The sequence below is a fragment of the Carettochelys insculpta genome, chromosome 22 (assembly GCF_033958435.1).
Source record: "Carettochelys insculpta isolate YL-2023 chromosome 22, ASM3395843v1, whole genome shotgun sequence".
Taxonomy (NCBI): Eukaryota; Metazoa; Chordata; order Testudines; family Carettochelyidae; genus Carettochelys; species Carettochelys insculpta.
The window spans coordinates 1,041,037-1,110,526 of record NC_134158.1 but is presented as its reverse complement, the minus strand read 5'-3'; the positions used below and the strand labels follow the sequence as shown (position 1 = coordinate 1,110,526).

The window sequence follows — 69,490 nt, the reverse complement described above, 5'->3', positions numbered from 1 at the left end:
GCCCCGTCAGGGCGAGCCGCGTCAATTTTGAAGTGCCGCGGGCGCCCTCATGCTAATGAGGCGCTGAATATGTATTTCAGCGCTTCATTAGTAAAGTTCGAAATGGCCATTTACATGGCCATTTCGAAGTTTGGGGCTAGTGTAGACATGGTCAGTTGCGTAGCAGCCGCCGACATTCCCAGTAAGAGCAGACGTAGCCTCAGGGGATGTCGGGCAACTTCGAAGGCAGGCTAGAAGCAAAAAGTGAAGCTGGCCCAAACACTGGCTGAAAAATGCCTCTTGCTTAAATAGGTTCCCTCTCTCCCCACTCCTCCCCCACAGGCATTCGTTAAGCATCCCCCCAAAATGGAGGTCGGTACCAGGTGGCAGAGTTACATGTCTTTAACCCAGCCACCTCCCAAAGCTACAGAACAAAAAGTCATTTACAAGCCCTCAGGTTAATTGCTCAGTCATGAGGAAAACTAACCCCAGAATCTCCAGCAATGGCTGTTATTAGCATCTCTAACTCTGAACAAGCACACACGGCGTATTTCCAACTACTCACAACAATTACACACTCAGCAGGTCAGAACATTAAATGTAATCGGTTACAAACCATCTTTTGTTCAAAGTATCTCTAAGTTATACAGATTTACAGTCACAGCCCATTTTCCATACAGCACAGGGGGGAGGGGTGTCCCTCACAAAGACAAACTTAAAAACTTCCTTTGTTGCCTTTTTGCCAGACTGGAGCATCACTAATTTGTACAGCAACTTTCAGGCCCTGAAGGCTGCACACACCGGAATGGTGCCATTGACTTGTCAGTAAAACGCAAAGTTATTACCCATCAGCCTGGACAGCAGCTCTGTACCTTGTACTCCTGGGCAGCCTCCTGGATGGGAACCACAGTGTGAGCGCAGTGAGCCCAGGACTCTCTGCAGATCACACAGATGGGGGTTTGATCCTCTTCACAGAACAGCTTCAGAGCCTCCTGGTGCTCCCCACACACCCCGTCCCCGCCTGCTCCCTTCGCTGCCTGCAAACTCAGCCGTTTGGCTATTTCTATAACATTGGCCAGCTGCCTGTTGGGCCGGAGGTGTCTCTGCTGCACAGTCTCTCTGCACTGAGGGCAGGAGGCGGCTGGGTCAGGTCCCTCCCAGCACTGGCTGATGCAGGCTCGGCAGAAGTTGTGCCCACACTCTGTAATCACTGGGTCCTTAAAGAACTCCAGACAGACAAGAACAACAAAAAGTCTTGTGGCACCTTATAGACTAACAGATATTTTAGAGAATAAGCTTTCATGGGCAAAGACCCACTTCATCAGATGCACCTGATAAGCAGGTCTTTGCCCACGAAAGCTCATGCTCCAGTATATCTGTTACTCTATAAGGTGCCACAAGACTTTGTTGTTGTTCTCGGAGCTACAGACTAACACGGCTCCCTCCCTGATTCCAGACAGACGGGACATGTGGCTTCTTCCTGGAGACTTTGCAGGGGGCTCCCTGCAGCCATGGCTCCCTCTGGGCTGGGAACAGGGTGAGTTTCACTTCCCTGAGCTCAGGAACAGGCTCATGTGCTGCAGCGAGTGGGTGTTTCCCTTCCTGGATCTGACTCAGGCTGTTTGCTAGGCTGGGAGGAGCTCACCGGTGACACTGGGTCCCTGGGACTCCCACGAGCTCATTGACTGGCCTAAGCACTCATGGGCAGCTGGAATAAATCTGTTAGTCTTCCAGGTGCTGCAGCCTCCTCCTTGTTGTGGCTGAAACAGACTAACAGGCCCTGACTGAAATCAGAGCCCTGGAGGCTGTTGTGGGAAAGGGGCGACGAGAGCCAGTTTCAGGTGTGGCAAGTCACTGACAGGGGTATAAAGAAGCAGTCCAGTAGCACTTGAAAGACTAACAGCATAATTTATAGGTGATGAGCTTTCGTGGGACAGACCCACTTCTTCAGCCCATAGCCAGACTGGAACAGACTCAGTATTTAAAGCACAGAGGAGGCAGGGAGGCCACCCAGAGGGGCTGGGAGGGGCAGGGGACACCCATTTAGCAGTTAAAGTTGTGGTGGGGATGTGGTGGGAGCAGCGCATCTCTGGAGTGCTACCTCCCCTCACCTGTGCTCACAGAGGCTTCCCGCGGACATCAGCCTCCCCCTGTGGCGGCAGGGCAGGGGCAGGGGCTGTGTCTAAGGGGGCCGCCAGTCTGGGCAGAATTCACTGGTCTGTTTGGAGGGGAACACTGGTGTTTCTTTGTCATCGTTTTTTATTATTTAAGGAGTAAAAGGTTCTCAGCTGCACAGAATAAAGGTCCGTAAGTATTTTTTAAATATTTTTTCCTCCGTTTCACAGTTGTGGGAAATATTTGGGGGCTCAGACAATCGGGCGTCAGGGAATCGTCATTCAGTGACAGGAGACACTGACACACGGAAAGTTTCTCTCTCCATTTTATTTTTGAAATATTTTTTGTTGTAGGACTGCTGCTTTTAAATCTGTTACTGAGTGTCCAGGGAGATTGAAGTGCTCTCCTGCAGGTTTGTGTATGTTACTGTTCCTGGTGTCTGATCTGTGTCCATTTATTCTTTTACATAGAGACTGTTCAGTTTGGCCAATGCAAATTGCAGTGGGGTATTGCTGGCACATGATGGCATATATTATATTAGTAGATGTGCAGGTAAAGGAGCCCCTGATGGCATGGTTGATGTTAGGTCCTGTGATGATATTGCTGGTGTACATATGTGAGCAGAGTTGGCAGTGAGGTTTGTTGCAGGGATTGGTTCTAGGCTTAGAGTGACTGTGTTGTGGTCTATAGTTGCTGGTGAGGATTTGTTTAAGGTTGGCCGGCTGTCTGTAGGCAAGGACAGGCCTGCCCCCGCAAGGTCTGTGAGAGTGAAGGATCATTGTTCAGGATGGGTTGCACATCACTGAGGATGCACTGGAGAGGCCTTAGTTGGGGGCTGTATGTGATGGTCAGTGGTGTTCTCTTGTTTTCCTTGCGAGGCCTGTCTTGTAGCAGGTGGCTTCTGTGTACCCGTCTGGCTCTATCAATGTGATTCCTCACTTCCTTACATGGGTATTGTAGTTTCAGGAGAGCTTGGTAAAGGTCTTGTAGATGTTTGTCTCTGTCTGACGGATCGGAGCAAATGCGGTTGTACCTTAGTGCCGGGCTGTATACAATGGATCGTGTGGTGTGCCCTGGATGGAAGCTGGAGGCATGTAGATAAGCATAGAGACCTGTGGGTTTTCGGTATAGGGGGGTATTTATGTGACCATCGCTTACGTGCACAGCAGTGTCCAGGAAATGGATCTCTTGTGTGGACTGGTCCATGCTAAGGTTGATGGTGGGATGAGAACTGTTGAAATCACGATGGATCTCTTCAAGAGCCTCCCTCCAATGGGTCCAGATGATGAAGACGTCATCAGTGTAGCGCACGTAGAGGAGGGGCACTAGAGGACGAGAACTGAGAAAGCGTTGTTCCAGGTGAGCCATAAAAATGTTGGCAAACTGTGGGGCCATGCGGGTACCCACAGCAGTGCCACTGATTTGAAGGTATAAATTGTCCTCAAATCTGAAATAGTTGTGGGTGAGGACAAGGTCACAAAGCTCTGCCACCATTTGTGCCATGGTCTCATCAGGGATAATGTTCCTAACAGCTTGGAGTCCATCTTCATGTGGGATATTGGTGTAAAGGGCCTCTACATCCACGGTGGTTAGGATGGTGTTTTCAGGATGGTCACCAGTGGACTGTAGTTTCCTGAGGAAGTCAGTGGTGTCTTGAAGAAAGCTGGGAGTGCTGGTAGCATAGGGTCTAAGTAGAGAGTCCACATATCCAGACAATCCTGTGGTGAGGGTGCCAATGCCTGAGATGATGGGGTGTCCAGGATTCCCAGGTTTGTGGATCTTGGGTAGCAGGTAGAATAAACCTGGTTTGGGTTCAAGGGATGTGTCTGTGTAGATTTGTTCCTGTGTTTTTATAGGGAGAGTCTGGAGCAGATGCTGTAGTTTCTTTGTGTACTCCTCAGTGGGATCCTCGGACAGAGGCCTGTAGAATGTGGTGTTGGAGCATTGCCTGGCAGCCTCCTTTTGGCAGTCTGTCCTATTCATGACGACAGCAGCGCCTCCCTTGTCCGCCTCTTGGATGACAATGTCAGAGTTGTTTCTGAGGCTGCTGATGGCGTTGTGTTCTGCAAGGCTGAGGTGATGGGGTAAGAGATGCCGCTTTTCCACAATTTCTGCCTGTGCACGCCGGCGGAAGCATTCTATGTATCGGTCCAGTTTGTCATTTTGACCATCGGGGGAGTCCATGAGGAATTCTTTTTCTTGTACCGTAGGTGGGAGGGTACCTGTGGGTCACTGCGCTGTTCAGTGTCATGTTGGAAGCATTCCCCGAGTCAGAGACGGCAAAAGTAGGATTCCAGATCACCACAGAACTGTATCAAGTTTGTGGAAGTAGTGGGGCAGTGGGAGAGTCCCCAAGAAAGTGCATATTCTTGTGCTGGGCTGAGTGTGTAGTTGGATGGATTGACAATACTGCTGGGTGAGTTAAGGGTACCCCTGTTGTGGCCCATATGGAAAGGAGGAGTTTAGATAGTTTACAGTCCTTTTTCTTCTGTAGAGAAGAGAAATGTGCATTGTAAGTCTCCTGTCTTGTTTCAGTGAAGTCCAGCCATGTGGAGGTTTGTGGGGAAGGTTACTCTTTTATGAGGGTCTCCAGATTTGAGAGCTCTCTGTTGATGTTTTCCTGTTTGCTGTACAGGATGCTGATCAGGTGGTTCCTCAGTTTCTTAGAGAATGTGTGGCACAATCTCTCACTGTAATCTGTGCAGTATGTTGATTTCAGTGGGTTTTTCACCTTCAGTCCTTTTGGTGTGATGTCCTTCTGTTTGCATTTGGAGGGGAAGATGATGTCTGTCTGTATCCTTGCAAGTTTTTCATGAGGTTGATGGATTTCCACTCAATATGGCTAAATGCAGTGCCTTGCATGGTGACAAGTGACAGAGTATCAAACTACAATACCCGTCTAAGGAAATAAGGAGACAGATTGACAGAGCCAGACGGGTACCTAGAAGCCACCTGCTACAAGAGAGGCCTCGCAAGGAAACAAGAGAACACCACTGGCCATCACGTGCAGCCCCAACTAAAGCCTCTCCAACACATCATCAGTGATCTGCAACCCCCTTTGCATGCAGACAGCCTGCCAACCTTAAACAAACTCTCACCAGCAACTACAGACCACAACACAGTCACTCTAAACCTGGAACCAATCCCTGCAACAAACCTCGCTGCCAACTCAGCTCACATATCTACACCAGCGATATCGTCACAGGACTTAACATCAACCACGCCATCAAGGGCTCCTTTACCTGCACATCTACTAATATAATACATGCCATCATGTGCCAACAATGCCCCACTGCAATTTACATTGGCCAAACTGGACAGTCTCTGTGTAAAGAATAAATGGATATAAATCAGACATCAGGAATAGTAACATACACAAACCTGCAGGAGAACAACTCAATCTCCCTAGACACTCAGTAACAGATTTAAAAGCAGCAGTCCTAGAACAAAAAAAATGTCAAAAATAAAATGGAGAGAGAAATATCTGAGCTGCAATTCATTTACAAATTTGACTCCATCAACCAAGGATTAAACAGAGACTGGGAGTGGCCAGGCCAGAACAGACTCAATATTTAAGGCACAGAGAACCAAAAATAGTAATCAAGGTTGACAAATCAGAAAAATATTATCAAGGTGAGCAAATCAGAAAGCAGAGGGGCAGAAGTGTGGGGGGGAGTTGGGAGTCAAGAATTAGATAAAGCCAAATATGAAAAAGAGCCCCCCTAATGACCCAGAAAATTCGCATCCCGGTTCAAACCACGTGTCAATGTGTCGAATTTGAATACAAAAGAGAGTTCAGCAGCCTCTATTTCCAAAGTGTTGTGAAAATTCCTCTTCAGTAAAACACAGACTTTCAGGTCATTAACAGAACGGCCCGTTCCATTAAAGTGCTGGCTGACAGGTTTGTGAATCAGGAGTGTTCTTATGTCTGTTTTATGTCTATTTATTCTTTGTCTGAGAGTTTGAAATCTGTCCAATATACAAAGCATCTGGGCATTGTTGGCACATGATGGCAGATATGACGTTAGTTGAGGAACATGAGAATGTGCCCGTGGTTCTGTGAATAACCTGGTTAGGCCCAGTGATGGTATCTCCAGAATAGATCTGTGGACGAAGTTGGCAACAGGCCTTGTTGCAAGGAAAAGTTCCAGGACTGGTGTTCCAGACATGAAAACACTCCCGGGTGTGTGTGTGGGTTACACGTTTCCACTAGCTGGAGAAGAGCATCTTGAGCATCAGAGACCCAGGGACAACCCAGGTGAACCCCCACTTGTAACTTCCCACAGGCAGATCTGAACCAGTGATCTCTGGAGCTTAGTGCCTGAGCCTCTGCAGTTTGAGCTAAAAGCCACCTCCCGCTTAGCTAAGGCTGTGGGGGGAGACTCATTTGCTCTCTGTGTATGTGGTTCAAGTGACCCTGCGTGGGAGAGTGAGCCACACCTACGTGTCCAGCATCAGAGAGGAGCCGTGTTAGTCTGTATCTTTGAGAACAACAACAAGTCCTGGGGCACCTTCGACACTGACAGATATTTTGGAGCACGAGCTTTCACGGGCAAAGACCTGCTTCACTGGCTGCATGAGTCGGGGGGTGGTTTCCAGAGGGGTATTTAAAGAGGGAGGTCCCAGGAAAAGGGAGGGCCAGAGTTGTGTAACCCAGCTTGATGTGGGCTCCTCCTCCTCCTGCAGTGCAGCGCCCCTGAAACCAGCTCTGACTGGGGTGGCAGACCAGGGTGCACCGGCTTACTGTCACCTCTGTGCGCACCTCTCCCTAAGGACTGTCTGGGGTAGTGTCAGTGGCCAGGGTTCTGTGCATCAGACAAGAGGAAGGCGCCTGCAGGACAGAGATGTCAGTGGAACAAGAGATCAGAGGAGGAAATCTGGGGCACCGGGAGTTTCAGGGGCTCTGAGAGACTGAGTCTGAAAAGGGACAGATGGAATTAACCCACACCCAGAGCGTGTCCTACCTTGTACTTCTGCGCAGCCTCGTCCAGGCCCAGCACCGTGTGAGAGCTGTGCTCGGGGGACCTCCAGCAAACCACACACACGGCTTCCCCGTCCTCCTCGCAGAACAGGTCCAGGCCTTTGCCGTGTCTCTCACAGGGATTCTCAGTTCCAGGTTTGAAATCCAGGTGTTTGACTTTCTCCACGATATTTGCGAGCTGGTAGTTATTCCGGAGAGCCCCTCCCTGGATTCGGGCTCTGCAGCTGGGGCAGTACAAAGAGTCAGAGCCCAGCTCTACCCACGTCTCACAGTACTGAGTGATGCAGCCTCGGCAGAAGTTGTGCCCACACTCTGTGCTCACGGGGTCTGTGAGATACTCCAGGCAGATGGGACACTTGGTTTCCTCTTGGATTTCCCATACAGGAGTCGCAGCGGCCATGGCTGGTGAGGACTCTGGGCTTCTCTTCTCTTCGCACGAGGAACAGGTTTGCTGATAATGGGCGGTGCCTGTTCTCCTGCCAGGGGCAGAGGTACAGAATGAGGTGAGGAGAAAGGAGAGGCCGGGGGAGGAGCTGCAGAAAGACAAGCAAAGGAGGCAGGAGAAGGACATGGGCATGGGAGCAGCAGGTGTAAAGACGTAGAAAGGGAATGAAAGGAGAAGGGGGGCAGGACACAAACAGTTAAACTCAGGCTGTGTCTGCGCAGTGAGTGTTGGGGTTTGGGTGGGGCTGGATTGTACCCTAGTGTCCCCCCACGCTGCCCACGTGTTGCTGTGGCCTCCCTGCTCTTGGCAGCGTGCTCACTCCTGCAGTGTCAGCGCAGGTACCAGTACCGAGCTGGGAATCGCCTCCCAGGGGCTGTGTCCAGGTGCCCTCAATTGAACTAGGAGATTCTTAGCTGGCAGTGAGGGCGTCCGCAGCCACCCCCAGGCCTGCACTGAAATGGCTAACGGTGGAAACTAGCCCCACTAAGTTACCTCAGCGACACTGTGTGCGGAGGGGCCCTAACTTGGCTGTGTCTGGCTGAACATCCCAACACCACCGGTACCAGCCGGGCTGCAGGCACTCCCTGGGCTAAGGTCACAGGCAGCTGGTGACGAGGCATGAAACCTGCAGCAACTCACCAATCAGCAGCAACCCCTGAGCTGAAGGGAAAGTTTATAGCAAGTGAGCCAAGCTTTATGACAGCGCAGTCTAAGGGTTACAGCCCAGCCCCCGCACAGCACCAGCTGCGAGCTGACCGAGAGCCTTGGGGTTCACAGGTGCACAGCTCCGTACGCCGAAGGGAACAGAACAGTCCTGCCCATCCCCCACCCCACCGAACCCCAGTCCAGCTCCTCCAGATCTTCCCAGTGGTTTTCTTTCTCCGGGGCCAATATTAGCCCATAGTCCCTGCGTGGGCTGGTGCTGCTGGGGGGAAGAGGAGCCAGGGATCCATCCGTGGGTTGGACTGGCTCTGGGGAGAAGTGTGATAGCTCAGGGAGCAGGGCCAGTGGGGACTGCTCAGTGCACAGAGCTGCACATAATGAACTCAGTGAGCAGCATCTGCTTCTCTACTCAGGCACTTTACACCTGGGGCTCGTGCAAATGTTCCCACCTACTACCATGGGTCGAGATTCCCACTCAGGTTGTACCAGGGCTCCTTTGACCTCAGCCAGTGTCTGGGCCCTTGCGAGGTTCCTCCCCTGGCAGGAGACACTGACATAGGAGTCAGGTATTTCTTTGGTGCAAACTCTATTAGTTACATACAATATCCGCGCATTCCTGTAGAAACCAACAGCAGCCGGCAGTTCCCTCACTCAGAACCCCACATCTGTCCTTCCAGGGGACCCTGGGCCTGCAGCAACCTCTGTCTGTCTGCCTGCGTCCCGCCAGGGTCACACTCCCTACTGCTTTTCTTGGCTCTGTGCCTCACACATGCGGAGCTTCCAGCCAATCTCTCAGCCCCTGTGTTTCCAGCCAGCTCCAGGGAACCTCCCCCCTGCCCCCCCCCGAGGCCTGCTCTGCACTTAACACCTAGCTCAGAATATAAGAACGGCCAGACTGGGTCAGACCAAAGGCCCATCTCGCCCAGTAGCCTGTCTGCTGACAGTGGCCAATACCAGGTGCCCCAGAGGGAATGAACTGAACAGTTAACGCTCTCTCTCCTGCCATCCATCTCCAGCCTCTGACAGAGGCAAGGGACATCATTCCTTACCCAGCCTGGCTCATGGCCATTAATGGACAGAACCTCCATGAATTTATCGAGCTGTTTTTCAAACCATGTTACAGATCTGGCTGTCACAGCCTCCTCTGGCGAGGAGTTCCTCAGGTTGACTGTGCGCTGTGTGAAGAAGAACTTCCTGTTATTGATTTTGAACCTGCTGCCCATTCATTTCATTTGGTGTCCTCTAGCTCTGATGTTCTGGGAATAAGTAAATAATTTATCCTTGTTCACTTTCTGCAGACCGCTCATCACTTTATCTACCTCTATCATACCCCCCCTTAGTCTTCTCTTTTCTAAGCTGAAAAGTCCTAGGCTCTTTAATCTCTCTCCACATGGGACCTGCTCCAAACCCCTAGTCATTTTAGTTGCCCTTTTCTGAACCTTTTCTCATGCCAATATATCTCTTTTGAGATGAGGGGCCCACACGGTGTTCAAGATGTGGGCGTACTGTGGTTTTATACAAGGGCAACAAGATATTCTACATCTTATTCCCTGTCCCTTTTTCAATGGTTCCTAACACCCTGGTTTGGTTTTTGGGCGGCCATGGCAGGCTGCGCGGATGCTTTCAGAGAACTGGCCCATGACTCCAAGGTGTCTTTCCTGATGAGTTGTAGTTAAATTAGCCGGGCTCTTGTTTGGAGGACAGGAGGGGGATGTTCTGTGACAGATCACAGGGGAGTGGGAGAGAGACAGAGAAATACAAAGGGCTGGGAAATGGATGCTGGAGAAATGGTGCTGGAGCAGGGCTGTCTCCACCTGGGCTGGTGCCCTACACAGCCCAGCCCAGCACACACCCCTGCAGCCGCCCCTCCACCCCCCAGACACACTCCACCCCTTCCCCAAGTCCCTGTTCTCACCCCTCTGCTTTCTACCCCACTTCCCGCTTCACCCTCATTCCTCCCTTTCCTGATGCCTCTGCCTCCTCCCATCCCTGCTCTGCCCCCACCCCCATCCCACCCCTTTTACCAGGTCCCTGCCCCCTCTTCTCCCACCATGCTGGGATCTGGTAATACAGGGTGGAGCTGATCCAGGATGGTGGCACTGCTGCCAGCTCCCCACTACCCAGGCACCCCTGAAGTGTGGGGCCCCCCAAAGCGCAGGGCCCAGGGCAGTCAGCCTGACAGAATGGCTCTAGGTACCGCCCATGCTCACAGGCCCCCGCGTCGCCCCGTCAGCCTCTGTCCATGTGGAGGGGGAGGCCCTGGGTGACGGCCTGGGGGAGATTTACCTGTTCACCGCGCTCATGGGCTGGTTTGACGTTAGCTCCCCAGCAGGTCGGGAGCAGAGACTGGCGGAGAGATCGTGGCCGAGGGAGAGAGGTTTGTATCTTCGCTTCTCGTCCCTTCCTCCAGAGAGATCCGATGGCGTGTCCTGCCCAGGGAAGGGAAACAGACCTGGGGGAGGTGGGGTCTGGGTAGCTGGGCCGAACAGCTGAGCCCAGAGCCAGACTGAGTGTTCAGAGACAGCCTGAGTATGTTACAGAAGGCAAGAAAAACCCACTCACTTTCCCTCCTGCCCACCTGTACGGGGTCTGACCCCCACACTGGGCTGAGCTTTGGCCTTTACGACTCCACAGTGGGCAGGCCCAAGCCTTTCTGCAGACAAAGGGGCCTCCCCCAGGCTCTGTGGTGGGGGGGCTGCCCTGGGCCCCAAAACCCAACTGACGACTCCGGACAAGGAAAACAGAAACGAGAGCAGGTGTGATGGTGAAAGGGTCAAACTAGGGAAGGCGAAGGGGAACCCGAGCGGAGAGCCCCGGACAGACGGCGCCCACTGGCTCGCACGGGTACGGGTGAACCTGGCGCGTGCTGCCCAGAGCATCGCCACGTGGATGCATCAACCGACAGAAAGGAAAGCGGGTACCACAGTCACACACCTGCCCCTGCCCTCAGCTCCTCTTCCCCCCGGTGCTCTGAGCGGCCGCCTCGGCCCCAGCCAGCAGGAGGACGAGGAGAGGCTGTGAGCGTGTGGGGCTGCGGATGGGGTGTGTCTAAACACACGAGCGAGGGGACGAGGCCAGTCAGAGGCTCGGCAGGAGGCTGCAGGGGAGCAGGAGGGGGCTGCAGCCCGGCGCGCTGAAGGTAGACGTGTGCCAGGGGCTGCCCCGCAGCACAGACGGGACAGGCTGCGGGGGCGGGGGCACCCCACAAGGTCTCGCCCGTGCTCACAGCCCCACGGAGGAGCCGTCAGTGCATCTCCCCGACGGGCGGCAGGACTGAGGTCGGTCGAGCTGAGGGAGGGAGGGGAGGGGAGTCCCTGCGGGGGTGGGGGCAGTGTCGGGCAGCCGCCCTGGGACGTCCGTCCCTCCGCCCGTCCGTCCCCGGCTCTGACAGACGCCTGGGGGGGAAACCTGCCCCTGGCGCCCTGGCGGGCAAACAGCTCTGAGGGGATGGAACGCTGAGGGAAAAGGGCGGGAAAAACCGGTTAGTTCCGGCTCCAGCCGCCAGCGCCCGACCCCCCCCTCCCCCCCGCACAGCTGCGCCCAGGGGGGTCCCAGTCGGGTGCTCCGACTCCATTGGGAGTGCGACAACCCAGTGACCACAACCACAGATGAGGCCACGGACACGTGTTCAACACAACCCCCCAGCGGGTGTGTCCGCAGCGCACGGGGAGCCCAGTAACAGAGAGGAAGCCCCGCTAGTATCTACACTGTCAAACCAAAAAGCAGCCAAGTAGCACTTCAAAGACTCGCAAAATGGTTTATTAGGTGACGAGCTTTCCTGGGACAGACCCACTTCTCCAGCCCAGAGCCGGACCGGAGCAGACTCAAGATTTAAGGCACAGAGAACCGAAACGGTGAGCGAGGAGGACAAATCGGAAAAAGATAATCAAGGGGAGCAAATCAGAGAGCGGACGGGTGAGGTGGGGGGGGGGAAGGTCAAGAATTAGATTGAGCCAAGTCGCACTTCACCTTCTCTGACGGACCTGAGGGTTGGGATTTGTGCCTCAAGTCCTTTCACCTTCTCTTCTAAAATGGCTCCCAGCTTCCCCCTGGGCCAGAGAAAATCCTTTCTCTCATTCGGGAGGAAGACAAACACGGCACATGCCCCGCAGGTCACAACACCAGAGCTCTCCCCAGCCACGTCACTCTCCATTGCTCCCTTGACAGAGATCCCTTATTTGTTTCTAGTGCCGCCTTGGAGGGCACAAGAGAAACCCCGTACGAGAAAGGTGAGAACAGGTGTGTGGCTCCTCCCAAAGGCGAGCTGCCTGTGAGCTGCTCCTGTTCGCTGCTCCTCACAGGAGTGGCTGGGGCTGCCTTCTTTCGGGGCTGCGAGCTGGCGAGGCCCGGCTGAGTTGTGAATGAAAAGCCCCGGGCAGCGCGGAACAGCCCACGTCCTGTGTCCCTCTCCCCGTGGCCAGCCCGGCCCCTCTGCGCACCCCAGCGGCAGACGGCCGTGGAGAGGCAGCTGGTGGCGTGGGAGTTCCTGGCTGAACAAGAGCACCTCCTGCTGGCACGGCTGAGAGAGCTGGCCCAGGAGATCGGGCCGAGGGGGGAGGAAAATGCCACCCAGCTGGGGGAGAAGATTTCCCGGGCTGGTGCCCTCAACACACAGCTGGAGGGGACTTGTCAGCAGCCGGTGCTGGAGCTGCTGCAGGTGAGAGGGCGCTGGACGTGCCCAGAGCCCTATTAAGGAGGGGACTGAGGTGCCTGAAGCTCCAGGCCCAGAACAATTCAGACAGAATTTTTTGAGAGACGTTTTGAAGCATATGCTCCAAAATCTCTGTGAGTCTCTAAGGGGCCACCAAGTCCTGGTGCCTTTGGCCTGGTGCACCTATGACACAGGCCTCACAATCTTCAAAAAGCTTTTCCCTGAGGCAGTGCTTAAGGACAGCATAAACAGCATCGCGTACAATCGAACGCAGACCTTTTTTACACTGACGATGGGGCACTGGCTCAGCCACTTCCATACCAAGCCTCTTCCTAAATTCCTCATCGCCGTCGTCCTTGGCATTATCTTCAGTGGTTTGTATCGGTGCTGAGCAAAACCAAGGTGGGCCCATTTCATCTTCGTTCTCTGACACAACGTCGTCCTGGGGCTCTGGGTCCTCAAGGAAGGCCCTGTCGAGCTCTGGAGAGATTCCCAGAAAGAAAATAATGCAAGATCCTGTGGTCTTTTTAGGTTTTTACAAAATCCCATTACACCGCCCCCCCCACCTCGCTCATTCGTTTCTTCCCTCTTTGGCTTCTTTTCCGTTCTCCTTGTCCGACTCCTGCAAGCTGCGGCCGCCTTCCTCCGTAGGGGTGGACGGAGAGAGGCCGTCTACCTTGTCGGGCCGCCTCGAGAGCGGTTGGGTTTCGGGGTCGGGTTCCGGTGTATCCGTCAACAAGGGTTGGGCCAAAGGGCTCCCCTCGGCTACCGCCTCCCCCTCGGAGCTGTCGCGGATGCGGCGCTTTCTCCACGTGCGGCGGAGACCCGTCGGCACATGAACAACGTCCGAACTCCTGGCAGGGGTGGTGAAAGTGTCCCTCTTCCCGCTCAGCGTTTGCACAGTTCTGAACCACGCGCCCTTGGAGCCAGATGGCCTCTTTGTGGGGGTAGCGCTGCACTCCGGTTGGTAGAGGGTGGCGGGGCGAGTCCTTCGAGGGGTCGCATGACACCCTTTCCTTCCAGGCACGTGTCTCACTTGACCCCGATGTACTCCTGCCCCCCAAGGGCACGTCTGCCGGTGACAGGGGGCGGGCCTAAAAAGGTTGGGGTGGAACTTCTGGTGACAGGAGGGAGGGTCGAAAGGGTTAAGGGGGTGGGACTTCTGGTGAAAGGGGTGGGCGGAGCTAAAAGGGCTGAGGCGTGGCTGAAGGGAAAAGGCGTTGTGGCGAAGGTTTGATTTTGGTAGGCCACACCCCCGGAAGTGACGCACCAGGACACGACTGCCAAGAACAGGTGGGCAGAGCTGGGACGGAACAGCTGGGGAAAGGGGCGTGGCTCAAGGGAAAGAGGGCGTGGCTAAAGTTTGATTGATGGCAGACCCCGGAAACTACTCAGGGCTTTGCAGCAGGGCACCTGGCTCACACCAGACTGGGGGGTGCCGGGGGGGGGGGGGTGGATGCATTGTGGGCGGGGGTCTGGATCAGGCAAGGCTGGAAGGCGGTGGAGGGGCTCTGGGTCAGATCACGCTGGGGCGGGGGGCGGGGTGGGGCGGGAAATGTCTGGGTCACACCAGGTGCTGGGAGGGTCTGGTCAGCCCGGGCGGCTGCTTCGGTGGCTTCAGCTCCCTGCCGGCAGTGACCACCTGCCGCCGCCAGGGGGCGCGCTAAAGCCGCCCGCGGCCGCGGGATCCCCCGAGCCGAGGTTCGAGCCCCGCGCCCTCCGCCGCTGCCGCGCTGGGGCCGCCCCTGCAGCTCCCGCGCGCCTGGGGGAGCGGGACGCGAAGGGGACGTGCCCCGCCCCGCCCCGCCCCGCCCGGCTGCTGCTCCGGGAGTAACGGGGCTCCCCGGCCAGCCCCTCCCGGGGCGCTGAGCTCACGGGGCGTTGGCCGCTGTGCGGGGAGCTCGGCGCTGGGCTGTGCCGGGGCCGGGCCTCCTGGCGGGGGCGAGGAGCTGGGGCTGCTCCCGGGGGTGGGGGAAACGTGGCGCCGCTTAGCCCCGCTGGGGGTGAACGCTGCTCTCGGAGGTCACCTGGGGCGACGTCCCCTGCAAGCAGGGCGCTGCGGGACCCAACTGGCCCGAGCCTGCCGCTGTCAGGGGAAAGGCGCCCCAGCCTGGCAGGGACCTGCTGCAGCTGGGGAACCCCCCGGCCCAGGGGAGCCCCCGCCAGCCCCAGACCCACTGAGGGCAGGGGAGGGAAGCCGATCTCCCAGCCCAGCCCCACGTGGCGCCTCCCCCTGCCTCAGCCTGGGGGCTGTGTTGGGGGGAGAGCTGGGGTGGGGTCCTCTCTGCTGTAGCCCGGAGCCAGCCGGCACCCGAAGCCCTTCAGACCTGGCTCCACCCCAGAGCCCGCACGCCCAGGCAGCACCCTCACCCCCAACCCTCTGCACCAGCCCTGAGCCCCCCTCCCACACGCCGAACCCCTTGACCTCACCCCCCCCCCGCGCTTTGTCAGACTACTGATATGGAGGGGACGTGTCACATTTCCCATGAGGGGTGCACGGAACAAATTCATTCCACAGGTGCCTGGGAAAAGTTAACGGGAAGGCTGAGTCTGAGCCCGGGTTTTACAGAGGAAGCACCAACTCAGCTGGGCCAACATCCCAGCATTATTCCCAAGGGGTGACCAACAGCTGGGGGGAGCGGGGGCGGGGAGGGGGACAAGCAGGAGCAGAGCGCATGAGAGAGGGGACTTGCATTTCGCTCAGGGTTAATACCCCCTTGGGACTGCCCTGCAGTGCCCTGTAAGAAAAACAAGTCCTGGGGCACCTCAGAGACTAACATTCTGGAGCATAAGCTCTCGTGGGCAAAGCCCCCCTTCATCCCAGAGTGCGCCAGCCTTTCTAGGTGGCAATGCGCCCACTGCTCACCTTTTCCCTCTCACTCTACAGGCTCGTCTTCTATTGGCCCAGCCTGCTACTGCTGACTGAGGACTGTTTCTCACCGCCTCTCTCCTTCTCTAGAGTTGCCCACTGCTCACCTTGTAATGATCTGCAGCACGAAGGGTCTGTCCTGATCGCTTCCTGGAACGTCTGGTGACAGTCTCGCATACGTACAGCATCCATTCTCACTCACACAACAAGGAGCTTTCATTAGCACAGATACAATCAGTACTGAGACTGAACAGCAAGTTAATTTCAAAACCATCACACTGAATTCAATGTCAGATACAGGTGAACATTACACAGAACTGAAAGAGTTTTATACTACAGGGGTGCAGCTTGCTTGCTTTTAGGCCCTTTTAGGCCCCATGGAAAAACTGCCAACTGTCTTCAGTTGCGTCTCCTCTTTGTCTTAAACCTGCACAATCAAAAAGTTTCAATCTGTTCTTAATGGTTAACCAAACCAGGTCTGGCCAGGGGGGCTGGAACAATTTTTATCATGGGAGTGCTGATGAAGGGGACTTGCAGCCCTCTGCTTTCACCAGCCCTGGAGGCCTGCTGACCTAGAGCAGACCTGCCTCTTACAAACACACGGATTCTTTTCTCTGCAAAAAAAAGAGCAGTCTATGAGCATTTTAAAGGCTAACAAAATAATTTATTAAGGGGTGAGCTTTTCTGGAATAGACCTACATCTTCAGACCATAAGACTCAATATTTAAGGCACAGACAAGCAAAAGTAGTCATCAAGGTTGACAAATCGGAATCAAAGTGGGCACATCAGAAGAGCGGTAGGAAGGGGAGAAATCCAGAGTCACATCAAACAAAGTGGCTATGTCTACACTAGCCCAAAACTTCAAAGTGTCCATGCAAATCGCCATTTTGAAGATTACGAATGAGACTCTCTTTAGAATGCGGGGGGCGGGGTGGGGGGCAGCACTTGGAAATTGCAGCGGCTCGCGCTGCGCAGCTGGTCCAGATGTGGAAATCCCCTTATTTTAATTTGCTGATAGGAATAAGGGGATTTCGAAGTTGCCGGGGTTCTTTTGAAAAGGACCTCCATCTAGACCGGCGCTGCAATTCCAAAGTGCCCCAGCCGCACACTTGCTCATGAGGTGCTAAATATGCATTTAACTGCTTTTACAGATGATAAATAGCAAAACAAAAAGCAGTCAAGTAGCACTTTAAAGACTAGCAAAATGGTTTATTAGGTGAGCTTTCCTGGGACAGACCCACTTCTTCAGACCATAGCCAGACCAGAACAGACTCAAGATTTAAGGCACAGAGAACCAAAACGGTAAGCAAGGAGGACAAATCGGAAAAAGATAATCAAGGGGAGCAAATCAGAGAGCGGAGGGGTGGGGTGGGGGGGGGAAGGTCAAGAATTAGATTGAGCCAAGTATGCAGACAAGCCCCTATAGTGACTCAGAAAGTTCCCATCATGATTGAAACCATGTGTTAATGTGCCGAATTTGAATAGAAAAGCCAGTTCAGATGTTTCTCTTTCCAAAGCGGAGCAAGAATTGCTTTTCTGCAACACACATCCCTTGAGGTCATCGACAGAATGCCCCGTTCCATGAAAAGGTTGACTAACTGGTTTGTGGATCTGGAGCGTTTTGATGTCTGTTTTGTGCCCATTGACCCTTTGTCTAAGGGAGTTAGAAGTCCGCCCAATGTACGAAGCACCTGGGCACTGTTGGCATATATGATGTTAGTAGAGGAGCATGAGAAAGTGCCTGTGATTCTGTGAGTAACCTGATAAGGTCCAGTGAGGGTATTTCCAGAGAAGAGATGTGGAGAAAGCGAGCAGCGGGCTTTGTTGCAGGGAAAGGTTCCAGGACCGCTATTCCTGGGCTTATAGACTGTGGCTGTTAGTGAGAAACCTCGTAAGGTTGGGAGATTGTCTGAAACAACAAACAGGCATGTCACCCAGGAGCTTCTATCATTATTCCAAATGTTAAACACGTATTTCAGCGCTTCCTGAGTAATGCTTAAAGTAGCCATTTATATAGTAATCTGAAAGATCACAGCAAATAAAAACACAACCTAGAAGCAAAACCGTAAATGATTCTTTGAATAAGTTTACATATTAAGAACCCTGTTTTTGGTTCAGAAAAACGAGATCTTCACACTCAAAATCTATTTTTTCACCAAATGCATTTCCCTCAGAAGGGAAGTGCACCGCTCCTGGAAGCACTGCAATACCAGGTCGATGCATGGAGTGGATGGAGCAAGCCCCTATTCCATGTCCCTCTTCCAAAAATCCATTTAATATAGAGTTCTCAGATAGAGAACATATCAGATATTAAACTGATAAGAACAGATTAAATGAGTTTTATTGAGGGAATGTTTCAAATACAGCAAGGAGCTTAACAAATTCACATACACAGGGATATATCATCTGAGAAACTAGAACAGGTTATGGAGCGTAATATACAGTAAACAGTATCTTAGTACTTACATAAGAAACCCAACTAGTCTCAGATAGACAACAAAACACAGTTACAAACAAGAGATAATATAAAATATCGGCCTTTTAACCAATCCCTACCCTGACAAGAAAAAGGGGAAAATACTTTAAAGTCGCAGACAATATAAGATATTGGCCTTTGGATCCATCCCCATCCCTAGGGGAAAATCCAAAAGGGGAGTATTTTACAGATACTAGACAATAAACAATATCGGCTTATCGGCCAGTCCCTGAGAAAAAAGAAGTCTTTGAACATAAAACTCCCCGACCCATTAAGTACCAGGGAGAATAAAAAAAAAAAAAAAAAAAAAAAAAAAAATTAAATAAATAAATTACAATAGGAGAAAAAAAAATAAAAATAGATAAAATTAGGAGAAAAAAGGAAAACACAAAGGCGCTTGGTAATCAGCTGTCAGTATATTGGCGATGGCCCGTGATATGCTCTGTGTAGATGTCCCTGGACCACCTAATGGCATCGGACACCATCAGCCTGCGCATCATTCGAGCATAATAGCGACTGACCTCGCAGGCTTCCAGGACCTCATCATTCAGGGGGTCCCAGGCACCCAATGCCCCCACGAGCAACGCATGGACCTCCACCGAGTAGCCCCGGGACCGCAAGGTGTCCGCCCACGGGGCATACTTTCGCAGTTTCTTGGCCCGGGCATCGCGGAAGGCCGCCATGCGGTTCTCAAAGGGCACCGTAATGTCCACGATGAGGATCTTCTTAGACCGCTCGTCCGTCACGACGATGTCCGGCCGCAGAGGGCTGTCAGTGCCAGGGATGGAAGAATCCACGGTAACGGATCCAAGGGTCGGAGGTAGCGCTTTCACCAACCGGTCTTGGATGGCGTTATGGCGGCGCTGCCAAGCCGCCGAATGCACCATGCAGCCACAGAGGACGTGGGGAAGAGTCTCCAGCGGATATCCGCAACGCGTGCACCTTTTATCGCGGGTCCCGTGGCGGACAGCGCCGTTGAGCGGGACGCAATTAAGGCGCGCTCGGTGGATGAAGCGCCAGTCCGCAAAACGGGTAAAGTTGCCAGCCCGGAGGAAGTGGTTACTGGCATCCCAGCAGCTGGTCACGTCAAACACCTTCCCCTGATCAGGTTTCTTCCGCAGGGCCTCGGCATATTGGTGGCGAATGGTGCTCTTTAGCAGGCGCTCCAGCAGGGTCCGGGCGGACGGGGTGACGATGGTATGTCCCTCGGTGGCAATGCGGGGAATCAGGATGCCCAGTTCCCGTCGTTCCTCGCTCCACACCCAACGGCAGCCGATCCTCTTGCCCAGGCGACGGGAGGCGTTACGGGCACGCGACCAGAGAGATGACAGGTCGCGTCCGTCCCTCCCGAACTCGCCTTCGAGGGAGCCACTCAGGTAGGTGGCCAGGTCTTGAGCAGTGGGACCTCTGCCGATCCTTCTCTGTGTCGTGGCCCTCAGGGCATTCTCCGCAACGGTCCGCACTCTCGGGTCCGGACAGGTCAGGAGACGAAAGGCATGGGTAATCGATGCCACATCGCACAGGTCCCCCATCCGCGGGACGTTAGCGCCTCCTTGCCGGTTGGAGATGTAAATAATGTCCGTGGCAGCCCTCGGGGGGAGATACATCCACTTCCGGACCAGGTGACGGATGGTCTTGTCTGCTTTATTCAAGGGGACCTTGGCGACCGCAGAACCACAGAGGGTAAAGCAGATGCGTGGGATGAGGAATGAGTTGAGTGCATCGATCTTCTACCATGGTGTGAGGAGGGAGTCATCGAAGCGTTGGGCGTCCTTCAAAATCCCACAGAAGGTGCCCTCAGGCATGCCCTGGATCCGGACCCCCGTTGGCGTGCCCAGGTGTTGGTAAAACTGGCCCTCCTCCAGGGGGATCATGGGCTGGCCCTGTACAGAGAACACGGTGGGCCCAGCGAGTGTCTTCAGGCTGCCGTCGACATGGAGGGAGGCGCATACTACACTTGATCTAAGCCCGCAAAAGGCCGAGAAGCGATACCATTTTCAAACAATTTTACACAGCCCACCCATCTGGACACTTTTCGATGGCATGACGACTCACCCGAATGCAACACACGTGAGCATTGCAACAAGATCTTTACAGATCGGCAAGTACACCTGCTCTCTTCATCCTGCAGCTCCTTTCTAGCTGGTCAAAGCAAAACCTCTCCCACCAGATAATTCAGCTTTAAAATGACTTATTCCACCAGACCTGCGAGCTGCCTTTGTGGTGGCTGTTTCGCTCCCTAAGCGATCACCTAATCTGCATGAAGCCTGTCCCCTCGCTGCAGCATGCTGACGCCATCGAGCTGTTAACCCTGGATGGACTGCAGAACCAAAACAAAAAGCAGTCAAGTAGCACTGTAAAGACTAGCAAAAGAATTTGGAAACCTTCTGTTCATGCCACATGCCTGCCAGAAGGGCCGGCTTCAGCTCTTGTGGGGTTTTCCTGTCAAGGATACAACCAACCAGCTCGAGCCCCCACCCAGTGGCCTGGGACAATTTACCCCCATGCGGGGTGCCTGGAAGGCGGTTCTCCCCCCTCGCAAGCACAGAGTCTGAGATAGAAATGGCTTCTTTAAGGACCATTACCTACCCCAAGGTTACAGTGACAGATGCAGTATATCTAAGCAAAGAAGAGACAAACCCCCTTTACCCAGCTACCATCCCCATATGCGGTAGAACCCAGTCTCTTGCTGGGGCTCTTGGCCCTTTACCCCATACACACAGTTACAGGGTGTACCTTCTGCAGTGCAGTCCCGAACCCAAAGCCCGCAGATACATTCATTACCAGGGCAGTACCAGCTGTCCACTTGTCTGCAGCCTCCCCTTGCTGCCACAAGCCACCCACCCTCATCTGATGGGCTTCTGACCAGCCTCCCACTGTCACCCACCACCACTCCTACCAGCCACCCACCATGATTCCCAACCCCACTGTTTGGGCTCCCCCAAAGGCAGAACCCTCTGATTTTACCTCAGCATGGCCTCAGCTGCCACTTTGGCATTAGAGCTCCTGGTATTTCTCAGAGAAGGTTTTACAAACGTCCTCGTCACCACCTTTACCTTTCAACAGCAGAGAAGGACTAGCCAAGCCAGACTTAGAGCCACACAGCCAAGGCACTGAGAAAAGTGACTTAACCACTGCACCGCCACCTTTTTTCTTACAAGTCTTTAAACCAGGGAGCCCTGTGTAATCAATGTCTTATGCAGCTATGGCGACTGCCCTGTCCCCCACAACAACACACAGCTGGAGGGGACGTGTCAGCAGCCGGCGCTGGAGCTGCTGCAGGTGAGAGGGCGCTGGACGTGCCCAGGGCCCTATTAAGGAGGGGACTGAGGTGCCTGAAGCTCCAAGCCCAGAACAATTCAGACAGAATTTTTTGAGAGACGTTTTGAAGCATATGCTCCAAAATCTCTGTTAGTCTCTAAGGGGCCACCAAGTCCTGGTGCCTTTGGCCTGGTGCACCTATGACACAGGCCTCACAATCTTCAAAAAGCTTTTCCCTGAGGCAGTGCTTAAGGACAGCATAAACAGCAACGCGTACAATCGAACGCAGACCTTTTTTACACTGACGACGTGGGACTGGCTCAGCCCCTTCCATACCAAGCCTCTTCCTAAATTCCTCATAGCCGTTGTCCTTGGCATTATCTTCAGTGGTTTGTATCGGTGCTGAGCAAAACCAAGGTGGGCCCATTTCATCTTCGTTCTCTGACACAACGTCGTCCTGGGGCTCTGGGTCCTCAAGGAAGGCCCTGTCGAGCTCTGGAGAGATTCCCAGAAAGAAAATAATGCAAGATCCTGTGGTCTTTTTAGGTTTTTACAAAATCCCATTACACCGCCCCCCCCACCTCGCTCATTCGTTTCTTCCCTCTTTGGCTTCTTTTCCGTTCTCCTTGTCCGACTCCTGCAAGCTGCGGCCGCCTTCCTCCGTAGGGGTGGACAGAGAGAGGCCGTCTACCTTGTCGGGCCGCCTGGAGAGCGGTTGGGTTTCGGGGTCGGGTTCCGGTGTATCCGTCAACAAGGGTTGGGCCAAAGGGCTCCCCTCGGCTACCGCCTCCCCCTCGGAGCTGTCGCGGATGCGGCGCTTTCTCCACGTGCGGCAGAGACCCGTCGGCACATGAACAACGTCCGAACTCCTGGCAGGGGTGGTGAAAGTGTCCCTCTTCCCGCTCAGCGTTTGCACAGTTCTGAACCACGCGCCCTTGGAGCCAGATGGCCTCTTTCTGGGGGTAGCGCTGCACTCCGGTTGGTAGAGGGTGGCGGGGCGAGTCCTTCGAGGGGTCGCATGACACCCTTTCCTTCCAGGCACGTGTCTCACTTGACCCCGATGTACTCCTGCCCCGCAAGGGCACGTCTGCCGGTGACAGGGGGCGGGCCTAAAAAGGTTGGGGTGGAACTTCTGGTGACAGGAGGGAGGGTCGAAAGGGTTAAGGGGGTGGGACTTCTGGTGAAAGGGGTGGGCGGAGCTAAAAGGGCTGAGGCGTGGCTGAAGGGAAAAGGCGTTGTGGCGAAGGTTTGCTTTTGGTAGGCCACACCCCCGGAAGTGACGCACCAGGGCACGGCTGCCAAGGACAGGTGGGCAGAGCTCGGACGGAACAGCTGGGGAAAGGGGCGTGGCTCAAGGGAAAGAGGGCGTGGCTAAAGTTTGATTGATGGCAGACCCCGGAAACTACTCAGGGCTTTGCAGCAGGGCACCTGGCTCACACCAGACTGGGGGGTGCCGGGGGGGGGGGTGGATGCATTGTGGGCGGGGGTCTGGATCAGGCAAGGCTGGAAGGCGGTGGGGGGGCTGCGGGTCAGATCATGCTGTGGGGTGGGGGGAAGGTCTGGGTCACACCAGGGGCTGGGAGGGTCCGGTCAGCCCGCGCGGCTGCTTCGGTGGCTTCAGCTCCCTGCCGGCAGTGACCACCTGCGGCCGCCAGGGGGCGCCCTAAAGCCGCCCGCGCCTGCGGGCTCCCCCGAGCCGAGGTTCGAGCCCGGCGGCGGCTCCGGGAGTAACGGGGCTCCCCGGCCAGCCCCTCCAGGGGCGCTGAGCTCACGGGGCGTTGGCCGCTGTGCGGGGAGCTCGGCGCTGGGCTGTGCCGGGGCCGGGCCTCCTGGCGGGGGCGAGGAGCTGGGGCTGCTTCTGGGGGTGGGGGACACATGGCGCCGCTTAGCCCCGCTGGGGGTGAACGCTGCTCTCGGAGGTCACCTGGGGCGACGTTCCCTGCAAGCAGGGAGCTGCGGGACCCAACTGGCCCGAGCCTGCCGCGGCCAGGGGAAAGGCGCCCCAGCCTGGCAGGGACCTGCTGCAGCTGGGGAACCCCTCGGCCCAGGGGAGCCCCCGCCAGCCCCAGTCCTACTGAGGGCAGGGGAGGGATGTCGATCTCCCAGCCCATCCCCACGTGGTGCCTCCCCCTGCCTCAGCCTGGGGGCTGTGTTGCGGGGAGAGCTGGGGTGGGGGTCCTCTCTGCTGTAGCCCGGGGCCAGCCGGCACCCCAAGCCCTTCAGACCTGGCTCCACCCCAGAGCCCGCACGCCCAGGCAGCACCCTCACCCCCAACGTCTGCACCAGCCCTGAGCCCCCCTCCCACACGCCAAACCCCTTGGCCTCACCCCCCCCCCCCCCGCTTTGTCATACTACTGATATGGAGGTGACTTGTCCCATTTCACATGAGGGGTGCACGGAACAAATTCATTCCACAGGTGCCTGGGAAGGGTTAGCAGAGGAAGCACCAACTGTGAGCCGATGCCCATGTGCCAGTTAAAGGTCTGGTGGGGCAAAGGGGGGTGATGCCGCACGAGCAGCTGCGCTGAGCAGCCAGGGCAGGCGGGGTTCTTTGCTTTGCGTTTAGTTCGGGTACAGCAGCAAGAGGAAAATTACACTTAGAGAGGCTTTAACAGTTACTTTTATTTATACAAAGATAGAAACAGTTTAACTAAGACAAACGATTAAAGTACAACAATTTGTGAATTTTGTGTTAATAACTTTAGCAGCAGTTAACAGGGAAACCGCTGACAGCGATTTTACAACACAAGGGGCTGCCACGAGTAAAAGGGGCTTTGAAAGTGACCGCCCAATTTATGAATGAAACCAAGATGGCCGCCGAGTGAGTGACAGGACGATGATTTTCTTGGGGTTACTCATGTTTACAGAAGGTCATTGCTGACCGCATCTCGCCGGTTAAGGTGAGGACCCCCTGGGGTTTGACAGACAAGATAATGATTTTCTACAGTTCCATGTGAAAGGTAATGGCCGATCCATCGCAGTTTTCCCATAGATCAAAGGGGTAAACGCGTTTTAAAGGTAAGATAAGGGCTTCCCCTGGTTTGAGTGACAGGTTAATGGTTTTTAGCAGTTTATAGCCAAAAACAGCTGGTACCCGCGGTTTTTAAAGGAGAAACAACACAATTTAACTTAAGAACTTAAGTTCTAGACAAACTCGCTCGCTTAGACTAATACAAGTAATGTGTACACAAGACAGGCACGTTGCAGGTGTGAGTTTCACCCCTGCCTCTTAGGCCTGGTGGAACCAGAGTCTTTCCCTCAATTCCTATAGGAAAGAAGTGTAATACAGGTGTAATTCTTACCCCTGCCTCCTAGATCCGGTGTGACCAGAATCTTTCTCTCAGTCCCACGGGAAGAAGTAGATGCGAACCAGGCGTCCCCAGTCTCGGGAGTCAATACCGGACCTGGCCAGCAGGTGTAGGTGATTGGAGCTCAAAGCGGGTGGGCTGCCAAACCTCTCCTTATACCCCTTGGGTCACGTAGGCTTCTTCCTGGTCTCAAGTGGCCAATTGGGGAGGAATGTGTTTGAACCCCAGGTTTCCCAGGGAAGGTGCAAGGCTCAAAGGACCCCGGCTACTTCAAAGTCTCCTTATTGCCCCCTGCTCATAGGAATAAGGGGACTTTGAATTAGCCAGGGTCTTTTAAAAAAGAAGCTCTATCTGGAGTATCCAGCTGTGTCAATTTCAAAGTGCCAAAGCTACCTGCATGCTTATGACACATTCAATATGTACTTCAGCGTTTCATTAGTAAACATCAAAATGACCAATTACATGGCCATTTTGAAGTTTTTGGGTATTGTAGATATAGCTTAAAAGTTAAAATCTATTTTTGTAACGATATTACTGCCCCCAAAAGGAGATGCACCATTCCTGGAAATACTGCAATACCAGGCTGATGCTTGGAATGGATGGAGCAAGCTCCTAGTCCAACTCTCAGTTTCAGAAATACCTTTAATAGATAGTTCTCAGAAAAAGAACATATCAGATATTAAACTGATAAGAACAGATTAAATGAGTTTTATTGAGGGAATGTTTCAAATATAGCAAGGAGCATAACAAATTAACATACACAAGAATATATCATCTGAGAAACCAGAACAGGTTATGGAGCATAATATACAGTAAACAGTATCTTAGTACTTACAGAAGAAACCCATCTAGTCTCAGATAGACAAAAAAAACTGTTACAAATAACAGAGAATATAAAATATCGGCCTTTTAACCAATCGCTACCCTGAGAAGAAAAAGGGGAAAATACTTTACAAGTAACAGACAATAGCCGTGTCTACACGTCTACACGTGCACGCTACTTCGAAGTAGCGGCACGAACTTCGAAATAGCGCCCGTCACGGCTACACGTGTTGGGCGCTATTTCGATGTTAACATCGACGTTAAGCGGCGAGACGTCGAAGCCGCTAACCCCATGAGGGGATGGGAATAGCGCCCTACTTCGATGTTCAACGTCGAAGTAGGGACCGTGTAGTCATTGCGCGTCCCGCAACTTCGAAATAGCGGGGTCTGCCATGGCGGCCATCAGCTGAGGGGTTGAGAGACACTCTCTCTCCAGCCCCTGCGGGGCTCTATGGTCACCATGTGCAGCAGCCCTTAGCCCAGGGCTTCTGGCTGCTGCTGCTGCAGCTGGGGATCCATGCTGCAGGCACAGGGTCTGCAACCAGTTGTCGGCTCTGTGGATCTTGTGTTGCTAAGTGCAACTGTGTCTGGGAGGGGCCCTTTAAGGGAGCGGCTTGCTGTTGAGTCCGCCCTGTGACCCTGTCTGCAGCTGTGCCTGGCACCCTTATTTCGATGTGTGCTATTTTGGCCTGTAGACGTTCCCTCGCAGTGCCTATTTCGATGTGGTGCTGGAGGACAGCTATGTGTACACATGGAGCCTACATCAAAATAGCTTATTCGATGTAGCGTTCGCATGTAGATGTAGCCAATATAAGATATTGACCTTTGGATCAATCCCACTCCCTAGGGGAGAATAAAAAAGAGGAATATTTTACAGATGAATAATATCAGCTTATCAGCCAATCCCTGAGAAAAAAAAAGTCTTTGAACATAAAACTCCCCAACCCATTAAGTGCCAGAAAGAATAAAATAAAAAAAAAATAAATAAAAAAATATGACAACAAAAAAAATAGCTAAAAGAAGAAAAAAAAAAACACAAAATATTATACTTGCTTTTTGTCCACAAAAGGCCAAGAAAAAATACGTTGCTGTCACAGTTTTACAAAGCCCACCCATCTGGACAATTTTAAATGTCACAATGACTAAGCCCAATGCATCACATATGAGCACTGAAACAAAGTTTTCACAGATGGGCAAGTTCACCTACTTTCTTCATCCTGCAGCTCCTTTCTAGCTGGTCAAAGCAAAACCTCTCTCACCTCATAATTCAGCTTTAAAACTAGAAACACCTAATTAAAACACCTAATCTGCATGCAGCCCGCCCCCTCGCTGCAGCGAGCTGACACCGTAGAGCCATTGAAGAGCCAGGGGCCCATGGTTCAGCACTCAGTAAACTCAACACGTCTGCCATAGTCTTTCCTTCCTGTGCCAAGAAGGCGATCATCTTCTCCTCAACCCCCGCACGTGAGGCAGGGCCCCTTGCAAAGGCCTTGCTGATCACAACTTTCAGTGTGCCAATGGGAGTCTTTCTCTCACTTGGGATCTGCAAAGAGTCCACAGCCACTGGCAGTTCACACAGCACCACAGAGGCTTTGTCCTCTACTTGAGGTCTACGCCCCGGTATGCGACACGTCGTTAGAGAATCAATGGCTTTTGTTAGAAGGGCCTCAATTGGGCCATCTTCCCTACCCTCAGGTATCCCCAATACTAATATACAATTCCGAGGATAGATACTCAACTCCTCACACCAGTCTTCTAGCACACGGCCAGCCATGGCGTAAACTCTAACTTATCCTGCAACAACAGAACTGGGCTTCTTACCATGTTATATATATGTGCTTGTGAGGGGTACTACCCAGCAAAAGACATCCCGGACGAGCCCCCACTTATGTAACCCTTCTGTTAATGCCAGGTGCCTGCCAGAAGGGCCGGGTTCAGCTCCTGGGGGGTTTCCTGTCAAGGATACAACCAACCAGCTCCAGGCCCCACCCAGTGGCCTGGGATAATTTCACCCCACTTGCTGGGTGCCTGTAAGGAAGTTTTCCCCGCCCCACAAGCACAGAGTCTAAGACAGAAACAGCTTATTTAATGACCAAAACCCACCCCACGGTTACAGTGACAGATGCCGGATGTCTAAAACAAGATCCCACCCCTGTATGCTATAGAACCAAGTCTCTCGCTGGGGTTCTTGGCCCTTTCCCCACACACAGTTACAGGATGTACCTCCCACGGTGCAGTTCTGGACCCAGAGCCGACAGCTAATTGCTCCTCCTACCAGCTGCCCGCTGCTCCTTCCAGCAGCCCCCCATCATGCACCACCTCTCCTGCCTTTTTTCTGCCAGTCACCATGTTCATCCACTGCCGATCCTACTGGCCACCTGCCAGTCATTGCTCCTTTACCAATCACACTGCTGGGGATTGCCCTGAGGCAGAACTCTGTGATTCTAGCTCTGTGTAGGCTCAGCTGCTATTCTGTAACTTCAGCTATTAATACCTCCAGAGTGGGGTTTCATGGACATTCTAGCATCCAGCTCCACCTTTCAACATATAGAGAAAACTAGTCCAGACAAACCCATAGCTATAGGACCAAAACACAGACCGGGGGGAGAGCAGGATCCCAAACTAACCCAACTAGTACCACTTCCCTTCCTCTTCGCATTGCTTTGAAGGAGGGAGCCCTGTGTAATCAATGTCTGACGCAGCGATGGCGACTGCCCTGTCCCCCACAGCAACCCAGAGCCTTGGGGAGGTCTCACAGCTCCCACACTGAGTGTCAGCATAAATTGTGGTTTTACAACGAGGTGTTTACAAGGGAGCAGATCTCAGGGCTGACTCGCTCCCCACGAGGCTTTGCCTGGCAGGTGTCACACACGCGCCCTTTGCATTCCCATGCAGATGAGCTCTGGCAGACACACCCCTCCCAGCCTGCAGCAGCGTTGCGTTCCCGCCGCCGCACCCTCCACACGTGTGACTCTTCCCAGCGCTGCAGGACGCGGGTGTGTGTCAGGGACGGACAGGGGCTGGGAACTGAAAAGGGGGTTTCACACGCGGGGGTCTCCGCACTGGGACACGTACAAGTCGGGGCCACTGCGAGGGTCGGGGCACAAGACGCCCCCAGCTGCGGGCGGGCGGAGAGAAGAGCCGCCCCTGACACGGGCAATCCAGGCTGGGGGCGGCAGGGAGGGAGGGAGGGAGGGAGGGAGGGAGGGGCCCGGAGGGGAACTGACCCCAGCCCAGGAGATCTGCCCGCCTGGGGGCCACGTGGGGCACAGAACAAACTCCCGTGGGGAAATCACAGACACAGGCCGGGACGAGCTGCTGGGGCCGGACAGACGGGGCGAGGGGGCGGGGCCGGGCCGGGGCGAGGGGCGGGGCCAGCACAGACTCGCTCCCCTCTGGGGCTGTGGGGAGCACAGAGGGGGCTGCGCGCAGCGCTGGGTCGGGGCGGGGCGGGGTGAAGGGCGGGGATGACCCAGTGCGGAGCCAGGCGCACAGCTCGGCCAATGGGAGCGGGGGGGCAGGGCTGACAGGCAGTTCGGCCAATGGGAGCGGGGGGGCAGGGCTGACAGGCAGCTCGGCCAATGGGAGTGGGGGGGCGGGAAGGGGCGGGACACAGGACGAGCCCTTGGCAGGTTCGATGCAGGGACCCCTCCCCCCTGGGCTGCTGCTCGCCCCTGACGCAGCCCGCCCCCGCCTCCCTCTTGCGTCACTTCTCTTCTCAGCCCGCCGCGTCCGCATGCGTCACTTCCTTTGTCCCTTTTAGCTTCTCCTTTCCTGACGTCACTTTCTAGGAGCCAGTTTCCTGTGGCCGCTCCGCCGGGTTGTCGCCGCCCGAAAACCCCGAGCCACAGGGAGCCGCCGCCACGTGAGCGGGGGGCCGGGCCGGGCCGGGAAGTGACTCCACCCCCCCCCCCGTTTGTGTCTCGGACGCTCCGTGCGCGGCCTCCCCGTCCCAGCCCCTCCCCTGGTCCCGGCCGCTCCGCCTTCTCCTGCCGCCCGCGCGGCCCCGCCCCACCAGCCCGGGGAGCCGCGAGCCCCCCCCCCCCCCCTCCCCGGCAGCGGCGCCTGGTTCGCCTCGTGCTGCGGGCGGCTCGCGGCGCTGGGCCCCGCGGGGACCAAAGAGGCGCCGCCCCAGCGCCCCGCACTCGCCCCCGCCCGGCTCCGGGGCGCCCGGGGAGGGGAGGGGAGGGGAGGGGGGCGGGGGCGGCCGGGGGGGCTGTGACTCGGGGCCGGTTTTCGCTCCTGGCTCCACTCGCCCCTCCAGGCGGAGTCTCTGGGCGGCGCCCGCGGGCTCCGCACCCCGCAGGGACCAGTGGGTGCTGGGGGCTCTGTGCTCGGTTCTCCCCCAGCTCCCTTGTTTTCCTCCCAGGGCCTCTGCACCCCCCTGGTTTTCTTCTCCCTTGTCCCCCTCAGTGATTTGGGGCCCTGAGTCCATTGCACGCCCCCCCCCGCAGGGGATCCGAGAGCTCTGGGTGGGCTTGTGTCCCGTCCCCCCCCGGTTCCCCAGTGGGGCCGGGCGCTCGTCGCACGGTGCCGGTGCTCCCCCGCGGTGCAGTTCAGTGATCCTCATTGTCCCTTGAGCTGCTCCCTTCCTCCGGGCTTGTCCCCCTGGTGTGTCACTAACCACGTGATGTTAAGGTTGGCAGTCTGGCCACAGGCACGAACAGGCCTGCTTGAAGTCCATCTTCACGTGAGTTTTTTTGTGTAAGGGATCTTGACATCCATGGTGACCAGGATGGTGTTTTCAGGAAGATCACCAGTGCACAGCAGTTTCCTGAGGAAGTCGGTGGTGTTTCAAAGATAGCTCGGAGTGCTGGTAACATAAGGTCTGAGTAGAGAGTCCCCACAGCTGGACAAGGCTGCAATGAGAGTGCCAATGCCTGAGCTGATGGTGCCTCCAGAATGTCTAGATTTATGGGTCTTGGGGCTCTGGGGGTGTGTCTGTGCAGATCTGTTCCTGCGCTTTTGTCAGGAGTGTCTTGAGCAGACGGTGCAGTTTCTGTGTGTGCTGCTCAGTGGGATCAGAGGACAGTAGCCTGTAGAAGGTGGTATTGGAGAGCTGCCTGGGAGTCTCCTTTTCATGGTCTGACCTATTCATGATGACAACAGCAGCTCCTTTGTCAGCCTCTTGGATGACAACGCCAGAGCTGTTTCTGAGGCTGTGGGTGACATTGCATTCCGCACGGCTGAGGTCATGGGACAAGCGATGTCGCTTTGCCACAATTTCTGCCTGTGCACAGAAGCGGAAGCGCTCTATGTATACATCCAGTCTGTTGTTTTGATTGCCAGGAAGGATTCCATGCAGAATTCTTCTTCTTGTACTCGAGGTGTGATGGTGCCTGTAGGGCTGTTCAGAGTCTTGTTGAAAGTATTCCTGGCAAAACTGGGGCAGGGTTCCAGATCCCCGCAGAACTGTGTCATGTTTGTGGGGGTGGTGGGGCACAAAGAGAGTCCCCGAGATAGCACAGACTCCTCTGCCAGGCTGTGTGTGTAGTTGGATAGATTGACAATGTTGCCGGGTGAGTTACGGGTACCACTACTGTGGCCCCATGCGGCAAGTAGGAGGTTAGAGAGTTTACAGTCCTGTAGAGAAGAGCAGTGGGCGTTGTAACTCTCCTGTCTCCTTTCAGTAAAGTCCAGCCACGTGGACGTTTGTGTGGGAGGCTGTTTTTTTGGAGAGGCTCCAGAGTTGAGAGCTCCTTGTGATGTTTCCCTGTTTGCTGCACTGGATGCTGAACAGGTGGTTCCTCAGGTCTGTGGGAGTGTGTGACCAATCTCTCGACACAGTCCGTGCAGTGTGTCGGTTGCAGTGAGTGTTTCACCTTCAGCCCGTTGGGTGGGATGTCCATCCATTTGCACTTGGTGAGGAAGATGGTGTCTGTATCTGTGCAGGTTTTCTCATGGGTTTGATGGGTTCCCCCTCCATGTGGCTAAATTCGGGGCCTGCCTGGTGCCAGGCATTGGGCGTAGCTGTGTTAGTTTTATCCACAAAAACAACACCAAATCGAGTGACTTGTTTGACCTGAGTGGTCCTGTCCTGCCCTGGGATGGTGGAGGGGTGGAACAGGTCAAGAGAGAGGCTGAGTTGTACCCTAGAGAGTGCAGCAGAGCACTCGGCTCCCCCAGGAATGAGCTGGGCCATTCCCGAGGCAGGGGTGAGGCACCTGTACCCCAGGTGAGTGTGACATGGGATCTTGTACCATCCAGAGCCCGGCCTGTGCCAGGTGGGGAAGGAGCCTCTCTGGGTGGGCGGCTCAGATTCAGGGACTGGAAGAAGTAATGGCCTGGACCTTCCTGAACAAGATCAGCACTTGGTTAATTGCTCCCCAAGCAGGATTTCCAGCTCCCAAAGCTGATGTGATCTCCTGGGTGGAGCGAGGGGAGGCGCTGGGGGTCCCAGATCTCCAGGGCGCTGAGAAAGGGGAGATCATCAGTGACCCCCACACAGGTGAGCAGTGAGCTAAAGAGACTCAGAAACCGATTTCCGTGTCCTCCTAGATGTCACTTGGGGCTTTTCATCCAGACTGACTGAGCCTTCAGCCTGTCATCAGCCTTAGCCAGAGGGTGGGGGCAGGGCTGGGGTCCCTCCTCTGGGGAAGGGTTGTGAGGAAGGAGGAGCCAGCTCAGTTCATGTGATTTCAATCTTCCATCAGCCGTTGGCTGCATTTCCCCTTCAGAGTTTTCCTTTCAGCTGTTTGGTTCTCTCTGTGTCCCAGCAGGTGAGGTGATGCTGCTCAAGAACAAGGAGGAGAATCTTCAGCTGGAAGAACCAGAGCAAGTGGCCTCCTGTGGGATGTTCCTGGGAAGCTCTGAAGGTCGTGTTTCTCCGAGTCCGGAGTACAGAGAGACCTGTGAGAGTCAGCGTAGCTCAGAAAGGCAGCAGGGAAACCATGCAGGGGAGGGGCAGGATAACTCCAGCCATGGGAGCAGAGGCGTGAGAAACACTAAAGAGAGCGAACAACAGAAAACCTGTGGGGGAAGCTTCAGTCTTAACAGTCTTTGTACCATCCACACAGGAGAGAAGCCCTATGTCTGCCCTGACTGCGGGAGAAGTTTCCAGCTGCGCTCAGGTCTTATTAATCATCAGAGAATCCACACTGGAGAGAAACCCTTCCACTGCTCTCACTGTGGGAAACGCTTCTCATGCTCCTCAAGTCTTAAAAGTCACTACAGAATCCACACAGGAGAGAGACCTTATAGCTGCCCTGACTGTGGGAAAAGGTTCAGACAGAGGTCATGCCTTGTTTTACATAGGAGAATCCACACAGGAGAGAGACCCTTCAACTGCTCTGAGTGTGGGAAAAGCTTTCGGCGAAACTCTCACCTTCTCACTCATCAGGTAATTCACAGCGGAGAGAAACCCTATCACTGCACTGCCTGCGGGAAAAGCTTCAGCAGGAGTGCAAACCTGGTCAGACATCAGAGTATTCACAGAGTGGATAAACCCTTCAACTGCTCTGAGTGCGGGAGATGGTTCAGTGACGTTTCCAGCCTTAATAAACATATGAGAATCCACACCCGGGGAAAACCCTTTCCCTGCTCTGACTGCGGGAAAAGCTTCAGTCAACGTTCATATCTGGTTGATCATCAGAAAACCCACACCGGGGACAAACCCTTCCGCTGCTCTGACTGTGGCAAAAGCTTCGTGCGGCTTTCAAAACTTACAAGTCATTGCAGAATCCACACAGGAGAGACACCCTATAACTGCCCTGACTGTGGGAAAAGGTTCAGATATAGGTCATACCTTTTTATGCATAGGAGAATCCACACAGGAGAGAAACCCTTCAACTGCTCTGAGTGTGGGAAAAGCTTCTCATGCTCCTCAAGTCTTAGAAGTCATTGCAGAATCCACACAGGAGAGAGACCTTATAGCTGCCCTGACTGCGGGAGAAGTTTCCAGCTGCGCTCAGGTCTTATTGATCATCAGAGAACCCACACTGGAGAGAAACCCTTCCACTGCTCTGACTGTGGGAAACGCTTCTCATGCTCCTCAACTCTTAGAAGTCACTACAGAATCCACACAGGAGAGAGACCTTATAGCTGCCCTGACTGTGGGAAAAGGTTCAGACAGAGGTCATGCCTTGTTTTACACAGGAGAATCCACACAGGAGAGAGACCTTTTGACTGCTCTTACTGCCAGAAAAGCTTCAGTCGGAGTTCCCTCCTTGTTGTACATCAGAGAACCCACACAGGAGAGAAACCCTTCACCTGCTCCACCTGTGGGAAAAGCTTTCTTCAGCGCTCCAGTCTTATTCGTCATCAGAGAACCCACGTTGGAGAGGAACCCTTCAACTGCTCTGACTGTGGGAAAAGCTTTCGTCAGCGCTCAAGTCTTACTTATCATCAGAGAACCCACACTGGAGAGAAACCCTTCCACTGCCCTGACTGTGGGAAAAGGTTCAGACAGAGGTCATGCCTTGTTTTACACAGGAGAAGCCACACAGGAGAGAAACCCTTTGACTGCTCTTACTGCCAGAAAAGCTTCAGTCGGAGTTCCCTCCTTGCTGTACATCAGAGAACCCACACAGGAGAGAAACCCTTCACCTGCTCCACCTGTGGGAAAAGCTTTACTCAGCGCTCCAGTCTTAGTCGTCATCAGAGAACCCACACTGGAGAGAAACCTTTCAGCTAATCTGACTGTGGGAAAAGCTTTTGTCAGCACTAAAATCTAACTGATCAGAGGAACCTTTCAGCTATTTTGTCTGTCCGGGAACACTCGCACATTGTCAATCATCAGAGAGTTCACACAAGAGAATAACTTGCTGACTGCACTCACGTGGGTAACCTTCAGTGGCTGCTCAGACATTATTGATCATCAGAGAATTCACACAGGAGAGAAATCCGGTAACTCTCTCTTTGTTGCTATTTTTGAAGCTGGGCCACCGGGCAAAAAGTCAGTGAGAACCCCATGAACTACCACACGGCTTCTCATTCCTCAAGGGGGTGGTGTTACGGAGCCAGTCAAGTAACTAAAATAAAGTCAACTTGTTCCCTACGTTAACCCCTGCTCCTTTATAAAAGAACTAGACACACTGGAGTTTAAGGACCTGAACTTGATTAATTTTTGTTGTCTTTTTTTAATTAAATAAACTGAAAATGCTTCACTTGAGTTGTTGCTCTCGGGTGTGTCTGGAGAGGAGGGGTCAGTGCATGGGGACTCTGGGGAGAGACAATTGTCCTAGCCCACTGTCACCACAGCAGCTTTGGGCCCAGGTGAGAAGCACTTCTGCTTGGCTGCTGCAGCTCCAGCAGGTACACCCAGGGGAGCGGCGTATGTCCCTCGCCTGGGGCAGGGCCGGGGTCATCGGTCCTCTGCACTGCCCAGCCAGAGAGGAATGCAGCAAATGTGCACTTTCTCCTCGCTCCCTGGGGGAGGGGAACAGCCAGCTCTGTCCCTGTATGAAGTTAGGGGGGAGGGAGCTGCAGCTGTCCCCAAGGGCACCTGGGGGGTGGGATGCTCATGGCTGGGATAGTCCTGGGTGGGGGAGAGGGGGTATCCCCAGCCAACCCCTTTCTCAGATGGTGGTCGTCTCTTTTCTATGTGGTCCGCTGAGAAGCCATCCCGGTGCAGCCCATCCATTCCCTGGCACACCCACACCCCAGCCTGGCTCTAAGTTACAAGAAGAGAAAGCTGCAGACCAGAGTGGGTGGTCCTGGTTCTTACCCTTTAGGAGTTCTCAGACCAATGGACAAGCCCAGACCCAGACAGACAGACAGACATTCCCTCTCAGAGACTCTAGAGCGGATCCCCATGGGAACAGATGGAATTAAAAAGGCACCTGGGCAAGTAAAACGATGCAAAACTTCCTGTACAAATGAGATGAGCAAACGTTGCTGGTTCCTCTGCCTTTGTCTGTGCAGTGTTGGTCGTCGCCTTTGCGCCCGGGCACAGCAGCGGCAGTGATCATTGCTCTGTTCCTTCCTCTCTTTGCTTTGGCAACACTCACTGTTGTCAATGTCGGCTGACGTGCAGATGTGCTGACGTGGTCGGTGCCTGGGGGAGTCCCCTAAACCGAGCAACACAGCGTAGGAGCCCTGCCCTGAGCAGTCAGCAAGGCCCAGCTGCCTTTTAGCAGGGCTGAGCAGAACAGCCAGTGCACCGGTGGTTTGCCCTGGCACAGGCGCGGTAACAGACACACAACCAAAGCAGTGGGGGTTGGGAGAGGGGAGGGGCTACTTCTCTCAGGGTGGGGGAGGGGGACGCAGGCCCACCCACTCCACTGCTCCCCAGCCCGGGGCCCGAACAGCAGCTCCTGCCAGGAACCAGTGAGTTTTCGCCCAAGCAATCAGCTCCAGCCCTGGGCTGTGGGGCTCCCCAGCCCCAGTCAGGGACCTTGCAGCCGGCTCAGCTCCAACTGCAGGGCTGTGGGTCTCCCCACACCCCAGCCAGGGACCCGGGGGCTGGCTCGTATGGGTGGGGAAGTCCACTCACACAGTGAACAGTGGTAAGTGTGTCCCCCTCGTGTTAGTGAGTACTGGTAAGTGAAGCACTTGTTAAACGAGGGATGAGGGTTAGTGCCACTTGCTGGGTGTGTCTGACAATCAGATGCAGATATTCTTGTGCTGTGAATTTGAGCACTAGGGTGACCGGATGCAGAGCTCCAGCTGTGCCCTGGCTGGTGCGGAATGAAGAAATAATCCCTTCCCTGGCTCTGCTGGCAGTGCCCTGCCCAGCGTAATCCCACACGCCCTGAGCCTTCTTGCTGCACATGCAGCTCTCAGCCGCTGTGATCCCCAGGGCCTTTTCTGCAGCCCTCTCCCTTCGCCAGGCGGTCCCCAGCCAGTGGTGGTGGGCTGGACGAACCCCAGGGAAGTGCGGGATTCTGCACTCGCCCTTGTTCAGCCGCTTCACATTGAAAGAAGCTGAAGAGCAGCACAGAGTGAAGTGAGCGCGGTGCCACAGTCACACAGGAAGCCTGGTGCTGAGCCAGAAACTGACCTCAGCTCTCATTCAAACAGCCACCCGGGGTCACAGGGAATGAAGAGAATAGGGCAACTTCCCGCTACCCGTTCCCTGCAGTCCAAGCTTCTGGCTGGTGGGGGTTTAGGGACAGCCAGAGCAAGAGGTTGTGTCCTGGCCAGCTTGGCTAATAGCCATCGCTGCTCCTATCCTCCTCAATGAGCTACTGAGCCCTTCTTTGAAGCCAGTTACACCTGTGGCTCTCACGCCATCCTGTGGCAGCAGATGCCTAGACTGGGTGAGAGAGGATTTCACTGTTTGTTTTTTTAAAGTCCTCCGAGTGTCGTAGTCCAACGACCTCCCACTTGAGTTTCTTTGTTTCTACTCCATGCAGCTGACACACTGGTTTTCATCCGCGAACGCTTCTGCAGAAAGAGATGTTAGTTTTTAAGGTCCTAGAATACAATCTATGGAGCTGCACATCTCGCAGAGCCAGAAGGGACCTCAGGATGTCACTGTCCAGTCCCTGCCCTCAGGGCCAAACAATCCCTGACAGGCTTTTTTTTTTTTTTTTTTTTTTTAATTATTTGTCCCAGATCCCCAAATGGCCCCTCAAAAACTGGGCTCACAACTCTGGGTGTAACAGGCCAATGCGCAAGCCACTGAGCTCTCCCCACGCTGGGCTCTGCCTTGCTGCTTCCTTTTGTTCGCCAATGTGTGTGTTCTCCATAGAGCACATCTCTGAAAAGGGGCCCAGAACTCCAGCCACTGCTACCGCTGCCACCACCAAAATGCCGGGCCCTGGGGCACCTGCCTCCTTTGCCACCCCTGTCTGTGGGGCTGCCCCTGAGCAAAACCAGGAGAGGGATTAAAGGTGCTGGATGGTCCTGGCTTGTTCTGAAAATCACCTTTCAGCTGCTGAGCTTTTATGTTCACCATGGGGCATTTCTGCTCTTTTCATTAAAATTCCACTTGCTAGTTGGGGGCTCCAGTGAAGGAGGTTCCAGCAGTACCTGGGGGGGGGGGGGGTGGCAGGCTGGGGATTTTTGGGGAGCCAGGTGGGGTGGGTGTTGGGAGCAGGCTGGGCTGGAAGGTGCAGGGGGTGAGCTGTGGGCAAAGGAAATGTTAGGAGTAGACCAGAGGGTGCAGGGGGAAGCTGCAGAGCGTGACTGGGTGCAGGGCTGTGGGTGCCCTGCCACGCGGCCGGAGCTGCTTTGCAGCACACAGCCATGGCTGCCCTGACACACGGCAGGAGCCACTTTGCCATGTGCAGCTGGAGATACCGGTGGCTCTCGTGGAGGAGGTGGTGGCTCTTCCAGGCTGCAGCAGCAGTAAGTCCTTAACTTACCCGGGGAGAGGGGGAGTTCGGGGTCTGTGGGCAGGGGGGTGTTGGGAGCAGGCTGGGCGAGGGGGTGCTGCAGGCAGGGGGGGCTCAGCGACAGGGGAGCGAGTGGTGGTGTGGATGATCAAGCCGGCCTGACCCTCCTGTTATGGGAAAATCATTTATAGGTCATTTTATATGCATGTTTTAAAGAGTTTGTTCTTCTAGCTTCGCACTAGTAGCTGAAGCCTTAGGCCCAAGGTCAAGCTGGCCTGAGAAGAACGCTGAAAACAGCAGCTGCAGAACCAGTGAAAACTGGCTGGTATTGTACTAATTGGGCGTTTGCGAAGTAGAGATAAAAGAACATAGGGAGTCGAGATAACCGCCTCCTAAAGAAGATCAAACACCCAGCAACAGACTGTCCGCTTAGCAACGGAACTATCCAATGAGGAGTAGTGATGACCCCTACTCACATTAGGGGATTGGACTTTGGACAGGGGAAGGGGCGGTGTTATGAACTGTAAAGGGTATAATTGCCAGTGAATTTTGGGAGGCGGGTCCCTCTCCGGAGGCACCCAGCTCGAGCTGTGATTCTGTACCTCAATAAAGGTTACGTGTGGATTGGATTCTGAACTCGGAACTCTGTGGGATCCTAGAGTTGGACCCGACACCTGCGTGGGTGAGGGGGAGAGTTACCTCTTTCCCTTAACAGTTTGGCAACCCAGATGGGACGCTAGGCGACCGTCTCGGAGCCTCTCGTCTCCAAACTTCCACTTGGCGCCAACGGGTGAGTTCACCTGGGATCTTTGGCAGTGGGAGGCACCGAAGGGTGAGTCTTAAATTCCCACTTGCGAAATTCTAAATTCTGGTATCTAGTGCACTAAGGGGAGGTGCGCAGCCTGATCAGCATAAGGCGCATCTGGAGCACAGCCTGATCCGCGTAAGGCACATCTGGGGCGCAGCCTGATCCGCGTAAGGCGCATCTGGGGCACAGCCTGATCCGTGTAAGGCACATCTGGGGCACAGCCTGATCCGCGTAAGGCGCACCTGGGGCACAGCCTGATCCGCGTAAGGCGCACCTGGGGCACAGCCTGATCCGCGTAAGGCGCACCTGTAGGGAATGCAGGATGGGTAGCGCTTTCGGCATCGAGAAGGGGACACCCTTAGCCGAAGTGCTGGAAAATTGGAGGAAAATCGATGGTACCACGAGACTAGGAGAAAGGAAATTGATGCAGCTGTGTCAGGAGGACTGGCCTCTCTTAACCGCAGGCGGTAAGCCGGCAGAGAGGTGGCCAAGTGAAGGGACTTTTGATTTACAGGAGTTAACTTTTTTTTTTGACGTCAACAATTGGAAAACAGGTTCCCCACACAAATGGATTGTTGGTATGTGTGGGATAATTGGGCATTTGCTAGGCAAAAAGAGAAGCCTGGGAAAAATTACTTAAAGGCCTTACAGAGGGTGTTGATAACTAGCATTAACAAACCTTGGAGACCTCAGGATCTGATTACTTGGAGCCAACAGCTTCCCAGGCTCTGAAATAATCCAAAGAAGGTTGTACAGGTAATTCGAGGAATATTTTGTGAAAAAAAAAAAAATTTCTGTCCAGAGGGCATTAGAACCAAAAGGCAGCAAAAATTTCTGAAACACAAGTTACTGGGAGTAAGGAATATCAGAGCAGTTGCATCTGGGCTGTGAGAAACAGCTTCTTGGATAAAAGCCCAGCTTATGAGACCTTGAAGAAACTGCCCAACTCTGAAAGCTGTTAGTTACCACTCTGTGGTACAGAGTGTAGTCATGCAAGCATTTATGTTGCAGTATGTGTGTATCCATCATGGAGTTTTGTTTAAATTAATTGTTTTGCTTACACGTGTTTCTGTTAAAATCTGATAACTTGCCCTTACAACAACAAAGAGCTGTTTTGGTTTTGTACTGTGAAGTATCTGGCAATTAGAATTTGTATTAATCTGCATTTCTCATCCATTTGTGTTTGAAGCTTATTTGCTTTTGACCAGTCTGGGGTAGTTTTGTCTCTCTTGTTGGTGTATCCATAAGGAGGGGACGCCTTCCGATGTGGACACCTTCCAATATCAGAGAACAAAAGTTGTGTAAAACCTACATAAGATCAAAGTTAAAATTTTCCCTTATGTTGTACAGTTAAGTAAATTATAGCGGTAACATTAATATATAGAAATAATGGATGAGATGTATTTGAAATCTCCTGCTAAGCATTTTGCCCAGCAGAACCACAGAGATCTGCAGTCTGGTAAACCAAATATACAAGTTAGAAGAAGGGTTTAACACCAATCTGCCAATAGCTCTCAGCATTATAAATCCAAGATTTACAAAAGGAAGGGGTACTCATGAAGGCCCAGAGCCCCTTCAATAGCCCAAATTTGGCCAGTTTTTAAAAAAACAAAAAAAAAGAAGGTATGTACTTAACATGAGTGATCCTGTAATAAGGTGCGATGTATATAACTGTCCTTTAATAAAGGGAAGTAATAAAAGTCAAAGGGGAAGTCAGATCCCTGTAATAACATCTTCAAAGGGTGAAATCTAAACTACCAAAGTTTTCAATTTTAAGGGAGCAAGCATGTGATTTGAGGGAAAGAGTAAGTGAGTAAGCCCTTAACGCTGAAGTGTCTGAAGAACATTCAGAGTGAGTAGCTTGCAGAGTTTAGAAGGGACTGAGCATGTGTGTCAATGGAGTATTCTAAAATGTAATCTGCCGCTCCCCTAGGGGGTAGAAAAGTATCCTTTTGTCTTTCAGAAACAGGGAAAAGGGGGTAGTTACTGAAGAACAACCTAAACATCGTGCATCTCCTTTTAAAATGAAGAATGTGGTTTTACATTTTATGTTTGTGCTTATCTTATTCATAGTATTATCAAATTGTCTATGTTGGTGAGTTAAAATATACATGGGCTCATTAAAACAAAATGGTCTGTATATTGCTGCCTTATTAAATGCCTTGGCTGACACAGCAGCTAAAGCTGTAGACCTTTCCCCTCTTGGGCCACTTCACTGTTTATGATTACTGCTGTTCAAACAAATTGGTTTGCTTCCAAATTCTCCTAAGTGGCCCAAACAACTGTCTGGCTTGCCCTGTCTGCCAAGCCTATAACATGGGCAAACCTGTACAGACAGTTCTGGCAACCAGATCTCCGCCTTTTAGGACTGTTCCTAAATTTATAAATGAACTCCACTCAACTACCCAAATGTAAATCTTTTGACTATGTGCTGGTTATTGTTTGTTTGTTCTCGGGATGGGTAAAAGCTTCTCCATGTAGGAAAGCTGATGCCATCACAGTGGCTAAAAATCTTCTAAATCACTTTATCCCATCCTGGAAAATACCCCTTGTGATCTCCAGTAATAGAGGTACTCACTTCACTGGACTTAGTCCCTATGGGATTGTGTGTGGCTGCCCAAAGAAACAGCTGAGCAGCCCGAAGATTGACCAGGCCAATACCACACTTATCAAAGCAAGCACAGTTAAGTACTGTCAGAAACTGATGAGGTGTGTGCAGTCCTGTCATTCACAGGTCAAGGACGCTTTCCTGGAGGCCCCGATTGAACCGTGCCATAAGCTGCAACCAGGAGATTGGGTCTGTGTAAAGGTCCACCAGCGAAAGACTGCCCTGGAACCAAGGTGGAAGGGCCCCTACCAAGACCTTTTCACCACCCATACCGCTGTGAAGTGCAAGGGCCTGCTGACCTGGAGCCACACCTCCCACTGCAAACTGGTTCCAGCTCCTACAGAGGCGGGTCCTGAAGAGGAGCACGGCAAACCTGGTACCGGCAATCCAGGCCCAGAAGCAGACGAACCTGAGGAACCAAGACTAAGGTACCAACTGCAGCCCAGGAAACCTGCCAGCGATAGGTGAAGAAAGCGACGAAGCCCTGAAGAACAGTCCCATGGGGCTGGCCAGACAGATCCTGCTGAACTTACGTTTAGTTTTGTTTTTAATACCTAGTAGCTATAGCCTATATGGCTCAAATACGTTTATGCTTTTAATGAACCAAGCTTCCCGAGAATTTAACACCACAGATGTTGGATACGTGCTCATAGCCCTGTACATTCAAAGGGAGGTGTCCCAATGATTCCAGTCCCACTAAATAACACTCAGATGAATGGCACATGGTTTGGTGAATTGGGCCAAAATAACACATGGTATGATAAAGGGTTTAATGGCCTAGGAGCTGTTCGTTTAGCCATAACCTCAGATGGAGAATATTATTGGGCGTGCAATGGCACAGAAGGCCGAGTGGGGAAAAGCAGGTGCGAGATAAGCGTTGTCCAGAATGAGGGTTGGTGTAAGATAAAGGCCTTGCCAACCTGAACATCTTCAGGTACTATTTGCAGTAAATGATGAAACCCCAGTGTACTAAAGCCTTAACAGCTAAGGTTGGCCATTATTTCATATGTGGCCAAACAGCATATAAAACCCTGCCCATACGTTGGAGTGGAACCTGCTATATTGGGGCAGCCTTCCCAGCCATTTGGATAGTAGACCGTCTTCCCGGTAGCAGAGTCTGAAACTACGAAGAGATAACAAATGTGAAATGGTATTGGGGAGTCACGACCCCAGGTCTGGGTATGGCCTTTGCGATGAAGGAAATCTGAAAGCTGGAGGAAGCTTTGGAGAAAGTAGCCAATGCGACAACCAAGGCCCTCCGTGCCATCGATAAGGAATTGGGAAAAGTTAGGCAAATGGGCCTCCAAAACTGGTTGGCTTTAGATTACCTCCTAGCTTCCCAAGGGGGAGTCTGTGCTCCAGTTGGATCCCGATGTTGTGTGTATGTAAATAATAGTAGCTATGAAATCTATGAAAAGGTAGTAAGGGCAGAGGCCCATGCTTGAGCCAGGGCACAAGCTGCCTACACCGCCCCTGAGGGTGACTGGTTGCAAGATCTGTTTTCAGGATGGGGTTTATCCTCATGGCTCAGTGGTTTGTTTCGTTTATTAATTAAGATTCTCCTTCCTCTGTTTGTTGTACTGATAATATTATGCTCTGTTGTGTCATGTATTAAGGAGCTTTTGCAAAATATGTGAACACGCTCTCTGCAAGGTTATTGTAAAATGCTTATGCAAAGCACGTTATAATACAGGTAGGCAGGGATGCCTACAAAATCAAAGGGGGGACTGTTATGGTAAAATCATTTATATGTCATTTTATATGCATGTTTTAAAGAGTTTATTCTCTTAGCTTAGCACTAGTAGCTAAAGAAGCTGAAGCCTTAGGCCCAGGTCAAGCTGACCTGAGAGAAATGCTGAAAACAACAGCTGCAGAACTGGTGAAAATTGCCCGATATTGTGCTAATTAGAAGTTTGCAAAACGGGAGATAAAGGAAGAATGTAAGGAGCTGAGATAACCGCCTCCTGAAGAAGATCAAACACCCAGCAACAGACTGTCCCCTTAGCAACGGGACAATCCAATGGGTAAGAGTAAAGACCCCTACTCAAATTAGGGGATTGGACTTTGGACAGGGGTATGGGCGGTGTTATGAACTGTAAAGAGTATAATTGCCAGCGATTTCTGGGGTCGGGGTCCCTCTCTGGAGGCACCCAGCTCAGGCTGTAATTCTGTACCTCAATAAAGGATACTTGTGGATTGGACTCTGAACTTGAAATTCTGTGGGATCCTAGAGTCGAACCCAACACCACACCTGCGAGGGTGAGACAGAGTTAAATCTTTCCTTAACAGGGAGTGAGGAGAAAGTGCAGATTTGCTGCATTCCTCTCTGGCTGGGCAGTGCAAAGGACCGATGACCCTGGCCCTGCCCCAGGTGAGGGACACACGCCGCTCCTCTGGGTGTACCTGCTGGAGCTGCAGCAGCCAAGCAGAGGTGCTTCTCACCTGGGCCCAAAGCTGCTGCGGCGACAGTGGGCTACAACAATGGTCTCTCCCCAGTGTCCCCATGTACTGACCCCTCCTCTCCAGACACACCTGGAGCAACAACTCAAGTGAAGCATTTTCAGTTTATTTAATTAAAAAAAGACACCAAAAATTAATCAAGTTCAGGTCCTTAAACTCCAGTGTGTCTAGTTCTTTTATAAAGGAGCATGGGTGAATGTCGGGAACAAGTCGACTTTATTTTAGTTACCTGAATGGCTCCGTAACACCACACCCTTGAGGAATGAGAAGCAGTGTGGTAGTTCATGGGGTTCTCACTGACTTTTTGCCCAGTGGCCCAGCTTCAAAAATAGCAACAAAGAGAGAGAGTTACCGGATTTCCCTCCTGTGTGAATTCTCTGATGATCAATAATGTCCGAGCAGCCACTGAAGGTTACCCACGTGAGTGCAGTCTGTGGGTTATTCTCTTGTGTGAACTCTGACGATTGACAATGTGCGAGCGTTCCCGGACAGACAAAACAGCTGAAAGGTTCCTCTGATTGGTTAGATTTTAGTGCTGACAAAAACTTGTCCCACACTTGGAGCAGGTGAAAGGTTTCTCTCCAAGGTGGGTTCTCTGATGATGAATAAGACTGGAGCACTGAGAAAATCTTTTCCCACAGTTGGAGCAGGGGAAGGGTTTCTCTCCTGTGTGGGTTTTCTGATGTAAATCAAGGCTTGACCTCTGTATGAACCTTTTCCCACAGTCAGAACAGTGGAAGGGTTTCTCTCCAGTGTGGGTTCTCCAATGAATAAGAGCTGAGCGCTGACAAAAGCTTTTCCTACAGTCAGAGCACTTGAAGGGTTTCTCTCTTGTGTGGCTTCTCCTCTGAGTAACAAGGTTTGACCTCTGTCTGAAACTTTTCCCACAGTCAGGGCAGCTATAAGGTGTCTCTCCTGTGTGGATTCTGTAGTGACTTTTAAGATTTGAGGAGCATGAGAAGCGTTTCCCACACTCAGAGCAGATGAAGGGTTTCTCTCCTGTGTGGCTTCTCTGATGAGCAACAAGCTGTGATCTCCATCTGTACTTTTTCTCACAGTCAGGGCAGTTATAAGGTCTCTCCTCTGTGTGGATTCTGCAATGACTTTTAAGGCTTGAGTGCCACAAGAAGCTTTTGCCACAGTCAGAGCAGCGGAAGGGTTTGTCCCCGGTGTGGGTTTTCTGATGCTGAACAAGATATGAGCGTTGACTGAAGCTTTTCCCGCAATCAGAGCAGAGAAAGGGTTTTCCCCGGGTGTGGATTCTCAGATGATATTCAAGGCCAGAAACGTCACTAAACCTTCTCCCGGACTCAAAGCAGTTGAAAGGTTTCTCCCCGTACGGATTTTCTGATGTTTAACGAGGTTTGCACTGCTGCTGAAGCCTTTCCCACAGGCAGTGCAGTGATAGGGTTTCTCTCTTCTGTGAGTTACCTGATGAGTGAGAAGGTGTGAGCGTCGCCGAAAGCTTTTCCCACAGTCAGAGCAGTGGAAGGGTTTCTCTCCTGTGTGGGTTCTCTGATGACCAATAAGACCTGAGCTCTGACGAAAACTTTTCCCACACTCAGAGCAGTGGAAGGGTTTCTCTCCTGTGTGGATTCTCTTATGTGTAACAAGGTTTGACCTGTCTCTGAACCTTTTCCCACAGTCAGAGCAGTTATAAGGTGTCTCTCCTGTGTGGATTCTGCAATGACTTTTAAGACTTGAGGAGCATGAGAAGCGTTTCCCACAGTCAGAGCAGTGGAAGGGTTTCTCTCCTGTGTGGGTTCTCTGGTGATAAATAAGACTTGAGGGCTTTTGGAAGCTTCTCCCGCAGTCAGGGCAGATATTGGGCTTCTCTCCTGTGCGGATGCTACAATGACTGTTAAGACTGAAGCTTTTCCCACAGCTTTTCTGTTGTTCGCTCTCTTTAGTGTTCCTCACACCTCTGCTTCCATGGCTGGAGTTATCCTGCCCCTCCCCTGCATGGTTTCCCTGCTGCCTTTCTGGGCTACGCTGACTATCACAGATCTCTCTGTGCTCAGGGATCTGAGAAACACGACCTTCAGAGCTTCCCAGGAACATCCCACAGGAGGCTACTTGCTCTGGTTCTTCCAGCTGAAGATTCTCCTCGTCATTCTTGAGCAGCATCACCTCACCTGCTGGGACACAGAGAGAACCAAACAGTGTCACTCTCTGTGCTGAGCTGAAAGGAAAACTCTGAAAGGGAACAGAAAAGGGGGAACGCAGCCAACAGCTGATGGAAGATTGAAATAACATGAACTGAGCTGCTCCTCCTTCCTCACAACCCTTCCCCAGAGGAGGGACCCCAGCACTGCTCCCACCCTCTGGCTGAGGCTGATGACAGGCTGAAGGCTCAGTCAGTCTGGATGAAAAGGCCCAAGTGACATCTCGGAGGACACAGAAATCGGTTTCTGAGTCTCTTTAGCTCACTGCTCACCTGTGTGGGGGTCGCTGATGATCTCCCCTTTCTCAGCGCCCTGGAGATCTGGGACCCCCAGCGCCTCCCCTCGCTCCACCCAGGAGATCACATCACCTTTGGGAACTGGAAATCCTGCTTGGGGAGCAATTAACCAAGTGCTGATCTTGTTCAGGAAGGTCCAGGCCATTACTTCTTCCAGCCCCAGGATCTGAGCCGCCCACCCAGAGAGGCTCCTTCCCCACCTGGCACAGGCCGGGCTCTGGATGGTACAAGATCCCATGACACACTCACCTGGAGTACAGGTGGCTCACCCCTGCCTCGGGAATGGCCCAGCTCATTCCTGGGGGAGCCAAGTGCTCTGCTGCCCTCTCTAGGGTGCAACTCAGCCTCCCTCTTGACCTGTTCCATCCCCCCCATCCCAGGGCAGGACAGGACCACTCAGCTCAACACTCGATGTGTTGTTGTTTTTGTGGACAAAACTAACACAGCTACGCCCAATGCCTGGCACCAGGCAGGCCCTGAATTTAGCCACGTGGAGCCGGAATCCAACAAACCCATGAGAAAACCTGCACAGATACAGACACCAGCTTCCTCGCCAAGTGCAAATGGATGGACGTCCCACCCAACGGGCTGAAGGTGAAACACTCACTGCAACCGACACACTGCAGGGACTGTGTCGAGAGATTGGTCGCACACTCCCACAGACCTGAGGAACCACCTGTTCAGCATCCTGTGCAGCAAACAGGGAAACATCACAAGAAGCTCTCAAGTCTGGAGCCTCTCCTAAAAAACAGCCTCCCACACAAACACCCAGGTGGCTGGACTTTACTGAAAGGAGACAGGAGAGTCACAACACACACTGCTCTTCTCTACAGGACTGTAAACTCTCTAACCTCCGACTTGCCGCATGGGGCCACAGTAGTGGTACCCGTAACTCAGCCGGCAACATTGTCAATCTATCCAACCACACACTCAGCCCGGCAGAGGAGTCTGTGCTATCTCGGGGACTCTTTGTGCCCCACCACCCCCACAAACATGACGCAGTTCTGTGGGGATCTGGAACCCCACCCCAATTTTGCGAGGAATACTTTCCAGGAGCACTTTTCACAAGACTCTGAACAGCCCTGCAGTCACCATCATACCTAGAGTACAAGAAGAAGAATTCTGTGTGGAATCCTTCCTGACGGTCAAAACGACAGACTGGATCGATACCTAGAGCGCTTCCGCTTCTGTGCACAGGCAGAAATTGTGGCAAAGTGACATCGCTTGTCCCAGGACCTCAGCCGTGCGGAATGCAATGTCACCCACAGCCTCAGAAACAGCTCTGGCGTTGTCATCCAACAGGCCGACAAAGGAGCCTCTGTTGTCATCATGAATAGGTCAGACCATGAAAAGGAGACTCCCAGGCAGCTCTCCAATACCACCTTCTACAGGCTACTGTCCTCTGATCCCACTGAGCAGCACACACAGAAACTGCACCATCTGCTCAAGACATTCCTGAAAAAAGCGCAGGAACAGATATGCACAGACACACCGCGAGAGCCCCAAGATCCATAAATCTAGACATTCTGGAGGCACCATCAGCTCAGGCATTGGCACTCTCATTGCAGCCTTGTCCAGCTATGGGGACTCTCGACTCAGACCTGATGTTACCAGCACTCCGAGCTATCTTTGAAACACCACCGACTTCCTCAGGAAACTGCTGTGCACTGGTGATCTTCCTGAAAACACCATCCTGGTCACCATGGATGTCGAGGTCTCTTACACAAAAAACCCACGTGAAGATGGACTTCAAGCTGTCAGGAACAGTATCCCTGATGATGCCACAGCACAAGTGGTGGTGGAGCTTTGTGAATTTGTCCTCACCCACAAGTACTTCAGATGTGGGGACAATTTATACCTTCAAATCAGTGGCACTGCAATGGGCACCCGCCTGGCCCCACAGTATCCAACATTTTTATGGCTGACCTGGAACAACTTCCTCAGCTCTAGACCCCTGGCGCCCTCCTCTACTTGAGCTACATTGATGACATCATCATCATCTGGACCCATGAGAAAGAGGCTCTTGAAGAGTTCACTGTGATATCAACAGTTTCCACACCACCCAGAACCTCAGCCTGGAACGGTCCACACAAGAGATCCACTTCCTGGACACTACTGAGCACATAAGTGATGGTCAGATAAACACAACCCTATACCAGAAACCCCAGGACCGCTATGCTACCTCCATGCCTCCAAATTCCATCCAGGGCACACCACACGATCCATTGTTTACAGCCAAGCACTAGAGGTTCAACCACGTTTGCTCCAATCCCTCAGACAGAGACAAACACCTTCAAGACCTTTACCAGGCTCTCCTGAAACTACAATACCCACCTTAGGAAGTGAAGAAACAGATTGACAGAGCCAGACGTGTACCCAGAAGCCACCTGCTACAAGACAGGCCCAGCAAAGAAAACAACAGAACACCACTGGCCATCAGCTATAGCCTCCAACGTACCATCTGTGCTCTACAACCCATCCTGGACAACGATCCTTCGCTCTCACAGACCTTGGGAGGCAGGGCCTGTCCTCACCTACAGCCAGCCCACCAACCTGAAACAAATCCTCACCAGCAAGTATAGACCACAACACTGTAAATCACAAACCAAACCTTTCGACAAACCTCGGTGCCAACTCTACCCACCAATGACACCACCACACCTGCTAAACCTGGGGTTGTGAGTTCAATCCTTGAGGAGACCATTTAGGGACTGGGGCAAATAGATGACAGGGTGGTGCGTGGTCCTGCCAAGAGGGCAGGGGACTGGAGTAGATGAACTCCCGAGGTCCCTTCCAGTTCTAGGAGATGTGTATCTCCACTTTTTTTTTTTAATTTTACTTTAACCAGCGGGGCTTATTCGCCTGCACATGTAAACTGGACAGTCTCCATGTAAAAGAATAAATGGATCCAAATCAAATATCAGGAACGGTAAGATCCAAAAATCTCCCAGGATGCTCAGGAGCAGATTTAAAAGTAGCCATCCTGCAATGCAAAAATGTCAAAAGCAGACCTCAAAGAGCAACTGCAGAGCTACAATTTATTTGCAAAGGTGACACCATCCATTTAGGACTGAACAAAGACCAGCAACGGCTGGCCAAGTACAAAAGCAGTTTCTCTGCTCCGGCTGTTCACATCGCCACATCAGCTGCTGGAAGTGGGCCACATCCTCCACGACTGAATTGCTCTCATTTACTCCAGCCTTCTTCTTGACTGGGACTCCCTCCTTTTCTTGTGCCTGTATATTTCTACTTGCCTCTGGAATTCCTGCTCCAGACATCTGACGAATTGGGCCTTTGCCCACAAAAGCTGATGCTTCAGAAAATCCGTTAGTCTATAAGGTGCCACAGGACTTCTCTGTGTTTTCGCTCGACTCAAAACACGAGCTCTGTGAGGGCTGGCAGGGCCAAAACCGAGGCCCCCAGGCAGGGCTCAGACTGCAGCTGTCACGTGGCAGGTCACTAGAACTTGAAGAGAGAGGCTCTGGCTCCCCAAAGGCTCTGTCCACAAAGCTCCTGGCTGGGGCCTGGTTCCTCTAGCTCTTTGGCTCTGATGAGCTACTTGAACCAGCAGGAGGCAGAGGAAGTTGTCTGAGCAGTGAGGTGAGTCCTGGGCTGGCTGCTTCAGATTCTGCCCAGGCACCTGCTCTGCGACCCCTGCCTGCCTGCGGCTGGGTGGGCCCTACCAGCAACTCACAAGAGCTGCTGCTCCTGCAGGCGGCCATGGCAATGTTTGGCTTTGCTGCTCTGTGGGGGATGTGGCTGTTGTTGCAGCTGGGCTCCCCCTTGGCTGCCTCAGTTCTACTCTGCCAGCAGCATCTTCTCTGCGTGGTTTACCACTTTCCTCCTGCATCACGGGCTTGTTGCTGACTCACTTTCCAGCCACACCCAGTGCATTTCCCTCGGTGCGGGAAGGAGACTGGCAGAAGTGCGGCTGGAGGGGGTTAGTTAAAGCCCCCGTCTCCGCCTCCCCCACAACCTCCTGCTGAGATTCTAGCTGCATTTTTGCCTTCATAGTTTTACTTCCCACTGCCCAGGTTTGGCCCCACTCGGTGTCACATGACCTAACTGGGCACCTCCCAACCATCTTCAAAACCCCCCATTATGAATGAAGGCCGAGGACACTGGATGAGGTGTGTTATGAGACCTACGGGGAGTGACATTGCATCCAAACTGGGGCACAGGTTTCGCATAACCGGTTTGTCCTGTGTCTGGCACCCACCAGTGACTCCTAAGAAAGCAAACTACTGTACATGGGAGAGCTGGTGCTTCCATCTGGGAGTTTGTGTTTGATTGTTCAAGAACTTCCCCTAAACGGTAAGAGCTAGCAGGGGTGCAGCATGCTGGCCCCAGGGGTACCCTGCAGGCACTGAGAGCAGCCGGACCCAGCCCCACAGCTCTGGTACCCGCCATTCCTGCCTGCGGCCCTCCACTCACACCTCTAGCCAAGGAAGATAGTGGGGAAGCACATGTAGACCTAGGCTGTGGGAAGAATCATAGAACACGAGGACTGGAAGGGACCTCGAGAGGCCATCGAGTCCAGCCCCCTGCCCCAATGGCAGGACCAAGTACTATTTAAACCATCCCTGATAGACGTCTATCTAACCTGTTCTTAAATATCTCCAGCGATGGAGATTCCACAACCTCCCTTGGCAATGTATTCCACTGTTTGACCGCCCTGACAGTTAGGAACTTTTTCCTAATATGCAACCTAAACCTCCCTTGCTGCAGTTTAAGTCCATTGCCTCTTGTTCTATCCTCAGAGGCCAAGAAGAACAAGTTTTCTCCTTCCTCCTTATGACTCCCTTTTAGATACCTGAAAACCGCTATCATGTCTCCTCTCTATCTTCTCTTTTCCAAACTAAACAAGCCCAATTCTTTCAACCTTCTTTCATAGGTCACATTCTCTTGACCTTTAATCATTCTTGTCGCTCTTCTCTGGACCCTCTCTAGTTTCTCGATATCTTTTTTGAACTGCGGTGCCCAGAACTGGACACAACGCTCCAGCTGAGGCCTAATCAGCGCAGAGTAGAGCGGAAGAATGACTTCTCCTGTCTTGTTCACAACACACCTTTTAAGGCATCCCAGAATCATGTTTGCTTTTTTTGCAACAGCATCACACTGTTGATTCGTATTTAGCTTGTTGTCCACTATAATCCCTAGATCCCTTTCTGCTGTACTCATTCCTAGACAGTCTCTCCCCATTCTGTATGCGTGAAACTGATTGTTCCCTCCTAAGTGGAGCACTTTGCATTTGTCCTTATTAAACTTCATCCTGTTTACCTCAGACCATTTCTCCAATTTATCCAGATCATTTTGAATTATGACCCCATCCTCCAAAGCTGCTGCAACCCCTCCCAACTTGGTATCATCTGCAAACTTAATAAGCATACTTTCTATGCCAATATCTAAATCACTGATGAAGACATTGAACAGAACCGGTCCTAACACAGACCCCTGTGGAACCCCACTTGTTATACTTTTCCAGCAGGATTGAGAACCATTAAGAACTACTCTCTGGGTATGGTTAACCAGCCAGTTATGCACCCACCTTTTTGTAGCCTCATCTAAATTGTATTTGCCTAGTTTTTTGATAAGACTATCATGAGAGACTGTATCACAATGCTATCAAAGAACTGCCATGTTCCTGAACCTGCTTCCCCTGGGAGGGGCCGTGGAGGGGACAGTCTCTCACAGGGGAGCCAGTGATTCCTGGGGCTCACACTCCTGACACTGGGGACAGGGGCAGGGAGGGTCCCTGAACCAAAGCCAACCCAGCTGCTGCAGAGCCCATACAGCCTCTGACACCCCCAGGGACAGGACTCCTCACCCAGCCAGCGCACGGTCTGGTAATTCTCCTGCATCACCTCCCTGTAGAGGGCTCTCTGCCCCGGGGCCAGCAGCCCCCATTCCTCCTGGGAGAAACACACAGACACCTCCTCCAAGGTCACCCGCTCCGCCACCGCCATGTCCTCGCTCTGTCGCCGCAGGGCCGGGGCTGCTCTGGAACCAGACGTCGGGGCTCTGGGCCTGGCAGGGGAGAAGAAGAACGGAGACATTTCAGACAGGGCTGGAAGCCGCTCCGCATCCCCCGGCTCCCCACACTCGCTCCCTGGGGCACACGTGCTGCACACGCACATTCGGGGAAACGCTCGAGTCTCACAGAACCACCTCGCACAAGTCAGATCCCAAATCCGTCCTCGTTTCTCTCCGGACACGGCCTGAGCTCCAGCACTGCTGCGCACTGGAGTGTGTCCCACGGAAACGTCACGTGGTTAGTGACACCCCACGGGGACAAGCCCGGAGGAAGGGAGCAGCTGAAGGGACAATGAGGGTCACTGAACTGCACCGCGGGGGAGCACCGGCACCGTGCGACGAGCGCCCGGCCCCACTGGGGAACCGGGAGGGGGTGGACACAAGCCCACCCAGAGCTCTCGGATCCCCTGCGGGGGGGGGGGGGTGCAATGGACTCAGGACCCCAAATCACTGAGGGTAGAGAAAAGAGAAGAAAACCAGGGGGGTGCAGAGGCCCTGGGAGGAAAACAAGGGAGATGGGGGAGAACCGAGCACAGAGCCCCCAGCACCCACTGGTCCCTGCGGGGTGCAGAGCCCGCGGGCGCCGCCCGGAGACTCCGCCTGGAGGGGCGAGTGGAGCCAGGAGCGAAAACCGGCCCCGAGTCACAGCCCCCCCGGCCGCCCCCGCCCCCCTCCCTTCCCCGGGCGCCCCGGAGCCGGGCGGGGGCGAGTGCGGGGCGCTGGGGCGGCGCCTCTTTGCTCCCCACGGGGCCCAGCGCCGCGAGCCGCCGCAGCACGAGGCGAACCAGGCACCGCTGCCGGGGGGCGGGGCCGCGCGTGCGGCAGGACGAGGCGCAGCCGCCGGACAACGGGGCGGCCCGGCCGGGACCAGGGGGAGGCGCTGGCGCTGGCGCCGGCGGCGGCTCCCTGCGGGGGGGCGGGGGGTGCGATGCCCTCAGGACCCCAAATCACTGAGGGGGGAGAACAGAGAAGAAAAGCGGGGGGGGGGGGGCAGAGGTGCAGGGAGGGGAACAACCCTCCGGCCCCGCCCCCCGGGTGAGGCGGGAACCAGACACTGAGCTCCGCCCCCAGCCTCGGGCTCCAGCGCCACGGAGGGGGGGGCCGGGGCGTTTGTCCCCCTCAGCTCAGCCCCCCCTCCCGCCCGGCCATTCCCTCGGCAGCGCCTCGTGAGGTCAATGGCCCCGCCCAGCTCCTCCCTGGCCCAGCGCGGGCCCGGCCCGGGGGCCAACCGACACCCTCACCGCAACCAGCGTCCTCTGCTGCAGCCCAGTCCCGCGCGCCTTCGAATTGCCCCGCCCCGCTCCCCCATTGGCCGTCATCCTGTCTCCCCGATCCGCCATTGGTCGGTAGGATAACCAATCCCCTTACGACTTTGACCAGTTGGATCAGCCCTCCCTGCCATTGGTCGCCCTCTCTGATCCCGCCCTCTGGAGTAAAATGTCAATCCAGGCAATCCTCACGGTCATTGGCTAGACCGATCCAATATCGTTTTCTCATTGGCCAAAAAATCCTAACCTGTCTCGCTATTGGCCGTTAGCCACAAGAGTCCGCCTTTCTCTCAGCCTCTGCTCAATCCCTGGAGGGACCCTTCTGCTGGCGTCGGTCGCCCGGGCTCAGGACAGGTTTGGGGGCGGGGCTGTGAGAACTCTGGGTGGGGACACAGGCTGTGGGCGGGGCCGGGCTCAGGACAGGTTTGGGGGCGGGGCTATGAGTGTCTGGGTGGGGACACAGTCTGTGGGCGGGGCCGGGCTCGGGACAGGTTTGGGGGCGGGGCTGTGAGAGCTCTGGGTGGGGACACAGTCTGTGGGCGGGGCCGGGCTCAGGACAGGTTTGGGGGCGGGGCTGTGAGAGCTCTGGGTGGGAACACAGACTGTGGGCGGGGCCGGGCTGAGGACAGGTTTGGGGGCGGGGCTGTGAGAGCTCTGGGTGGGGACATGGGCTGTGGGCGGGGCCGGGTTCAGGACAGGTTTGGGGGCGGGGCTATGAGAGCTGTGGGTGGGGACACAGGCTGTGGGCGGGGCCGGGCTCAGGACAGGTTTTGGGGGGTGGGAGCTCCGGGACTCCTATGATTTCTAGTCATTTCTTTTCCCAGCTCGGCGCTTGGGTGGGGCTTGTCCGGCCGCAGCGTTGCCGGGATTTCCGTGTGTGAGATTCCCGCCCGGCCCCCGGGGCGGCTCCGCTTGTGGGCCCAGTTTGTGCTATTGAATAGAAGACAACAAGCACAGCACTGGGGCACCTCACAGGCTAACAGACAATTTGGAGCATGAGCTTTGGAGGGCAAAGACCCGCTTCGCCAGATGCATGAGTGGGGGGTGGGGGGTTCAGAGGAGGATTTAAAGGGGGGTCCCAGTAAAAGAGGGGGGCCAGAGCTGACAAGGGCTACGTCTACACGTGCACCCAACTTCGAAATAGCTTATTTCGATATTGCTACATCGAAATAGTCTATTTCGATGAATAACGTCTACACGTCCTCCAGGGCCGGCAACGTCGATGTTCAACTTCGACGTTGCTCAGACCAAAATCGAAATAGGCGCAGCGAGGGAACGTCTACACGTCAAAGTAGCACACATCGAAATAGGGATGCCAGGCACAGCTGCAGACAGGGTCACAGGGCGGACTCAACAGCCAGCCGCTCCCTTAAAGGGCCCCTCCCAGACACAGTTGCACTAAACAACACAAGATACACAGAGCTGACAACTGGTTGCAGACCCTGTGCCTGCAGCATAGATCCCCAGCTGCCGCAGAAGCAGCCAGAAGCCCTGGGCTAAGGGCTGCTGCCCACGGTGACCATAGAGCCCCGCAGGGGCTGGAGAAAGAGCATCTCTCAACCCCCCAGCTGATGGCCGCCATGGAGGACCCAGCAATTTTGACGTTGCGGGACGCGGATCGTCTACACAGTCCCTACTTCGACGTTCAACGTGAAGAACCCACGTGGATCATCCCATTTCACCGGGTTTTACACGCACCCGCCCGGCGTGTCTGGGAAATGGGATGATCCACGTGGGTTCTTCACTCCCGTCCCCAGGAGCGTTTGCCTGGTCTGTGCAGCACCACCCGCCCATTTCCCGGCGTCGCGCGTGGGTGTCGCGTCCCGGTTTGGAAAACGTGGCTGCTCTGTGTCACTGCGGGCGTGTTCGGGAAATGAGGCAGAAGAGTTCGTAGCAATAAACAGCTGGGAGTGACCCACCCAGTGTCTCTGTGCTCCTCATTGTTTGCTTATAATGTGGACACAAGGTTTGGTTGGGGGAGGATAGGGTGAGAGTGGCCACCTCCCAGCTGGGTTTGGTATGTGGGGGTCAGGTTGGGCAGGGAATAGAGAAGGATGAGTAGAGACAAGAAAGCAACAAGGGGTGGGTGGGGGTGTGAGAGAGAGAGGTGCCTCCCCGCCCGCTCTGGGCAGCTCCCAGCCGGCCCTGGGTAGCCGACCAGAAGGCGAGACCCCACCCCGCCAAAGGGGTCCGAGGACCCGGCCAGACCGAGCCGCGACCCCTACTGCGATGTTAGGCGAGAGCGCCGGCCCAGGGGGATGCATCGGACCCCGCCCAAGGGCCACCCAGGGGGAAGGGACTGACGGAGATGAAGAGAACAAAAGTGAATGGAAGAATTTGAGTTAGGGGACGTTAGGGGAAACAAACTTACTATGTTTATTAAGTATAACTATCAATAAAATTTATGTTCATTTATATTGTATTAGACTATACTATATTAACTAGACTTTAACCTTTTATACGATACCCCTCTATACAAATACACATTAATTAAAGAGAGCAGGTAAATGGAAATGGATGTTTAGATTCTCAGGCTACCGCGGCTGGTGCCCGCAGTTCCCGGTGGTTACCAGCCTATCTCTGAAGGGAGTCCGGGTGGGGGTGCTACTTCCCACCCGGTACTGCGATAGCTTGCGGATCCAAACAATAGGAGTAGGATAGGGTATATGTTAATTAGCTATACTAATTATCTATCCTAATACTAACAGTACTAACATACTTAACATCACCTTGGTATTTACATTTATGTTACATGGGAAAGTCTGGCCTGGGCCTTAAGGCCCGGCCTCTACACAGTTAAATGAAAGGTGACACGTCGGTAGTCTTTATCTAGAGTTAGTGGTCAAGTCCAGTAATCATATTTAAGTGAACAGTCAAGTCCGGTGTTTATAACATCTAGTAATGAAGTGGTCGGTGGTCAGATAGGTTAGTTAGAACGGCGGAGGTAGTGTTACCGCAGATGAGATGGTCCAGGTAGGCACTGCCAGGCGATGACGTGGCCGTAGGAGCGGCATCGATGAGATGACGTTGCTGGGCCTCCGGTTTCCTCACCGGGTACGCAGTACCCGCGGCAGAAGCCACGGGCCAGTTCGCCACCCAGTGAGTACGCCTGAAGGCCCACTTGTAGCTCCTAGATGCGAGCGCGGTGCTGGGGCTTGGGGAGGCGCTTGAACAACGGCTGACAGTGATTTCAGCTCTAGGCGGTGCCCCCTAAAGGGCAGCTGCCTCAGTGATTTCAGCTCCTCTTTGCTCTCTTCCTGAGCTGGCCTAAGGGTCAGCAGACGTTGCCATGGCAACCGATGCTCCCCAATGCGGCAGCAGCGATTATGATAGCTAGCTCCCAGGGCCACAGAATGGTGGGTGGCTGCTGAATTTATAGAGCAGTCTCATGAATATGTATGACATGATTATCATACGAGAGTTCTATACCTGCCGTTTTCAACCAGGTCCTCCAGGCCGTGGAAGTTGCTAGAAACTCCCCACCTGCGCCCAATCAGAGGCCGGGATTTTGAACCTGGCCCATGAGGTGTTTATGAGTTCAGGTTACCAGGGAAACCAACTGACACAGAGTGACCGTTGCAGGGGGCTGCTAAACGGCAGCCTCTGTATCTTTAGATTCTGCCTGTACCTGCATTGATGTTTAATGGCCAAAGGCTTGTTCCCCCTGGCCCACAGGAACGATAATGCCCAAGGGATAAAAATCCCTGACACAGACCATTGTTGATCAGGAGTTTTCGCTCCACGACCCTCAGGAGCACCTCGTAAATGGAGGATTTTATCCCTATCAGTGGTACCTAATAGAGGGAACTGCAGTTTGGGATTGTCCCGGGTATAAAGATTCCTTTTGTCTAGACACTTGCAAGTAATTTCCCCATTTATGTGAGTGTACATAAAAACAGCTGGACGGCCCTTAGCGGGTACCAGAATTCCTGGAGTCTGACCTGTCCCCATCATTGCTTTTCTCCCTGTGAGGCACCGAATGGAAGTTCGCCTGGCTCATAGGGTGCAAGGCAGTGAACCGAATTTCACCTGGCTCACAAGATCTCTCCCTGCAAGGCATCGAACTGAAGTTCACCTGGTTACAGAGTGTGAGGCACTGGACCAAAGCCCCCCTGGCTCACGGGGGGGATGTTCCCAGCACACGCTCCAGCCCAGCAGGACGCCTGGTGGGACTTAAGTCTGCCCGGGCTTAGGGATATCATTAATGGTTAGTCTTACTTCAGAACAGAAAAAGAGGGAGGCAACAAAGCTTCCCACAAGTTCCATGTGTCGAAAGAGAGTCTTGGCACCACACCAGTTTTTAGTGTCTGAACACAGAGGGCCCAGCGCATGGCTGCCTCACTAGACACCCCGGTGTGCGCTTTGGGAACAGAGACATACAAAACAGGCCTAATAGAGAAAGACAGACACAGACACACACAGAACGTTAGCTGCTCCACAAAGGTGGAACCCGTAGCTCCCCCTTACCCTGATGACCAGCCGGCACTCCGGTCCCAAGCCCCTGCGGGGAGATTTTGTAACAGGTATCCCCCTTACCTTCTATTGAGCGCTCTTCAGAGGCTTGGAGGTCGGGCGCTGGCCCCCCCATCCGGGCAAGTGGTGCGTTGGGATCTCGGTGGAACCTCCAAATTGCTGAAGCACAAGACGTCTCTGTGTAGGCGGCGAACGTTCAGCTTTACTGAATTCAATAAGGCAACAGAGGAGCCAAACTGGACAGGAGTAAAACCAGGCCCAGCAAGGCTGCTTGGTGCAGCGAACTCTGGTATTTTATCCCCTCACACAAACAACGCCCAGTGTCAGAGGCAATTAGTTAGAGCAGCGTAAATCACTTTCCAAAGAGAAACTGTTATCAGCAAAGAGAAACAGGTACCGGGGAGCTGGAGCCCCAACTCCAAACAGCCCATTATCGCATTCCATAGAGCTCATCCTCCCGCTGTTCCCAAACAGGTCAAGGAAAGGACTGGCTCCTGTGTGCGCGCGGGAGTAAGGGCTGTGAAATGGCGTCTATACAAGATGGCTTCCAAAATCATTTACAGCTACTTTGATTTTTGGTCTACCCCCGCCCCCAGGCTACCAGCAAGGATGGAGAGTCCTCTCCAGCTGGCACCCTCCAACACGCCGCATGGCCTGGGCTAGTGTTTGGAGCAAGTGCACTGCCCAAAGGTGCCCGTCCCCCTCTGGGTCGCCCCAGTTGGATGCAAAGGAAGGACAGACGTCAGTACGTTTGGAACTGAGGTGACTGCAAGGAGATGCGGAAATCAGGTTTGACGAATCCTCCCTGCTACCCGCCTCAGGGTCTCCACGCCGCACTTGCTGGCTGAGTTTGCTCCCGTAGCCTTTGGCTCTCCCGAACCTTCCCACAAGGCAGTGGGGAAGGTTCTCACAGGGGTGTCTGCCCCGGGGGCGGGGGGGCGGCGTAAGGAGTCAGGGCCCCTTGGACACCGGTGACCAAATCATGGTTCAGATGCCATTTGGATTCGCCCAATGGAGGGACCCGAGTATCCCAGACCCTCATCTCCTGCAGAATGAGGGGGCAGAAGCCGCCGAGTCAACCCATGCACCATCACGTTGGGGGGTCCACACTGCCCACCTGGTGCCTGTGGGCTGCTGGTGCTGCCGCTGCTGTGGGCTCATGGACGACCATGTGAGCAAGAAGAGATAACACACAGCAAATGGCAGGGAGGGTCAGGCCGGCTTGATCATCCACACCACCACTCGCTCTCCTGTCACTGAGCTCCCCGCCGCCTGCAGCACCCCCTCGCCCAGCCTGCTCCCAACACCCCCCTGACCACAGACCCCTAACTACCCAGGCACCAACCACAACAGCACATCTCCACGTCAGCCGACATTGACAACAGTGAGTGTTGCCAAAGCAAAGAGAGGAAGGAACAGAGCAATGATCACTGCCGCTGCCGTGCCCGGGGCGCAAAGGCGACGACAAACACTGCACAGACAGAGGCAGAGGAACCAGCAACGTTTGCTCATCTCATTTGTACAGGAAGTTTTGCATCGTTTTACTTGCCCAGGTGCCTTTTTAATTCCATCTGTTCCCATGGGGATCCGCTCTAGAGTCTCTGAGAGGGAATGTCTGTCTGTCTGTCTGGGTCTGGGCTTGTCCATTGGTCGAGAACTCCTAAATGGTAAGAACCAGGACCACCCACTCTGGTCTGCAGCTTTCTCTTCTTGTAACTTAGAGCCAGGCTGGGGTGTGGGTGTGCCAGGGATTGGATGGGCTGCACCGGGATGGCTTCTCAGGGGACCACATAGAAAAGAGGCAACCACCACACGAGAAAGGGGTTGGCTGGGGATACCCCCTCTCCCACCCCCAGGACTATCCCAGCCATGAGCATCCCACCCTCAGGTGTTTTTGGGGCAGCTGCAGCTCCCTCCCCCCTAAGTTTGTACAGGGATACGGCTGGCTGTTCCCCTCCACCAGCGAGCGAGGAGAAAGTGCACATTTGCTGCATTCCTCTCTGGCTGGGCAGTGCAGAGGACCGATGACCCTGGCCCTGCCCCAGGCGAGGGACATACGCCGCTCCCCTGGGTGTACCTGCTGGAGCTGCAGCAGCCAACCAGAGGTGCTTCTCACCTGGGCCCAAAGCTTCTGCGGTGAAAGGGGGTAGGACAATGGTCTCTCCCCAGAGTCCCCATGCACTGACCCCTCCTCTCCAGACACACCCGAGAGCAACAACTCACGTGAAGCATTTTCAGTTTATTTAATTAAAAAAAGACACCAAAAATTAATCAAGTTCAGGTCCTGCACAAACTCCAGTGTGTCTAGTTCTTTTATAAAGGAGCATGGATTAAAGCAGGGAACAAGTCAACTTTATTTTAGTTACTTGAATGACTCCAGAACACCACACCCTGGAGAAATGAGAAGCAGTGTGGTAGTTCATGGGGTTCTCACTGATTTTTTGCCCAGTGGCCCAGCTTCAAAAATAACAAAAAACAGAGTTATGGGATTTCTCTCCTGTGTGAATTCTCTGATGATCAATAATGTCTGAGCAGCCACTGAAGGTTACCCACGTGAGTGCAGTCCTTGGGTTATTCTCTTGTGTGAACTCTCTGATGACTGACAATGTGCGAGTGTTCCCGGACAGACAAAACAGCTCGAAGCTTCTTCTGATCTGTAAGATTTTAGTGCTGACAAAAGCTTTTCCCACAGTCAGATCAGCTGAAAGGTTTCTCTCCAGTGTGGGTTCTCTGATGACGAATAAGATTTGAGAGGTGACAAAAGCTTCTCCCACAGTTGGAGCAGGTGAAGGGTTTCTCTCCTGTGTGGGTTCTCTGATGATGAATAAGACTGGAGCGCTGAGAAAAGCTTTTCCCACACTTGGAGCAGCTGAAAGGTTTCTCTCCAGTGTGGGTTCTCTGATGATGATTAAGACTGGAGCGCTGACAAAAGCTTTTCCCACACTCGGAGCAGGTGAAGGGTTTCTCTCCTGTGTGGGTTCTCTGATGTGCAACAAGGAGGGAACTCCGACTGAAGCTTTTCTGGCAGTAAGAGCAGTCAAAGCGTTTCTCTCCTGTGTGGCTTCTCCTATGTAAATCAAGGCATGACCTCTGTCTGAACCTTTTCCCACAGTCAGAGCAGCTATAAGGTCTCTCTCCTGTGTGGATTCTGCAATGAATTTTAAAACTTGAGGAGCATGAGAAGCTTTTCCCACAGTCAGAGCAGTGGAAGGGTTTCTCTCCAGTGTGGGTTCTCCGATGACGAACAAGACTGGAGCGCTGACAAAAGCTTTTCCCACAGTCAGAGCAGTTGAAGGGTTTCTCTCTTGTGTGGCTTCTCCTATGAGTAACAAGGCATGACCTCTCTCTGAACCTTTTCCCACAGTCAGGGCAGCTATAAGGTCTCTCTCCTGTGTGGATTCTGCAGTGACTTTTAAGACTTGAGGAGCATGAGAAGCTTTTCCCACAGTCAGAGCAGTTGAAGGGTTTCTCTCTTGTGTGGATTCTCCTATGTATAATAAGGCTTGACCTCTGTATGAACCTTTTCTTACAGTCAGAGCAGTTATAAGGTCTCTCTCCTGTGTGGATGCTGCAATGACTTTTAAGACTTGAGGAACATGAGAAGCGTTTCCCACAGTCAGAGCACTGGAAGGGTTTCTCTCCAGTGTGAGTTCTCTGATGAGCAACAAGTTGTGATCTGCATCTGTACTTCTTCTCACAGTCAGGGCAGTCATAGGGTGTCTCTCCTGTGTGGATTCTGCAATGTCTTTTAAGTCCTGAAGGCCACAAGAAGCTTTTGCCACAGTCAGAGCAGCGGAAGGGTTTGTTCCCCGTGTGGGTTTTCTGATGATGGACAAGATATGAGCGTTGACTGAAGCTTTTCCCGCAATCAGAGCAGAGAAAAGGTTTTTCCCGGGTGTGGATTCTCAGATGTTTATCAAGGCCAGAAACATCACTGAACTTTCTCCCACACTCAAAGCAGTTGAAGGGTTTCTCCCCCCTGTGGATTTTCTGATGTTTAAGGAGGTTTGCACTCCTGCTGAAGCTTTTCCCACAGGCAGCGCAGTGATAGGGTTTCTCTCCTGTGTGAATTACCTGATGATCAAGAAGGTGTGAGTGTCGCCGAAAGCTTTTCCCACACTCAGAGCAGTTGAAGGGTTTCTCTTCTGTGTGGGTTCTCCTATGTGTAACAAAGTTTGACCTGTCTCTGAACCTTTTCCCACAGTCAGAGCAGTTATAAGGTCTCTCTCCTGTGTGGATTCTGCAATGAATTTTAAGATTTGAGGACCATGAGAAGCATTTCCCACAGTCAGAGCAGTGGAAGGGTTTCTCTCCAGTGTGGGTTCTCTGGTGATCAATAAGACCTGAGCGCAGCTGGAAACTTCTCCCGCAGTCAGGGCAGATATTGGGCTTCTCTCCTGTGCGGATGCTACAATGACTGTTAAGACTGAAGCTTTTCCCACAGGTTTTCTGTTGTTCGCTCTCTTTAGTGTTTTTCACGCCTCTGCTTCCACGGCTGGAGTTATCCTGCCCCTCCCCTGCACGGTTTCCCTGCTGCCTTTCAGGGCTACGCTGACTCTCACAGGTCTCTCTGTGCTCAGGGCTCTGAGAAACACGACCTTCAGAGCTTCCCAGGAACATCCCACAGGAGGCCACTTGCTCTGGTTCTTCCAGCTGAAGATTCTCCTCGTCATTCGTGAGAAGCATCACTTCACCTGCTGGGACACAGAGAGAACCAGACAGTGTCACTCTCTGAGCTGAGCTGAAAGGAAAACTCTGAAAGGGAACAGAAAAGGGGGAACGCAGCCAACAGCTGATGGAAAGATTGAAGTAACATGAACTGAGCTGCTCCTCCTTCCACACAACCCTTCCCCAGAGGAGGGACCCCACCCCTGCCCCCACCTTCTGGCTGGAGCTGAAGACAGGCTGAAGGGTCAGTCACTCTGGATGAAAAGGCCCAAGTGACATGTAGGAGGACACGGAAATCGGTTTCTGAGTCACTTGAGCTCACTGCTCACCTGTGTGGGGGTCGCTGATGATCTCCCCTTTCCCAGAGCCCTGGAGATCTGGGACCCCCAGCGCCTCCCCTCGCTCCACCCAGGAGATCACATCAGCTTTGGGAACTGGAAATCCTGCTTGGGGAGCAATTAACCAAGTGCTGATCTTGTTCAGGAAGGTCCAGGCCATTACTTCTTCCAGCCCCAGGATCTGAGCCGCCCACCCAGAGAGGCTCCTTCCCCACCTGGCACAGGCCGGGCTCTGGATGGTACAAGATCCCATGTCACACTCACCTGGGGTACAGGTGCCTCACCCCTGCCTTGGGAATGGCCCAGCTCATTCCTGGGGGAGCCAAGTGCTCTGCTCCACTCTCTAGGGTACAACTCAGCCTCCCTCTTAACCTGTTCCAACCCCCTCATCCCAGGGCAGGACAGGACCACTCAGCTCAAACAAGTCACTTGATTTGTTGTTGTTTTCGTGGATAAAACTAACACAGCTACACCCAATGCCTGGCACCAGGCAGGCCCCGAATTTAGCCACGTGGAGGGGGAATCCATCAAACCCATGAAAAAACCTTCACAGACAGAGACACCATCTTCCTCGCCAAGTGCAAATGGATGGACGTCCCACCCAACGGGCTGAAGGTGAAACACTCACTGCAACCGACACACTGCAGGGACTGTGTCGAGAGATTGGTCACACACTCCCACAGACCTGAGGAACCACCTGTTCAGCTTCCTGTGCAGCAAACAGGGAAACATCACAAGGAGCTCTCAAGTCTGGAGCTTCTCCTAAAAAACAGCCTCCCACACAAACGCCCAGGTGGCTGGACTTTACCGAAAGGAGACAGGAGAGTCACAACGCCCACTGCTCTTCTCCACAGGACTGTAAACTCTCTCACCTCCGACCTGCCGCAGAGGGCCACAGTAGCGGTACCCGTAACTCACCCGGCAACATTGTCAATCTATCCAACCACACACTCAGCCCGGCAGAGGAGTCTGTCCTTTCTCGGGGACTCTCTTTGTGCCCCACCACCCCCACAAACATGACACAGTTCTGTGGGGATCTGGAACCTCACCCCAGTTTTGCCAGGAATACTTTCCAGGAGCACTTTCAACAAGACTCTGAACAGCCCTGCAGGCACCATCACACCTAGAGTACAAGAAGAAGAATTCTGCATGGAATCCTTCCTGGCAATCAAAACGAGAGACTGGACGTATACCTAGAGCGCTTCTGCTTCTGTGCGCAGGCAGAAATTGTGGCAAAGTGACACTGCTTGTCCCAGGACCTCAGCCGTGCGGAATGCAATGTCACCCACAGCCTCAGAAACAGCTCTGGCGTTGTCATCCAACAGGCCGACAAAGGAGCTGCTGTTGTCATCATGAATAGGTCAGACCATGAAAAGGAGACTCCCAGGCAGCTCTCCAATACCACCTTCTACAAGCTACTGTCCTCTGATCCCACTGAGCAGCACACACAGAAACTGCACCGTCTGCTCAAGACACTCCTGACAAAAGCGCAGGAACAGATCTGCACAGACACACCCCAGAGCCCCAAGACCCATAAATCTAGACATTCTGGAGGCACCATCAGCTCAGGCATTGGCACTCTCATTGCAGCCTTGTCCAGCTATAGGGACTCTCTACTCAGACCGTATGTTACCAGCACTCCGAGCTATCTTTGAAACACCACTGACTTCCTCAGGAAACTGCTGTGCACTGGTGATCTTCCTGAAAACACCATCCTGGTCACCATGGATGTCGAGGTCTCTTACACAAAAAAGCCACGTGAAGATGGACTTCAAGCTGTCAGGAACGGTATCCCTGATGATGCCACAGCACAAGTGGTGGTGGAGCTTTGTGACTTTGTCCTCACCCACAAGTACTTCAGATTTGAGGACAGTTTATACATTCAAATCCATGGCACTGAAATGGGCACCCACGTGACCCCACACTGTGCCAACATGTTTATGGCTGACCTGGAACAACTTCCTCAGCTCTCCACCCCTGGCGCCCTCCTCCACTTGAGCTACATTGATGACATCATCATCTGGACCCATGAGAAAGAGGCTCTTGAAGAGTTCACAGTGATTTCAACAGTTTCCACACCACCATCAACCTCAGCCTGGAATGGTCCACACAAGAGATCCACTTCCTGGACACTACTGTGCACATAAGTGATGGTCAGATAAACACAACCCTATACCAGAAACCCAAGGACCGCTATGCTACCTCCATGCCTCCAGCTTCCATCCAAGGCACACCACACGATCCATTGTATACAGCCAAGCACTAAAGGTACAACCACGTTTGCTCCAATCCCTCAGACAGAGACAAACACCTTCAAGACCTTTACCAGGCTCTCCTGAAACTACAATACCCACCTCAGAAAGTGAAGAAACAGATTGACAGAACCAGACGTGTACCCAGAAGCCACCTGCTACAAGACAGGCCCAGCAAAGAAAACAACAGAACACCACTGGCCATCAGCTACAGCCCCCAACTAAAGCCCCTCCAATGCAGCATCCGTGACCTACAACCCATCCTCGACAATGATCCTTCACTCTCACAGACCTTGGGAGGCAGGCCGCCCACAACCTTAAACAAATTCTCCCCAGCAACTTTTAACCACAACACTGTAAATCACAAACCACACCCTTCCACATACCTCCGTGCCACCTCTACCCACCAATGACACCACCACACCTGCTTAACCCAGGGTTAACCCGGGTTTAACCCAGGGTTGTGAGTTCAATCCTTGACGAGGCCATTGAGCAACTGGGGCAAATAGATGTCAGGGACGGTGCTTGGTCCCGCGAAGAGGGCAGGGGACTGGACTAGATGACCTCCTGAGGTCCCTTCCAGATCTAGGAAACGTGTATCTCCACTTATATTCTAATTTTATATTAACCAGCAGAGCTTATTCGCCTGCACATCTAAACTGGAGAGTCTCCTTATAAAAGGATAAATGGATGCAAATCAGATATCAGGAACAGTAACATACAAAACCTCCCGGGATGCTCAGGAGCAGATTTAAAAGTAGCCATCCTGCAATGCAAAAATGTCAAAAGCAAACCTCAAAGAGCAACTGCAGAGCTGCAATTCATTTGCAAATGTGACCCCATCTATTTAGGATTGAACACAGACCAGCAACGGCTGGCCAAGTAGAAAAGCAGTTTCTCTGCTATGGCTGTTCACACCGCCACATCAGCTGCTGGAAATGGGCCACATGCTCCATGACTGAATTGCTCTCATTGCCTCCGGCCTTCTTCTTGAGTGGGACTCCCTCCTTTTCTTGTGCCTGTTTATTTCTACTGGCCTGTGGAATTTCCATGTCGTGCATCTGGTGAATTGGGCCTTTGCCCACAAAAGCTGATGCTCCAGAAAATCTGTTAGTCTACAAGGTGCCAGAGGACTTCTCTGTGTTTCTGCAGGACTCAAAACGCGAGCTCTGTGAGGGCTGGCAGGGCCGAAACCGAGGCCCCAGGCAGGGCTCAGAGTGCAGCTGCCACAGGGCAGATCACTGGAACTTGGAGAGAAAGGCTCTGGCAGAGCTCTGGCTCCCCAAGGGCTCTGTCCACAAAGCTCCTGGCTGGGGCCTGGTTCCTCCGGCTCTTTGGCTCTGATGAGCTACTTGAACCAGCAGGAGGCAGAGGAAGTTGTCTGAGCAGCGAGGTGAGTCCCAGGTCGGCTGCTTCAGATTCTGCCCAGGCTCCTGCTCTGTGACCCCTGCCTGCCTGCGGCTGGGTGGGCCCTACCAGCAACTCACAAGAGCTGCTGCTCCTGCAACCAGCCATGGTGCTGTTTGGCTGTGCTGCTCTCTGCGGGATGTGGCTGTTGTTGCAGCTGGGGTCCCCCTCAACTGCCTCAGTTCTACTCTGCCAGCAGCAGCTTCTCTGTGTGGTTTACCACTTTCCTCCTGCATCACCGGCTTGTTGCTGATTCACTTTCCAGCCGCATGCGGCATGTTTCCCTCGGTGCGGGAAGGAGACTGACAGAAGTGCGGCTGGAGGGTGTTAGTTACAGCCCCCGTCTCCGCCTCCCCCACAACCTCCTCCTGAGCTTCTAGCTGCACTTTTGCCTTCACAGTTTTCCTACTCACTGCCCAGGTTTGGCCCCACCAGGTGTCACATGACCTAGCTGGGCACCTCACAACCATCTTCAAAACCCCCAATATCAATGCAGGTGGAGGACGCTGGATGACGTGTGTTATGAGACCTACGGGGAGTGACATTGCATCCAAACTGGGGCACATGTTACTCATAACCGGTTTGTCCTGTGTCTGGTACTCACCAGTCACTCCCGAGAAAGCAAACTACTGTACATGGGAGAGCTGGTGCGTCTGTCTGGGAGTTTGTGTTTGATTGTTCAAGAACTCCCCCTAAATGGTAGGTGCTAGCAGCGGTGCAGCACGGTGTTCCCAGGGGTGCCCTGCAGGCATGAAGAGCAGCCGGCCCCAGCCCCACAGCTCTGGTACCTGCCGTTCCTGCCTGGGCCGCTCCACTCACACGTCCAGACAAGGCAGATGGTGGGAAGCACATGGAGACCTGGGCTGTGGGAAGAGCAGCACCACTGCCGTGTCCCTGAACCTGCTTCCCCTGGGAGGGGCCATGGAGGGGACAGTCTCTCACAGGGGAGTCAGTAATTCCTGAGGCTGATACTCCTGACACTGGGGACAGGGGCAGGGAGGGACCCTGAACCGAACCAAACCCAACCCAGCAGCTGTGGAGCCCACACAGCCTCTGACATCCCCGGGGACAGGGCTCCTCACCCAGCCAGCGCACGGTCTGGTAATTCTCCTGCATCACCTCCCTGTAGAGGGCTCTCTGCCCCGGGGCCAGCAGCCCCCATTCCTCCTGGGAGAAACACACAGACACCTCCTCCAAGGTCACCGGCTCTGCCGCCACCGCCATGTCCTCGCTCTGTCTCTTCAGGTCTGGGGCTGCTCTGGAGCCAGACGTGGGTGCTCTGCACCTGGTAGGGGAAAAGGGCAATGGAGACATATCAGACGGGGTTGGAAGCTGCTCTGTGCCCCCGGCTCCCCACACTCGCTCCCTGGGGCAGAGGTGCTGCACACGCACATTCGGAGAAACGCTCGAGTCTCACAGAACCACCTCGCACAAGTCAGATCCCAAATCCGTCCTCGTTTCTCTCCGGACACGGCCTGAGCTCCAGCACTGCTGCGCACTGGAGTGTGTCCCACGGAAACGTCACGTGGTTAGTGACACACCACGGGGACAAGCCCGGAGGAAGGGAGCAGCTGAAGGGACAATGAGGGTCACTGAACTGCACCGCGGGGGAGCACAGGCACCGTGCGACGAGCGCCCGGCCCCACTGGGGAACCGGGAGGGGGTGGACACAAACCCACCCAGAGCTCTCGGATCCCCTGCGGGGGGGGGGGGGTGCAATGGACTCAGGACCCCAAATCACTGAGGGTAGAGAAAAGAGAAGAAAACCAGGGGGGCGCAGAGGCCCTGGGAGGAAAACAAGGGAGCTGGGGGAGAACCGAGCACAGAGCCCCCAGCACCCACTGGTCCCTGCGGGGTGCAGAGCCCGCGGGCGCCGCCCAGAGACTCCGCCTGGAGGGGCGAGTGGAGCCAGGAGCGAAAACCGGCCCCGAGTCACAATCCCCCGGCCGCCTCCGCTCCCCTTCCCTCCCCTCCCCGGGCGCCCCGGAGCCGGGCGGGGGCGAGTGCGGGGCGCTGGGGCGGCGCCTCTTTGCTCCCCGCGGGGCCCAGCGCCGCGAGCCGCCCGCAGCACGAGGCGAACCAGGCGCCGCTGCCGGGGGGGGGGGGCTCGCGGCTCCCCGGGGTGGGGGGGTGGGGCCGCGCGGGCGGCAGGACGAGGCGGAGGGGCCGGAGAACGGGGCGGCCCGGCCGGGACCAGGGGGAGGCCCCGCACGGAGCGTCCGAGACACAAACGGGGGGGGGCGGAGTCATTTCCCGGCCGAGCCCCCCCTCACCCGGCGGCGGCTCCCTGTGGGGGGGCGGGGCTCAGGGGACTCCGGGCGGCGGCAGCGCGGGACCCGGCGGAGCGGCCCCAGGAAACTGGCTCCTCGGAAGTGACGTCCCAGGAGAAGCAGAAGGGGGCAGGGGAAGTTATGACAGGGAGAGGCGGGACTTCATGCGGGGAATAGAGACAAGAGAGATGAGCGACAGGCTGGAACTGACGGGGAAAGGGGAAGTGACGCAAGGGGGAGGCGGGAGTTGACGAGAGAGGGGAAGTGACGAAAGGGGGAGGCGGTGGCGGTGGCGGACTGCGGGTGGGGGGTAGAGACGTCTCCCACTCACAGGCTGTGCGGGAAACACTCGGCACCAGGCGGCTGCCCTTGTCCTGGCTCTGCGCCTGCGCAGCGGGAGACGGCTCAGTAGCTGTGTCTACACGTGCACACTACTTCGAAATAGCGCCCGTCACGGCTACGGCTACGGCTACGTCTACACGTGAAGCCTATATCGAAGTAGCCTATTTCGATGTGGCGACATCGAAATAGACTATTTCGATGAATAACGTCTACACACGTCCTCCAGGGCTGGCAACGTCGATGTTCAACATCGACGTTGCGCAGCACCACATCGAAATAGGCGCAGCGAGGGAACGTCTACACGCCACAGTAG

At 53.9% G+C, this 69,490-nt stretch overlaps 4 protein-coding genes and 2 pseudogenes across 4 annotated transcripts in view; 1 reads left to right on the top strand and 5 right to left on the bottom strand.

Moving 5' to 3' along the window:
* LOC142024816 (tripartite motif-containing protein 10-like) overlaps positions 1-9,290 on the bottom strand; it is a 21,549-nt gene extending 12,259 nt beyond the window's left edge. The window contains exons 1-3 of the mRNA XM_075017073.1: positions 9,233-9,290; positions 8,013-8,180; positions 7,059-7,551 (exon numbers count right to left, since the gene is read on the bottom strand). Of these exons, the coding sequence (XP_074873174.1) occupies positions 7,059-7,551; positions 8,013-8,140 (621 nt within the window). The 5' untranslated portion in view covers positions 8,141-8,180; positions 9,233-9,290. The remainder of the gene's footprint in view (positions 1-7,058; positions 7,552-8,012; positions 8,181-9,232) is intronic.
* Positions 9,291-17,880: 8,590 nt separating this feature from the next.
* LOC142025327 (U2 spliceosomal RNA) lies at positions 17,881-18,056 on the bottom strand (annotated as a pseudogene).
* A 7,238-nt stretch (positions 18,057-25,294) lies between these two features.
* LOC142025350 (U2 spliceosomal RNA) lies at positions 25,295-25,470 on the bottom strand (annotated as a pseudogene).
* Positions 25,471-31,827: 6,357 nt separating this feature from the next.
* On the top strand, positions 31,828-34,674 carry LOC142024768 (uncharacterized). Its single transcript, XM_075016970.1, has 2 exons — positions 31,828-32,019; positions 32,291-34,674. Exons 1-2 carry the CDS (start codon positions 31,851-31,853, stop codon positions 34,201-34,203), a joined length of 2,082 nt encoding a protein of 693 aa, XP_074873071.1. The 5' UTR covers positions 31,828-31,850; the 3' UTR covers positions 34,204-34,674.
* A 9,355-nt stretch (positions 34,675-44,029) lies between these two features.
* LOC142024604 (uncharacterized) lies at positions 44,030-53,499 on the bottom strand. Its single transcript, XM_075016734.1, is given in 4 exon segments — positions 44,030-45,003; positions 45,006-45,503; positions 52,945-53,065; positions 53,401-53,499. Coding segments are annotated over 4 exon segments (1,527 nt in total). The 3' UTR covers positions 44,030-44,194.
* Positions 53,500-60,136: 6,637 nt separating this feature from the next.
* Positions 60,137-67,756, bottom strand: LOC142024775 (uncharacterized). Its single transcript, XM_075016995.1, has 2 exons — positions 67,648-67,756; positions 60,137-62,597 (listed from the first exon to the last, which is right to left on the bottom strand). Exons 1-2 carry the CDS (start codon positions 67,679-67,681, stop codon positions 60,598-60,600), a joined length of 2,034 nt encoding a protein of 677 aa, XP_074873096.1. The 5' UTR covers positions 67,682-67,756; the 3' UTR covers positions 60,137-60,597.
* Positions 67,757-69,490: the final 1,734 nt, after the last annotated feature.

What these genes read in the sequence shown, in the direction of transcription:
- LOC142024768 (XM_075016970.1), top strand. Translation starts at nt 31,851, where the DNA reads ATGGCCTGGACCTTCCTGAACAAGATCAGCACTTGGTTAATTGCTCCC. An exon ending in CATCAGTGACCCCCACACAG is followed by an intron (nt 32,020 to 32,290) that starts GTGAGCAGTGAG and finishes GTGTCCCAGCAG; the next exon opens with GTGAGGTGATGCTGCTCAAG.
- LOC142024775 (XM_075016995.1), bottom strand. Translation starts at nt 67,681, where the DNA reads ATGCAGGAGAATTACCAGACCGTGCGCTGGCTGG. An exon ending in CCAGACCGTGCGCTGGCTGG is followed by an intron (nt 62,598 to 67,647) that starts GTGAGGAGCCCT and finishes TCTGTGTCCCAG; the next exon opens with CAGGTGAAGTGATGCTTCTC.